Source organism: Rutidosis leptorrhynchoides, chromosome 4 (genome assembly GCF_046630445.1).
Source record: "Rutidosis leptorrhynchoides isolate AG116_Rl617_1_P2 chromosome 4, CSIRO_AGI_Rlap_v1, whole genome shotgun sequence".
Taxonomy (NCBI): domain Eukaryota; kingdom Viridiplantae; phylum Streptophyta; class Magnoliopsida; order Asterales; family Asteraceae; genus Rutidosis; species Rutidosis leptorrhynchoides.
Genome location: NC_092336.1, coordinates 6085493 through 6157581, shown reverse-complemented (window position 1 = coordinate 6157581; position 72089 = coordinate 6085493). Strand labels below are relative to the sequence as shown.

Here is a 72089-nt window from a genome sequence, read left to right as displayed (position 1 = left end):
TATTACAATACGAACAGCAGGTCTGCTTTTAACACTAAACAAACGGCAGTTAACAACAGAAACCAAAAGCGACCAGTTTAATCGTGCAATTTTAATACATATCGGCACGTCTTTGCAGATTTAATCAGAATCACCAGCACTCTATTTCTATCCGTCTTTAAAGGTAATTTTTATTATAATTACTATCACACTCTTTCCATTATCCAGGTATATCTTTTTTCAATATATATCCATTTTATTGTTTATCTTTTCATGGCATGAAAACTCTGAAACTGGGATCCAACCCAAATATAATTCTTTCAATTTAATATGCAATTCTATTTGTGTAAAACGAAACTTTTTAAATAATCCATATAATTATAATCAGTATGATTATGATTATAATATAGTAATAATCAAGATAACTACTAAAGTGTTTTATCACTCGAATCTGTTTAAGTTTGTAGGAATATTTGCATATACGAAACTGGAAATCACAAGTAACATACAAACATGCTATGTACTATCGTAATCACAAATAGAAAACATGAAAATAGATATGCAATATATAAGGATAAACATAAGCGTAAAACGATCAAACCAAATTGAAGGGTTGAACCACGCTTGTGTTTAACACAATTCCCTTAAATAGATTCGACGTCTGTTCCCAGGGTACACCGGTTCGAAGCAGCGTGTACTATCAGACGAGAGCACTTTCCTGAAAAAGAGACCGGAAGCGGGGTGACCGAAGTTGTAGAAGAAGAAGCTGGAAAACTAGTGTAAGAGGGTTATGATTTTTGTTTGTGTGTTAGTTGATGCGTGAGGTTTTTTATTGTTATATCTCACAATACCAAAGCCCTGGTATATTTATAGTGCAAAAATACAATTAATCAAGATTTGCCAATCAAACTAAATAATAAAGAAAGATTTGTAAATCTTAAATAAAATCAAAGAAAAGATATTGAAACAACCCAACCCATATTCCATATGATATTTTTTTTTTAAATGATAAACCGTTAGCGCCAAAATTTAACGGTTACATATAACCCATTAAACAACATCACAAGTTAAATGTTTACAAACGGCACGAAGGCCCTTAATAAATGTAATACAAGTTTGACCCATTCACAAATGATAGTTTTAAACCAAACAACACTTCGAGCATGGTTTGGGGCTAAACTACCCAAAACACTAGGCCAACTTCAAAATCTTCAACAAGCATCACCAAGGGACACCTAGTGCCCAACAACTGTAACGACCCTGGATTTTCCAACGTTTACTTATTAATATTTATTATTAATACTTGTGATTTAATGAATGTATTGTTTACATACATTTACTTGTTACCATACTTGACTTTAAATGCCCGAAACGTCTTTGTGACACGCGTACTTTACACGAATAATATTTTTGAATATTATTTACATTCATGATTAAGTTTTATTAATCATTTTTAATTAACTATGGTTACTAGTTAATTACTTGGGCTTATTTATTTAACTTGTTACTTACATACATACTTGGACTTTATAATTGTACATGGGCTTAGGAGCCCACCCCACACACTTAAATGGATTAATTAGCCCAACACTCGTGTAAGTATTACTTAGACTTAACTAGATTGGTTTGGTGCACATGGAATCTAGTTACATGTTACTTCCCATGCAAATACACCTTATGAACAACTTTTGAACCTTTACATGCAAGAGACTAGTGGTTCTTTCCCTTCCTCCCTTTCCCTTGATGGTCATCGGCCTACATGGAGTATGAGGGAGTCTTGGTTTCATTTTTGTATTACTTCTTACTTGAATTCTCTCATTCCAAACACACACTTCAAACTTGCATCTCAACTTTCTCTCATTTCTCTCTCAAAGTTGTAAGTAACAAAGCTTAATGTTCTTCCTTTTCTTGCCTTCAAAACCGTAGCCTAGCTACACTCTCATCATCATCATCTTTTGTTTGTTGTTACTTATCTTTGATTATTGTTTACTTACTTGTTGTTGTTACTTACTAGTTACTAAGAATCAAACTCTTTAGTTTGATTTTTCATATCATCTTGTTCTTACAAGACATACAAGAACATAAACTTTCTAGTTTATATTCTACACTTAATGTTTTTTTAAAAGATTAAAGTTCATGAGTTGTAAATCATTACTTGAAGTTCATGTAGTAAACTTTAAAGTTTACTTCCTTAAAGATCAAGACTTTGGCTTGAATCTTTAAAGTATGAACAACCATGACTTGTCACTTGTTTATTTAAGTTTATTTCTTCACTTGTTCATGTCTTAAAATCGTGATTTTGGTTATTGTTGGTCAAGTGTTACTAGTTAACTTTGATCTCATACTTTCTTGAACTAAAGTTAACTTTAAAAGTTCAAGAACACGGAAGTATAACTTTCTAATTATAACTTCATAAACTTATGAAAGATCTAAGCTTCTATAGCTTATAGTCTACTTATTTTGTTATAAACAAAAGCTTGAAGGCTTACATACACTTTGCAAGATGAAAATCTAAGTTTTGTAGCTTATGGTTTCATTAAAGTAAAGATTCAAGTATTATTACTTAGGATTTAACTTAATAACTTTAGATCTAGACCTTTGGGTCTTGGATCTTCAAGATCTAACTAAGAACTATGTTCTACATCTTAAGATCTTGATTAGTTAGTTTACTTTCAAGTTTGTAGTTCAATATTACTTTTATATTTCATGTATGTGTTAAATTTAAGACTTTGATGTAACTTTGGTTCATCAAAACACTTGCAATACTTAATTGAGTTGTGCCACATGTCTTAGACTTACACAAGTGTTATAATGGTGAAACCTTGGTTAAGATGATGCAAACACATCAACGAGTTGTACACTTGAAGCTATATGCATCAAGGATGAGAACCGCGATAAGCATCGAGCACCAAGAACCCACCGGAACTTACTGTTTACTATTTTATGGAACAGACCCGAATACCTAGGCTGCTGTAAAGTTTATTTTCAGTTAGCTCTGTTCGAGTAGATAATTTTTCATTTAAGACTCTTCTTAATCCGAGTTACGGTTTAGGATTTATGGCCCTCCGAGTGTCACTATGTCTTTTAACGTTGTGCTGAAAATTCTGACCTACTCGCACTTAGACCGTCGCCACGGTCAAACGAAGATGAGTTTGATTCTGGAATTTTTACCACAACTAAAGGACTCATATACGGAGCCATGTCCACTGGTCTCACCTTATTTCAGTAGGTATAGAGGCCGTGGTGACTGATCGAAGTCAGCCTTTGTTTTAAACTCTTTTCATGAACGAAACTTACTTTACACCTTTTGTTTGATGATGAATGATGATGACCCTTAAGACCTAATTTACATAAATTTAAACCTATTGTAACAATTTACTGACTTAGTGCTATTTGACTTAGGTTGAGGACTTTCCGGACCTACGTACTTGCTTACTTCCCGACTCAACTTTACCACTACTTTACCACTGTGAGTTATAGCATCCCTTTTTACTTTAACTATTTTGGGAACTGAGAATACATGCGCATTTTACGTTTTACATACTAGGCACGAGTACTTAAACTTGTATATGTGTGGGTTATACAACGGCATAAACATTCCCTTTAGCTCGGTAACGTTTAGTCATTGGTTTTTGAACCGGTGAACGCGAATCTTAGATATGGATCCATAGGGTTTGACATCCCCACTCGGGCTAGTAGCGCTAGCATTTAACAGGTGTTTAATACTTCGTAAACATACGCACTTGCCAAGTGTAATTTCAGGGGGTTATAAACGTTAAGTTAGTTACCAAGTGCCCACGGTTAAACATATACTTTATCATACTATTTTGAAACGCTCTTTGTAGCACTGAAATCTCGTGGCCTGCCTTACATACTGTTATACTTAAACTATAGCTCACCAACCTTTATGTTGACATTTTTAAGCATGTTTTTCTCAGGTGCTTAAGGTTGCTTCCGCTGTTGTACTAGTCTTGCTGTATACACCCGCTGCTTTAGAGATGTCACCGCATGAACATTTATCTTGCATTCATAAACTTTATTACTTTTGAAACTCTGATTTGTAACGACCTATGGGTCACATACTATTATCCTTGCTTCTATTCATTGAAGTATACTTTTGGATGTAAAACATTTGACGTTGTTTATGACGTCACCTATTATCATGAATGCAACTTGTTTTGAAAACGCATATAGTGTTTGACCTTGTAATGATCATGTTGTTGATGATTCGTACACGATGGTTTTGTACGGGGCATCAAATTTGGTATCAGAGCATTAGTTGTAGGGAATTAGGTTGCATTAGTGAGTCTAAGACCGACCCGAGTAGGATTCACTAATAGGACTAATCTACAACTTGCTAGTTTACTTGTTTCCGCTGAACTTACTGCATGCTGCTACTTACTTTTACTGCTATATGCCGTATGCTATTACATGATTTCACTGCTGCATGCTATTATTTGCTTTCGATTGCATGATACTTGACGTTATTTCCATGCTACTTACTGTTACACATGATTTATATTGTTGTAGTTACGTGGCCTAATACGTGCTTGCTTTATGACTTACTGACATGGAAAATTTATTTTTCCTTGTTCAGATGTCGGATATTCCACCTGCTATCATTTTGGGCAGCGATTCAGACACTTCAGCCACTTCACCTGCCACTGTTGCCGCTCCCCCAATCGCAAGTATAATAACTAAACTTCCAATCACTTACTTGCAATCACTTACGCATTTACCGCATACATGCTAGCAATATAAATAATCATACCATCGCAAGTATAATAACTAAACTTCCAATCACACGAGCTAGCATAAGATAGCATATTAATAGCATATAGTTCACAATTTAATATGCTAAAATACAATTCACACAACCATGGTTAACCAATCGTACAAGGGAACGGTACTTGAAAGACCATCGGAGTTCGTAACATCCATTAGTGTTACTTAAACACCGCGTAATCACTAATCCCCCGGGTGATGTCTTGAACAACGCGACTAACTCACCCCCATGACAATGTGGCGTCTTCAACACCGCGACGATTCCACATGTCAATCCAAACAATGAATGGTGCCTTGAACACCGCGGCATCCACTCCCATGACAATGTGGTGTCTTAAACACCGCGACAATACCACATGTCAATCAAACAATGAGTAGTGTCTTGAACACCGCGACAATACTACTCGTTACTTAGAATGTGGTGTCTTGAACACCGCGACAATGCCACATTTATGCTACACAAATAAATACATTATATACGTACGCGCATAATTATTCCACTCACCTTAACACCAAGATGATGATTATGCACTTCCGGAACTTCAAAGCAAAGTACCTAATACATTAAGTACACATTCAATACACAACTTATGGAACCAACCACCATACTTACACTTGAGCATTTAATGATCCAATTTGCATTAAATAGCTCAACTACACCAAAACTGCCCATAAATGGCCAAGACTCATATATCAAGTCAAAATTAACTCATTAACAATTCTTTCATCAATTTAAAAGTGCAATAGTGACTAACAACACCATTTGACACTTACAACCTCAATTCACAAGACCAAACCCTAGGTTATAGTCATTTGGGCTTTCCTTACATTAACATAACCCAAGTTCACCCATTTAACCCCCAAATGGGTCTTACAAGACTCTAATGGCCAAACCCTAGCCATAAATTAACTAAAACTAAAAATACAGAGTTAAGACTTACCAACACTATCCACTCGTAGCTAAGAACGAGGAGAACGACTTTAATTCTTGCTCCAAGGATTGATTCACAAATCTTCACTCTCAAATCTCACTTAGAAATCAATTGGGTTTTATGTTTTGAGAGTAAATGGAGAAAGAAAATAGAAATGAAAATGAATAAAATGGATAAGTGGTGGAGATTAAATGCTCCCATCAGATCTACACGCAAAAAGATGAATTTGCCCTTGAACCCCACTTTTTAAAAGCTGAATTCGGCATCAAACTGCCAGCAATGTCGCGGTGCGACTTCTTTTCTCGCGGCGTGACGAACAACTTAAAAATGTGAGTTGTTTAAACTCCTCCTGACTCAGATTCTAGTTATTGGTAGCGGCAAGACCTTCTTCTCCGCGGTGTGACATATACAGGAAAAATCGACCCTTCTTAGCATGCCTCCTGACTCCAGTTTACTTGAGGTGCCGCGGCACGGCAATGGTCATCGCGACGCGCCATTAGGGGTGGCCTGACCAGTTTCTCGGCAACAAACTAACAATTAATTATTTGACTTGTACGCTTCGTTCTCGCTTCCTATACACGTCTAAACTTCATCTTTAAGCCTCACATGACTTAACATCAACAAAAGCCCTTGCATATAATTATACATGCATGCATTCCAATATATATATATATATATATATATATATATATATATATACATACATACATTTACGCCTTAATTAACACTCATTTCATTTCATCACATAACGAACGAGTTATAAGCGTACTATCGATTAAATATGTACCTTTAGACATGTACAGGAAAACGGGATGTTACAACTCTCCCCCACTTGAATCGGAGCGCGTCCTCGCGATCCAAGCCGCATGACAAGCCGGAAGATAAACCAAAACGAACTCTTCGGATTCCCATGTAAACTCGGAACCCTTTCGATGTCGCCATTGCACTTGAAGGTTCTCACCTCCTTGTTTCGCAACATTTTAACCTTCTCATTAAGAATGGCTATCGGTTCTTCAACGTACTCTAATTTTTTGTTCAACGCAATCTCATCTAATGGCACCCAAGTCGAGTCATCCGCAAGACACCTACGGAGATGGGAAACATGAAACGTGTTATGGATCCCCGCAAGCTCTTCGGTCAACTCTAGTCTATAAGCAACCTCACCAACACGTGCCAAAACCTTGAAAGGACCAATAAACCGAGGAGCTAACTTTCCTCGCTTTCAAAACTAGATAACACCCTTCCATGGAGAAACCTTAAGCATCACCAAGTCACCTTCTTGAAATTCAATCGTTCGTCTACCTTTATCGGCATAAGATTTTTGTCTATCTTGCACCGCCTTAAGTCGAGCCCGAATAATCTCAATCTTACTATTCGTCTCTAGGACCAAATCGGTACTCCCGATTTCTCGTTGCCCCACTTCACCCCAACAAATAGGAGTTCGACACCTACGCCCATAAAGCATCACATAAGGTGGCATTCCAATACTAGTGTGGTAACTATTATTGTACGAGAATTCCACCAATGGTAAGTGCTCGTCCCAACTACCACCGAAATCAATAATACACGCCCTTAACATATCCTCCAACGTTTGATTCGTACGCTCAGTTTGACCGTCCGTTTGAGGATGATACGCCGTGCTCATTTTCAATTGAGTACCCATATCTTCATGAAACTTATTCCAAAATCGAGACGTGAAACGAGTATCTCGATCCGAAACAATAGATATAGGAACCCCACGCCTTGATATCACCTCTTTGATAAACAACGTAGACAAAGTCTCCGACGATATCGTTTCCCGAATGGGAAAAAACAAAGCACTCTTCGTCAATCGATCAACTATCACCCAAATAGTATCATATTGGGTTCTCGCCGTCTTTGGTAACTTTGTAATGAAGTCCATGGTAATGTGCTCCCATTTCCACTTCGGGACTTCCAACGGTTGTAACTTACCGTACGGCTTTTGGTGTTCGGCTTTAACTTTCAAACATGTGACAAATTGTTCAACATACTTAACAACATCACGTTTCATGCCCGACCACCAATACTCCTTCTTTAAATCAAGGTACATTTTCATCGCGCCCGGATGAATGGAATACTTTGACTTATGTGCTTCATCAAGTAGCACCCTTCAGTAATCACCCATCTTAGGCACCTACACTCTTCCTTGAAAAGACAACAAACCATGCGGGCCTAAAGTAATGAACTCCGTTTGCCCCACGATTCGTTCCTCACGCTTGTTGTGAACATACGCTTCTATTTGAATCTCACCAAGCTTTACAAGGAAATCATTAGTAATGATCATGCGTAACGATCCTACTCGTATTGCTGGATGTTGACTCTTTTGACTTAACGCATCCGCGACCACGTTCGCCTTACCCGGATGATAAAGTATCTCACAATCATAATCCTTTACCACATCCATCCATCTACGTTGACGATAATTCAAATCTCGTTGATCAAAAAGATGTTTTAATCTCTTGTGATCCGAATAAATCGTACATTTGACACCGTACAAGTAGCGGCGCCAAATTTTCAACGCATGTACCACCGCCGCCAATTCAAGATCATGAGTCGGGTATCTCTTTTCGTGTTCCTTTAATTATCGAGAGGTGTAAGCAATGACTTTACTGAAATGTCCCGTTCTTATTGATTAAAAACGTTCCATATTAATTGATTTCGTTGCGAGGTTTTGACCTCTATATGAGACGTTTTTCAAAGACTGCATTCATTTTAAAACAAACCATAACCTTTATTTCATCAATAAAGGTTTAAAAAGCTTTACGTAGATTATCAAATAATGATAATCTAAAATATCCTATTTACACACGACCATTACATAATGGTTTACAATACAAATATGTTACAACAAAATAAGTTTCTTGAATGCAGTTTTTACACAATATCATACAAGCATGGACTCCAAATCTCGTCCTTATTTAAGTATGCGACAGCGGAAGCTCTTAATAATCACCTGAGAATAAACATGCTTAAAACGTCAACAAAAATGTTGGTGAGTTATAGGTTTAACCTATATATATCAAATCATAATAATAGACCACAAGATTTCATATTTCAATACACATCCCATACATAGAGATAAAAATCATTCATATGGTGAACACCTGGTAACCGACATTAACAAGATGCATATAAATAAGAATATCCCCATCATTCCGGGACACCCTTCGGATATGATATAAATTTCGAAGTACTAAAGCATCCGGTACTTTGGATGGGGTTTGTTAGGCCCAATAGATCTATCTTTAGGATTCGCGTCAATTAGGGTGTCTGTTCCCTAATTCTTAGATTACCAGACTTTATAAAAAGGGGCATATTCGATTTCGATAATTCAACCATAGAATATAGTTTCACGTACTTGTGTCTATTTTGTAAATCATTTATAAAACCTGCATGTATTCTCATCCCAAAAATATTAGATTTTAAAAGTGGGACTATAACTCACTTTTACAGATTTTTACTTCGTCGGGAAGTAAGACTTGGCCACTGGTTGATTCACGAACCTATAACAATATATACATATATATCAAAGTATGTTCAAAATATATTTACAACACTTTTAATATATTTTGATGTTTTAAGTTTATTAAGTCAGCTGTCCTCGTTAGTAACCTACAACTAGTTGTCCACAGTTAGATGTACAGAAATAAGTCGATAAATATTATCTTGAATCAATCCACGACCCAGTGTATACGTATCTCAGTATTGATCACAACTCAAACTATATATATTTTGGAATCAACCTCAACCCTGTATAGCTAACTCCAACATTCACATATAGAGTGTCTATGGTTGTTCCGAAATATATATAGATGTGTCGACATGATAGGTCGAAACATTGTATACGTGTCTATGGTATCTCAAGATTACATAATATACAATACAAGTTGATTAAGTTATGGTTGGAATAGATTTGTTACCAATTTTCACGTAGCTAAAATGAGAAAAATTATCCAATCTTGTTTTACCCATAACTTCTTCATTTTAAATCCGTTTTGAGTGAATCAAATTGCTATGGTTTCATATTGAACTCTATTTTATGAATCTAAATAGAAAAAGTATAGGTTTATAGTCGAAAAAATAAGTTACAAGTCGTTTTTGTAAAGGTAGTCATTTCAGTCGAAAGAACGACGTCTAGATGACCATTTTAGAAAACATACTTCCACTTTGAGTTTAACCATAATTTTTGGATATAGTTTCATGTTCATAATAAAAATCATTTTCTCAGAATAACAACTTTTAAATAAAAGTTTATCATAGTTTTTAATTAACTAACCCAAAATAGCCCGCGGTGTTACTACGACGGCGTAAATCCGGTTTTACGGTGTTTTTCGTGTTTCCAGGTTTTAAATCATTAAGTATGCATATCATATAGATATAGAACATGTGTTTAGTTGATTTTAAAAGTCAAGTTAGAAGGATTAACTTTTGTTTGCGAACAAGTTTAGAATTAACTAAACTATGTTCTAGTGATTACAAGTTTAAACCTTCGAATAAGATAGCTTTATATGTATGAATCGAATGATGTTATGAACATCATTACTACCTAAAGTTCCTTGGATAAACCTACTGGAAAAGAGAAAAATGGATCTAGCTTCAACGGATCCTTGGATGGCTCGAAGTTCTTGAAGCAGAATCATGACACGAAAACAAGTTCAAGTAAGATCATCACTTGAAATAAGATTGTTATAGTTATAGAAATTGAACCAAAGTTTGAATATGATTATTACCTTGTATTAGAATGATAACCTACTGTAAGAAACAAAGATTTCTTGAGGTTGGATGATCACCTTACAAGATTGGAAGTGAGCTAGCAAACTTGAAAGTATTCTTGATTTTATGTAACTAGAACTTGTAGAATATATGAAGAACACTTAGAACTTGAAGATAGAACTTGAGAGAGATCAATTAGATGAAGAAAATTGAAGAATGAAAGTGTTTTTAGGTGTTTTTGGTCGTTGGTGTATGGATTAGATATAAAGGATATGTAATTTTGTTTTCATGTAAATAAGTCATGAATGATTACTCATATTTTTGTAATTTTATGAGATATTTCATGCTAGTTGCCAAATGATGGTTCCCACATGTGTTAGGTGACTCACATGGGCTGCTAAGAGCTGATCATTGGAGTGTATATACCAATAGTACATACATCTAAAAGCTGTGTATTGTACGAGTACGAATACGGGTGCATACGAGTAGAATAGTTGATGAAACTGAACGAGGATGTAATTGTAAGCATTTTTGTTAAGTAGAAGTATTTTGATAAGTGTATTGAAGTCTTTCAAAAGTGTATAAATACATATTAAAATACTACATGTATATACATTTTAACTGAGTCGTTAAGTCATCGTTAGTCGTTACATGTAATTGTTGTTTTGAAACCTTTAGGTTAACGATCTTGTTAAATATTTTTAACCCAATGTTTATAATATCAAATGAGATTTTAAATTATTATATTATCATGATATTATCATGTATGAATATCTCTTAATATGATATATATATACATTAAATGTCTTTACAACGATAATCGTTACATATATGTCTCGTTTAAAAATCATTAAGTTAGTAGTCTTGTTTTTACATATGTAGTTCATTGTTAATATACTTAATGATATGTTTACTTATCATAGTATCATGTTAACTATATATATATCCATATATATGTCATCATATAGTTTTTACAAGTTTTAACGTTCGTGAATCACCGGTCAACTTGGGTGGTCAATTGTCTATATGAAACATATTTCAATTAATCAAGTCTTAACAAGTTTGATTGCTTAACATGTTGGAAACATTTAATCATGTAAATATCAATCTCAATTAATATATATAAACATGGAAAAGTTCGGGTCACTACAGTACCTACCCGTTAAATAAATTTCGTCCCGAAATTTTAAGCTGTTGAAGGTGTTGACGAATCTTCTGGAAATAGATGCGGGTATTTCTTCTTCATCTGATCTTCACTCTCCCAGGTGAACTCGGGTCCTCTACGAGCATTCCATCGAACCTTAACAATTGGTATCTTTTTTTGCTTAAGTCTTTTAACCTCACGATCCATTATTTCGACGGGTTCTTCGATGAATTGAAGTTTTTCGTTGATTTGGATTTCATCTAACGGAATAGTGAGATCTTCTTTAGCAAAACATTTCTTCAAATTCGAGACGTGGAAAGTGTTATGTACAGCCGCGAGTTGTTGAGGTAACTCAAGTCGGTAAGCTACTGGTCCGACACGATCAATAATCTTGAATGGTCCAATATACCTTGGATTTAATTTCCCTCGTTTACCAAATCGAACAACGCCTTTCCAAGGTGCAACTTTAAGCATGACCATCTCTCCAATTTCAAATTCTATATCTTTTCTTTTAATGTCAGCGTAGCTCTTTTGTCGACTTTGGGCGGTTTTTAACCGTTGTTGAATTTGGATGATCTTCTCGGTAGTTTCTTGTATAATCTCCGGACCCGTAATCTATCTATCCCCCACTTCACTCCAACAAATCGGAGACCTGCACTTTCTACCATAAAGTGCTTCAAACGGCGCCATCTCAATGCTTGAATGGTAGCTGTTGTTGTAGGAAAATTCTGCTAACGGTAGATGTCTATCCCAACTGTTTCTGAAATCAATAACACATGCTCGTAGCATGTCTTCAAGCGTTTGTATCGTCCTTTCGCTCTGCCCATCAATTTGTGGATGATAGGCAGTACTCATGTCTAGACGAGTTCCTAATGCTTGCTGTAATGTCTGCCAGAATCTTGAAATAAATCTGCCATCCCTATCAGAGATAATAGAGATTGGTATTCCATGTCTGGAGATGACTTCCTTCAAATACAGTCGTGCTAACTTCTCCATCTTGTCATCTTCTCTTATTGGCAGAAAGTGTGCTGATTTGGTGAGACGATCAACTATTACCCAAATAGTATCAAAACTACTTGCAGTCCTTGGCAATTTAGTGATGAAATCCATGGTAATGTTTTCCCATTTCCATTCCGGGATTTCGGGTTGTTGAAGTAGACCTGATGGTTTCTGATGCTCAGCTTTGACCTTAGAACACGTCAAACATTCTCCTACGTATTTAGCAACATCGGCTTTCATACCCGGCCACCAAAAATGTTTCTTGAGATCCTTGTACATCTTCCCCGTTCCTGGATGTATTGAGTATCTGGTTTTATGAGCTTCTCTAAGTACCATTTCCCTCATATCTCCAAATTTTGGTACCCAAATCCTTTCAGCCCTATACCGGGTTCCGTCTTCCCAAATATTAAGATGCTTCTCCGATCCTTTGGGTATTTCATCCTTTAAATTTCTCTCTTTTAAAACTCCTTGTTGCGCCTCCTTTATTTGAGTAGTAAGGTTATTATGAATCATTATATTCATAGATTTTACTCGAATGGGTTCTCTGTCCTTCCTGCTCAAGGCATCGGCTACCACATTTGCCTTCCCCGGGTGGTAACGAATCTCAAAGTCGTAATCATTCAATAATTCAATCCACCTACGCTGCCTCATATTCAGTTGTTTCTGATTAAATATGTGTTGAAGACTTTTGTGGTCGGTATATATAATACTTTTGACCCCATATAAGTAGTGCCTCCAAGTCTTTAATGCAAAAACAACCGCGCCTAATTCCAAATCATGCGTCGTATAATTTTGTTCGTGAATCTTCAATTGTCTAGACGCATAAGCAATCACCTTCGTTCTTTGCATTAATACACAACCGAGACCTTGCTTTGATGCGTCACAATAAATCACAAAATCATCATTCCCTTCAGGCAATGACAATATAGGTGCCGTAGTTAGCTTTTTCTTCAATAATTGAAACGTTTTCTCTTGTTCATCATTCCATTCAAATTTCTTCCCTTTATGCGTTAATGCAGTCAAGGGTTTTGCTATTCTGGAAAAGTCTTGGATGAACCTTCTGTAGTAACCAGCTAGTCCTAAAAACTGGCGTATGTGTTTCGGAGTTTTCGGGGTCTCCCACTTTTCAACAGTTTCTATCTTTGCCGGATCCACCTTAATACCTTCTTTGTTCACTATGTGACCGAGGAATTGAACTTCTTCCAACCAAAATGCACACTTTGAAAACTTAGCGTACAATTCTTCCTTCCTCAATACTTCTAACACCTTTCTCAAATGTTCACCGTGTTCTTGGTCATTCTTTGAGTAAATAAGTATGTCATCAATGAAAACAATGACAAACTTGTCAAGGTATGGTCCACACACCCGGTTCATAAGGTCCATGAACACAGCTGGTGCATTAGTTAAACCAAACGGCATGACCATAAACTCGTAATGACCGTAACGTGTTCTGAAAGCAGTCTTTGGAATATCATCTTCTTTCACCCGCATTTGATGATACCCGGAACGTAAGTCAATCTTTGAATAAACAGGCGAGCCTTGTAGTTGATCAAATAAGTCATCGATTCTTGGTAGTGGGTAGCGGTTCTTGATGGTAAGTTTGTTCAACTCTCGGTAGTCGATACACAACCTGAATGTACCATCTTTCTTCTTGACAAACAAAACAGGAGCTCCCCACGGTGATGTGCTTGGTCGAATGAAACCACGCTCTAAAAGTTCTTGTAATTGGCTTTGCAATTCTTTCATCTCGCTGGATGCGAGTCTGTAAGGAGCACGAGCTATTGGTGCAGCTCCTGGTACAAGATCTATGTGAAATTCAACGGATCGATGTGGGGGTAATCCCGGTAATTCTTTCGGAAATACATCGGGAAATTCTTTTGCAATGGGAACATCATTGATGCTCTTTTCTTCAGTTTGTACTTTCTCGACGTGTGCTAGAACAGCATAGCAACCTTTTCTTATTAGTTTTTGTGCCTTCAAATTACTAATAAGATGTAGCTTCGTGTTGCCCTTTTCTCCGTACACCATTAAGGGTTTTCCTTTTTCTCGTATAATGCGAATTGCATTTTTGTAACAAACGATCTCTGCTTTCACTTCTTTCAACCAGTCCATACCGATTATCACATCAAAACTCCCTAACTCTACTGGTATCAAATCAATCTTAAATGTTTCGCTAACCAGTTTAATTTCTCGATTCCGACATATATTATCTGCTGAAATTAATTTACCATTTGCTAATTCGAGTAAAAATTTACTATCCAAAGGCGTCAATGGACAACTTAATTTAGCACAAAAATCTCTACTCATATAGCTTCTATCCGCATCCGAATCAAATAAAACGTAAGCAGATTTATTGTCAATAAGAAACGTACCCGTAACAAGCTCCGGGTCTTCCTGTGCCTCTGCTGCATTAATATTGAAAACTCTTCCGCGGCCTTGTCCATTCGTGTTCTCCTGGTTCGGGCAATTTCTAATAATGTGGCCCGATTTTCCACATTTATAACAAACTACATTGGCATAACTTGCTCCGACACTATTTGCTCCGCCATTACTCGTTCCGACACCATTTGTTCCTTTCGTTCTATTAACCCCTGGTCCGTAGACCTCACACTTCGCCGCGCTATGACCATTTCTTTTACACTTGTTTCAAAATTTGGTGCAGAACCCCGAGTGATACTTTTCACACCTTTGGCATAGCTGCTTCTGATTGTTGTTGTTGTTGCGGTTATTATTGTTATTGGGATGATTGTTGTAGTTGCTGTTGTTGTTGTTGTTGTTGTTGTTGTTGTTGTTGTTGGGCCGTTTGTTGTAGTTGCGATTGATGTTGCGATTGTTGGGATAATTGTTGCGATTATTGTTGTAATTGCTGTTGTTGTTGTGTTGGTGATTCTTATCACCGTTTTCCTCCCACTTTCTTTTGACTTGCTTCACATTGGCCTCTTCAGCAGTCTGTTGTTTAATTCTTTCTTCAATCTGGTTCACTAGTTTGTGAGCCATTCTACATGCGTGTTGTATGGAGGCGGGCTCGTGTGAACTTATATCTTCTTGGATTCTTTCCGGTAATCCTTTCACAAACGAATCAATCTTCTCTTCCTCATCTTCGAATGCTCCCGGACACAATAGGCACAATTCTGTGAATCGTCTTTCGTACGTGGTAATATCAAATCCTTGGGTTCGTAACCCTCTAAGTTCTGTCTTGAGCTTATTGACCTCGGTTCTGGGACGGTACTTCTCGTTCATCAAGTGCTTGAATGCTGACCACGGTAGTGCGTACGCATCGTCTTGTCCCACTTGCTCTAGATAGGTATTCCACCATGTTAACGCAGAACCTGTGAAGGTATGCGTAGCGTACTTTACTTTGTCCTCTTCAGTACACTTACTTATGGAAAACACCGATTCGACCTTCTCGGTCCACCGTTTCAATCCGATCGGTCCTTCGGTTCCATCAAATTCCAAAGGTTTGCAGGCAGTGAATTCTTTGTAGGTGCATCCTACACGATTTCCTGTACTGCTAGATCCAAGGTTATTGTTGGTATGTAGCGCAGCCTGTACTGCGGCTATGTTTGAAGCTAGAAAAGTACGGAATTCCTCTTCATTCATATTCACGGTGTGTCGAGTAGTCGGTGCCATTTCCTTCAAAATAGTCAAATGGAACAAGTTAATCATACAGAATATTAAGAGTAGTTAATAGTATTTTGTAGCATAATATGAACTCATTTATAAAAGCTTTTTCTTCATATTAGCATTTTATAAGTTTAAATTCGGGTAGTACCTACCCGTTAAGTTCATACTTAGTAGCTAATATACAATTCAACTACTACAATTCTATATGAAAAACTGATTATAATAATATTTCGCATTCAAACTTTTACACAATATTTTACAAACTTACAATACCGCTTATTTTACATATAGCATGAAATATAGCACACAATAAATTTGATACAAGATGGTTGTGAAGATAATTCTAGCTAGTACACAAGTCGTTCAGCAAAGGCAATAAAGACACGTAATTCATACGTCCAGAAACAAGTCATGCATTCTGGTTCTACTAGAATTACTTCCCATCCTTGGTCTTGTGGAACATAACCGTTATGGCCATTGATAAGACAGCGTATTGTAACGTCGTCAAAGGGACGAGGGTTACGTAATGTCCAACAGTCCCGTAACAATCTAAAAACCTCATTTCTTACCCCAATTACCGACTCCGTCACTTGTGGGAACGTTTTGTTTAATAGTTGTAGCCCGATGTTCTTGTTCTCACTTTGGTGAGAAGCGAACATTACTAATCCGTAAGCATAACATGCTTCTTTATGTTGCATGTTAGCCGCTTTTTCTAAATCACGAAGTCCAATATTCGGATATATTGAGTCAAAATAATTTCTTAACCCATTGCGTAAAATAGCATTTGGGTTCCCCGCAATATATGCGTCAAAGTAAACACATCGTAACTTATGGATTTCCCAATGTGATATCCCCCATCTTTCGAACGAAAGCCTTTTATAAACCAAGGCATTCTTGGAACGTTCTTCGAATGTCTTACAAACTGATCTCGCCTTAAATAGTTGTGCCGAAGAATTCTGACCGACTCTAGACAAGATTTCATCAATCATGTCTCCGGGTAGGTCTCTTAAAATATTGGGTTGTCTATCCATTTTGTGTTTTTATACTGTAAAATAGACAAGAGTTAGATTCATAAAAAAAATACTTATTAATACAAGCAATTTTTACATATATGATAAAGCATAAGCACACTATATTACATATATTACACCACACGAATACAACTATCTTATTCCGACTCGCTTATTTCTTCTTCTTCGGTTTTGGATCGTTTTGCCAAGTTTCTAGGGATATATGATGTTCCCCTAATACGAGCCATCGTTTTCCACATTGGTTTAGAAAAACCTGGTGGTTTAGAGGTTCCCGGGTCATTGTTACAACTTAAGGACTTCGAGGGTTGACGATACATATAAAGTTCATCGGGGTTGGAATTAGATTTCTCTATTTTTATGCCCTTTCCCTTATTATTTTCTTTTGCCTTTTTAAATTCAGTTGGGGTAATTTCTATAACATCATCGGAATTCTCGTCGGAATCCGATTCATCGGAGAATTGGTAATCCTCCCAATATTTTGCTTCCTTGGCGGAAACACCATTGACCATAACTAATCTTGGTCGGTTGGTTGAGGATTTTCTTTTACTTAACCGTTTTATTATTTCCCCCACCGGTTCTATTTCTTCATCCGGTTCCGATTCTTCTTCCGGTTCCGACTCTTCTTCCGGTTCCTCTTCGGGAACTTGTGAATCAGTCCACGAATCATTCCAATTTACATTTGACTCTTCATTATTATTAGGTGAGTCAATGGGACTTGTTCTAGAGGTAGACATCTATCACATAATATCAAACGCGTTAAGAGATTAATATATCACATAATATTCACATGTTAAAAATATATAGTTTCCAACAAAATTTGTTAAGCAATCATTTTTCAAGTAAACACGGTCGAAGTCCAGACTCACTAATGCATCCTAACAAACTCGATAAGACACACTAATGCAAAATTCTGGTTCTCTAAGACCAACGCTCGGATACCAACTGAAATGTCCCGTTCTTATTGATTAAAAACGTTCCATATTAATTGATTTCGTTGCGAGGTTTTGACCTCTATATGAGACGTTTTTCAAAGACTGCATTCATTTTAAAACAAACCATAACCTTTATTTCATCAATAAAGGTTTAAAAAGCTTTAAGTAGATTATCAAATAATGATAATCTAAAATTAACTATTTACACACGACCATTACATAATGGTTTACAATACAAATATGTTACAACAAAATAAGTTTCTTGAATGCAGTTTTTACACAATATCATACAAGCATGGACTCCAAATCTCGTCCTTATTTAAGTATGCGACAGCGGAAGCTCTTAATAATCACCTGAGAATAAACATGCTTAAAACGTCAACAAAAATGTTGGTGAGTTATAGGTTTAACCTATATATATCAAATCATAATAATAGACCACAAGATTTCATATTTCAATACACATCCCATACATAGAGATAAAAATCATTCATATGGTGAACACCTGGTAACCGACATTAACAAGATGCATATATATAAGAATATCCCCATCATTCCGGGACACCCTTCGGATATGATATAAATTTCGAAGTACTAAAGCATCCGGTACTTTGGATGGGGTTTGTTAGGCCCAATAGATCTATCTTTAGGATTCGCGTCAATTAGGGTGTCTGTTCCCTAATTCTTAGATTACCAGACTTTATAAAAAGGGGCATATTCGATTTCGATAATTCAACCATAGAATGTAGTTTCACGTACTTGTGTCTATTTTGTAAATCATTTATAAAACCTGCATGTATTCTCATCCCAAAAATATTAGATTTTAAAAGTGGGACTATAACTCACTTTTACAGATTTTTACTTCGTCGGGAAGTAAGACTTGGCCACTGGTTGATTCACGAACCTATAACAATATATACATATATATCAAAGTATGTTCAAAATATATTTACAACACTTTTAATATATTTTGATGTTTTAAGTTTATTAAGTCAGCTGTCCTCGTTAGTAACCTACAACTAGTTGTCCACAGTTAGATGTACAGAAATAAATCGATAAATATTATCTTAATACAATCCACGACCCAGTGTATACGTATCTCAGTATTGACCACAACTCAAACTATATATATTTTGGAATCAACCTCAACCCTGTATAGCTAACTCCAACATTCACATATAGAGTGTCTATGGTTGTTCCGAAATATATATAGATGTGTCGACATGATAGGTCGAAACATTGTATACGTGTCTATGGTATCTCAAGATTACATAATATACAATACAAGTTGATTAAGTTATGGTTGGAATAGATTTGTTACCAATTTTCACGTAGCTAAAATGAGAAAAATTATCCAATCTTGTTTTACCCATAACTTCTTCATTTTAAATCCGTTTTGAGTGAATCAAATTGCTATGGTTTCATATTGAAATCTATTTTATGAATCTAAACATAAAAAGTATAGGTTTATAGTCTAAAAAATAAGTTACAAGTCGTTTTTGTAAAGGTAGTCATTTCAGTCGAAAGAACGACGTCTAGATGACCATTTTAGAAAACATACTTCCACTTTGAGTTTAACCATAATTTTTGGATATAGTTTCATGTTCATAATAAAAATCATTTTCTCAGAATAACAACTTTTAAATCAAAGTTTATCATAGTTTTTAATTAACTAACCCAAAACAGCCCGCGGTGTTACTACGACGACGTAAATCCGGTTTTACGGTGTTTTTCGTGTTTCCAGGTTTTAAATCATTAAGTTAGCATATCATATAGATATAGAACATGTGTTTAGTTGATTTTAAAAGTCAAGTTAGAAGGATTAACTTTTGTTTGCGAACAAGTTTAGAATTAACTAAACTATGTTCTAGTGATTACAAGTTTAAACCTTCGAATAAGATAGCTTTATATGTATGAATCGAATGATGTTATGAACATCATTACTTTCTTAAGTTCCTTGGATAAACCTACTGGAAAAGAGAAAAATGGATCTAGCTTCAACGGATCCTTGGATGGCTCGAAGTTCTTGAAGCAGAATCATGACACGAAAACAAGTTCAAGTAAGATCATCACTTGAAATAAGATTGTTATAGTTATAGAAATTGAACCAAAGTTTGAATATGATTATTACCTTGTATTAGAATGATAACCTACTGTAATAAACAAAGATTTCTTGAGGTTGGATGATCACCTTACAAGATTGGAAGTGAGCTAGCAAACTTGAAAGTATTCTTGATTTTATGTAACTAGAACTTGTAGAATATATGAAGAACACTTAGAACTTGAAGATAGAACTTGAGAGAGATCAATTAGATGAAGAAAATTGAAGAATGAAAGTGTTTGTAGGTGTTTTTGGTCGTTGGTGTATGGATTAGATATAAAGGATATGTAATTTTGTTTTCATGTAAATAAGTCATGAATGATTACTCATATTTTTGTAATTTTATGAGATATTTCATGCTAGTTGCCAAATGATGGTTCCCACATGTGTTAGGTGACTCACATGGGCTGCTAAGAGCTGATCATTGGAGTGTATATACCAATAGTACATACATCTAAAAGCTGTGTATTGTACGAGTACGAATACGGGTGCATACGAGTAGAATTGTTGATGAAACTGAACGAGGATGTAATTGTAAGCATTTTTGTTAAGTAGAAGTATTTTGATAAGTGTATTGAAGTCTTTCAAAAGTGTATAAATACATATTAAAACACTACATGTATATACATTTTAACTGAGTCGTTAAGTCATCGTTAGTCGTTACATGTAATTGTTGTTTTGAAACCTTTAGGTTAACGATCTTGTTAAATGTTTTTAACCCAATGTTTATAATATCAAATGAGATTTTAAATTATTATATTATCATGATATTATCATGTATGAATATCTCTTAATATGATATATATACATTAAATGTCTTTACAACGATAATCGTTACATATATGTCTCGTTTAAAAATCATTAAGTTAGTAGTCTTGTTTTTACAGATGTAGTTCATTGTTAATATACTTAATGATATGTTTACTTATCATAGTATCATGTTAACTATATATATATCCATATATATGTCATCATATAGTTTTTACAAGTTTTAACGTTCGTGAATCACCTGTCAACTTGGGTGGTCAATTGTCTATATGAAACATATTTCAATTAATCAAGTCTTAACAAGTTTGATTGCTTAACATGTTGGAAACATTTAATCATGTAAATATCAATCTCAATTAATATATATAAACATGGAAAAGTTCGGGTCACTACATTTACCCCTTTACATTAGAACACACCCGAGCCCATTTAAAGAAGCATCACAATAAACTGTCATGTCTTCTACCCCTTCCGGCAGCACTAACACCGGAGCTTGACACAACTTCTCTTTTAACAATTGAAAAGCAATTTTTTGCTCGTTCTCCCAATTAAATCTCGTGTTCTTCCTCGTCAACTTCGTCAATGGAGAAGCAATCTCAGAAAAGTCTTGGATAAACCGACGATAATAACCGGCCAATTCGAGAAAACTTCAGATTTCCGTAGGCGTAGTCGGTCGTCCCCAACTCTTCACCGTCTCTATCTTCCCCGGATCTACTTGAATACCATCTTTGTTCACAATGTGGCCAATGAATTGAACTTCCCTTAACCAAAATTCACATTTGGAGAATTTAGCATACAACTTCTCCTTCCGCAACATCTTCAACACTTCACGCAAATGGTGTTCATGTTTCTTCATACTCTTAGAATAAACAAGTATGTCGTTAATGAACACGATTACTTACTTGTCCAACATGGGTTGGCACACTCGGTTCATTAGATCCATGAATGCCGCCGGTGCATTCGTGAGACCAAAAGGCATAACTACAAACTCAAAATGCCCGTAACGAGTTCGGAAAGCCGTTTTCTCTATGTCCTCCTCACGGAACCGCACTTGGTGATAGCCGGACCGTAAGTCAATCTTAGAAAAATACGTTGCACCTTGGAGTTGGTCAAACAAATCGTCAATCCGAGGCAATGGATAACGATTTTTGATCGTCACTTTGTTCAACTCCCGTTAATCGATGCACATCCGCATACTACCATCCTTCTTTTTTACAAATAAAACCGGAGCACCCCATGGCGAGGAACTCGGTCGAATAAAACCCTTTTCAAGCAACTCTTGGGTTTGATTTAACAACTCTTGCATTTACGTTGGTGCTAAACGATAAGGAGTTTTAGCAATGGGGGTAGCCCCCGGAACCAACTCAATGCGAAATTCAACTTGTCTTTCCGCCGGGACACCCGGTAACTCATCCGGAAAAACGTCTTCAAATTCATTTACCACCGGAATTTCACGAATGGGTGGTGGCTCATCACGAGTATCAGCAACATGGGCAAGAAAAGTCATGCCACCACTAACAAGGAAACGACGTGCCCGTGCAAAAGTGCATATCGGCACAAGTCTTCTTCACTTATCGCCATGAATAATTAACTCTCCCCCACTTGGGGTCTTCACACGAATGAATTTATCATGGCATGCAATATCGGCTCTATTACGATCGAGCCAATCCATACCAACAACAATATCAAAGTCACCCAAAGTCATCGGAATGAGATCGATTTCAAAAGTTTTGGTACCAAACACAACATTAAAATTTTTACAAACATCAACCCCTAGCACCATTTTACCATCCGCTATTTCGACTTCTACCGGATGACTTAACTTAGCTAGCGGTTTATTCAACTTAGGGACAAATCTTGGAGACACAAACGACAAGTTAGCACCACTATCAAAAAGTATACGTGCTGGACTAGAGTTAACCATGAAGGTACCTGAGACGACTTCATTGGATTGTTTGGCTTCTTCATTCATCGTCAAGTAGTTGCGACCCCTAGCCGTACCTGCCACTTTTTCTAATTTCTTAACATGATCATTGTTCAAATTGGGACATTCCGGCCTCTTGTGCCCTTCTTTACCACAATTATAACAAGTGAGTTTGGTTGTAGAAGGAAGGTTGGTGCAATCACGGGCCATATGTCCCTTTCGTCTACAATTGTGACAAGAATAACGGAACTCTCCGGGAACACTTTTCTTCACACTACCGACACACTCGGTTGCACCCTTACTCTTCTTGTTCGAATGACTTGTAGCTTCGAACTTCCTCTTGCCAAAAGTAAAGCCACTCTTTCTTAACACGAGTGCCTCAAAACCTTTGGCAATATTGAACAACTCATCGAAGTTTTCACCATGTTTACACTAATCTTTTCTTGATAACTATCATTCAAGATTCGATAGAAGTCTTCCTTCAACATTTTATCATTCCCGACATACTCCGGGCAAAATTGGGTCTTGAACAAGAAAACGGATTTGAGAGTGTTCAAATCCATCGACCCTTGCCTCAAGGAACGTAATTCGTTCTTAAGACTTGTAAGATCGGCCGAAGTTCGGTATTCGTCGAAAAATTCCTCCTTGAATTCATCCCAAGTGAATTCCATGCATTGTTCTTCACCATAAACTTGGATCTTCGCGTCCCACCATAACTTGGCATCGCCCCTCAACATGCTACAACCGTACCTCGTCTTTTTATCAAGAGGGCATTCACAAGTACGAAAAGCCCCCTCCATGTCGGAGATCCACCGGGCACTCTTAAGTGGGTCCCGTTCGCCCTCAAAAGTAGGAGGTTGAGCATCTTTAAAAATTTTATAGAAAAAGTCTCGTCTCCCAACATTGTCCTCTTGAAGGACAACTTTAATTTGCTCTTTTACTACGTTGACTAATTGCTCGTCAATCGTATCTAGAAATATTTTCTTAACATCTTCAAGGAAAGACGCACGATGACTTTTCAAAATGGCCTCAACTTTGGTCGTGAACTCGGGGTCCTTGCTCGTGCCTCCATTATCGGTGTCGTGTCCGTTTCTTATCTTCATTCTATAAAACGGAAGAGGTTAAACATCGAAACGAAAAGACATAACGCACACACACACACACACACACATATATATATATATATATATATATATATATATATATATATATATATATATATATATATATATATATATATATATATATATATATATATATATATATATATATATATATATGCACATATACACCTTACTGCCCCATCTTGCTCAACAATCGTCGTACATCACTTGTTTGATATGATTTGCACCCGTAACAATGGTAGCTAGTCATTGTTACGCGAGCATCTCGCATTAACTTGCTAGTACAACGTCTTTCTCGCTTGATGGATTTCAAATACATCACAAAACAAATAGCGCAAGGTTAGTTCACATAAACCTATGCACTAACCAAAACCAGATCCGACCCGAAGTCCTACAAGTCCCGCATAAAGCGCACACACAATAAAGTCTAAGTCTAGGCACCTATCTCAAGTCGCCTAAATCCCTTAGACCATGCTCTGATACCACTTGAACCAACTCAACCCGTATTCCATACGATAATTTTTTTTTAAAATGATAAACCGTTAGCGCCAAAATTTAACGGTTACATATAACTCATTAAACAACATCACAAGTTAAATGTTTACGAACGGCACGAAGGCCCTTAACAAATGTAATACAAGTTTGACCCATTCATAAATGATAGTTTTAAACCAAACAACACTTCGAGCATGGTTTGGGGCTAAACTACCCAAAACACTAGGCCAACTTCAAAAGCTTCAACAAGCATCACCAAGGGACACCTAGTGCCCAACAACCCCTTTTCCCTTATCCGCACATGCATCTAAAAAGATAAACAACGAGAGGGGTAAGCTAATGCTTAGTGAATGCAATAATTATACGAATACATATACAACCTACTTACTTGCAATCACTTACGCATTTACCGCATACATACTAGCAATATAAATAATCATACCATCGTAAGTATAATAACTAAACTTCCAATCACACGAGCTAGCATAAGTTAGCATATTAATAGCATATAGTTCACAATTTAATATGCTAAAATACAATTCACACAACCATGGTTAACCAATCGTACAAGGGAACGGTACTTGAAAGACCGTCGGAGTTCGTAACATCCATTAGTGTTACTTAAACACCGCGTAATCACTAATCCCCCTGGTGATGTCTTGAACAACGCGACTAACTCACCCCCATGATAATGTGGCATCTTGAACACCACGAGATTCCACATGTCAATCCAAATAATGAATGGTGCCTTGAACACCGCGGCATCCACTCCCATGACAATGTGGTGTCTTAAACACCGCGACAATACCACATGTCAATCAAACAATGAATAGTGTCTTGAACACCGCGACAATACTACTCATTACTTAGAATGTGGTGTCTTGAACACCGTGACAATGCCACATTCATACTAAACAAATAAATACATTATATACGTACGCGCATAATTATTCCACTCACCTTAACACCAAGATGATGATTATGCACTTCCGGAACTTCAAAGCAAAGTACCTAATACATTAAGTACACATTCAATACACAACTTGTGGAACTAACCACCATACTTACACTTGAGCATTTAATGACCCAATTTGCATTAAATAGCTCAACTACACCAAAACCGCCCATAAATGGCCAAGACTCATATATCAAGTCAAACTTAACTCATTAACAATTCTTTCATCAATTTAAAAGTACAATAGTGACTAACAACACCATTTGACACTTACAACCTCAATTCACAAGACCAAACCCTAGGTTATAGTCATTTGGGATTTCCTTACATCAACATAACCCAAGTTCACCCATTTAACCCCCAAATGGGTCTTACAATCCTCTAATGGCCAAACCCTAGCCATAAATAAACTAAAACTAAAAATACGGAGTTAAGACTTACCAACACTATCCACTCATAGCTAAGAACGAGGAGAACGACTTTAATTCTTGCTCCAAGGATTGATTCACAAATCTTCACTCTCAAATCTCACTTAGAAATCAATTGGGTTTTATGTTTTGAGAGTAAATGGAGAAAGAAAATAGAAATGAAAATGAATAAAATGGATAAGTGGTGGAGATTAAATGCTCCCATCAGATCTACACGCAAAAAGATGAATTTGCCCTTGAACCCCACTTTTTAAAAGCTGAATTCGGCATCAGACTGCCAGCAATGTCGCGGCGCGACTTCTTTTCTCGTGGCATGACGAATAACTTAAAAATGTGAGTTGTTTAAACTCCTCCTGACTCAGATTCTAGTTATTGGTCGTGGCGCGACCTTCTTCTCCGCGGCGCGACATATAAAAGAAAAATCGACCCTTCTTAGCATGCATCCTGACTCTAGTTTGCTTGAGGTGCCGCGGCGCGGCAATGGTCATCGCGGCGCGCCATTAGGCGTGGCCTGACCAGTTTCTCGGCAACAAACTAACAATTAATTATTTGACTTGTGCGCTTCGTTCTCGCTTCCTATACACGTCTAAACTTCATCTTTAAGCCTCACATGACTTAACATCAATAAAAGCCCTTGCATATAATTATACATGCATGCATTCAAATATATAAATATAAATATATATATATATATATATATATATATATATATATATATATATATATATATATATATATATATATATATATACATTTACGCCTTAATTAACACTCATTTCATTTCATCACATAACGAACGAGTTATAAGCGTACTAACGATTAAATATGTACCTTTAAACATGTACGGGGGAAACGGGATGTTACAGATATGTAAATCTCAAATAAAACCAAAGAAAAGATATGTAAATCTCTTCTTGATTTCTTTAGAAAAGAAACGTGGTTAAAATTAAGATTGACAAAATCTAAGAGAAGATTTACAAAATCCTTGATTGATAAATAAAATCTTTTCTTACTTTGCACTAAAACTAACAAATTTGAGACGCGATATCTCATTCACCATTAACCCGTTTTGGACATGCTTTAGTTCATTTTTAAAGCTCTCATTAGTGGCTACAAAACCCACTACATAGTCGTTAATATATATCACTTTATTATATATTAATTTGTGTCCAAAAATTGGTGGAACATACTTTTCCAACCAAATTTTCCAACAACCATTACATAAACACAAATTTTAACACAATTGTTTAAAATTGATCACTTTATTCCATAAACTATAAACTTCTAGTTTAAATTCATGTTAAAACGTTGACCAATTTTGATTTTGACTGACTTTGATTTCCAAATTCGATTTTGACCCGTCAATTGACGTTGACCGATTAATTAAACGGATTTTGGAAAATCGGAACGAAATGCTCTTAAAAATGATTAATCAGGGATTAATCGGCGAGTAATCAGGTTTTTTACAACAGTGAATTTGTAAGGATCGCATAGCCCAAACACAATGTCCTGCAATATAAGCCCAAGAGTCCATCCTTTTCTAAAACCAATTGGTGATAGAGGGACTTCCCCTTAGACTTATATACATACATTTATTTTTCCCAATGACCGATGTGGAACTTTGGTTTGCACCCTTACAAACCTCCCCTCAAACCTAAATCCATCTAGGCCTCCCCTCCAACAATAGTCTGGATCCAACCTTTACCGTCGCCAGCTCGGAACTCTCAACCTGGTGGGAGGGCAGGGAGATTTCGATACAAGGCTTCCAGGATCAACTCATCATGCCAGGGTCCCCCTCGAACGAGAGCTGGGTCCACTCATCGCTGCTCAAGACCGAGGGGTACGCCACGTCGCTGCGTGCGCTCAGGGGTACACCCTACTACGCCGTAACCACATCGGGGCTATAGCCTAGCTCTGATACCATTTGTGTTGAGGGGTACGTCGAACTGTCTTCTCATGTCAGATGCCATATGATCTGCAATAGGCATCGAACTGCCTGGAAGAGTATTCACCGCCGTTGTGTGATCGAAGACACTTTAACTTCTTTCCTGTCTCACGTTCTACCATGAAATGGAACTGTTTGAAGTAATCGAAAACTTGGTCCTTCGTCCGCAAGAAATATACCCACACCTTTCGAGAAGCATCATCGATAAATGTTAGAAAGTATCGGTTGCCTCCAATTGATTCAACCTCCAAGGGACCGCAAACATCAGAGTTCACCAGACTGAATAACTCTGATCTTCTCGTTGAAGAGGAATTAAACTAGACTATATGCTTCTTACCAAACAGACAATGATTGCAAGGATTTAGTGCAGCGTCCTTGTCTACATTAATAAGCTCCTTCTTTATTAGGGTAGACAACCCTTTTTCACTCATGTGACCGAGTCTCTGGTGCCATAAATTTTGTGACGCCTCTTTTTCTACAACATTAAGGCCGTCTGTACAGATCTTCACATGAGTTTTGTATAGTGTGCCACAAATGTGTCCTCGAGCGACTATCATAGCGCCTCTTGACAATTTCCATGTGCCTCTACTGAAATGACTATCATAGCTCTGTTTGTCAAGAGCTACTCCAGAAAGTAGATTCAGCCAAAGATCTGGCACATAGCGGACATCCTTCAGAGTGATTGTGCTCCCGGAACTTGTCTTTATTGTGACATCTCCAATTCCGACAATGTCAGTGTAGTGACCTGAACTTTTCCATGTTTATATATATTAAATGAAATTGATATTTACATGATTAAGTGTTTACAACATGTTAAGTAATCAAACTTGTTAAGACTTGATTAATTGAAATAGGTTTCATATAGATAATTGACCACCCAAGTTGACCGGTGATTCACGAACGTTAAAACTTGTAAAAACTATATGATGACATATATATGGTTATATATATAGTTAACATGATATTATGATAAGTAAGTATCTCATTAGGTATTTTAACAATGAATTATATACATAAAAATGAGACTATTGAATTTAAGAAACTCGAAAACAATATATATAACGATTATCGTTATAACAACGTCTTACTAAGCACATATGAATCATATTAAGATATTAATACACTTGGTTAATTATGTTAAATGATAAGTAAATATATCATTAAGTGTATTAACAATGAACTACATATGTAAAAACAAGACTACTAACTTAATGATTTCAAAACGAGACATATATGTAACGATTATCGTTGTAATAGCATTTAACTGTATATATATCATACTAAGATATATTAATATATCATAATATCATGATAATGTAATAATTTAACATCTCATTAGATATAATAAACATTGGATTAACAACATTTAACATGATCGTTAACTTAAAGGTTTCAAATCAACATTTACATGTAACGACTAACGATGACTTAACGACTCAGTTAAAATGTATATACATGTAGTTTTTTAATATGTATTCATACACTTTTTAAAGACTTCAAGACACTTATCAAATTACTTCTACTTAACAAAAATGCTTACAATTACATCCTCGTTCAGTTTCATCAACAATTCTACTCGTATGCACCCGTATTCGTACTCGTACAATACACAGCTTTTAGATGTATGTACTATTGGTATATACACTCTAATGATTAGCTCTTAGCAGTTCATGTGAGTCACCTAACACATGTAAGAACCATCATTTGGCAACTAGCATGAAATATCTCATAAAATTACAAAAATATTAGTAATCATTCATGACTTATTTACATGTAAACAAAATTACACATCCTTTATATCTAATCCATATACTAACGACCAAAAATACCTACAAACACTTTCATTCTTCAATTTTCTTCATCTAATTGATCTCTCTCAAGTTCTATCTTCAAGTTCTAAGTGTTCTTCATAAATTCTATAAGTTCTAGTTTCATAAAATCAATAATACTTCCAAGTTTGCTAGCTTACTTCCAATCTTGTAAAGTGATCATCCAACCTCAAGAAATCTTTCTTATTTACAGTAAGATATCTTTCTAATACAAGGTAATACTCATATTCAAACTTTGATTCAATTTCTATAACTATAACAATCTTATTTCGAGTGGAAATCTTACTTGAACTTGTTTTCGTGTCATGATTTTGCTTCAAGAACTTTCAAGCCATCCAAGGATCCTTTGAAGCTAGATCTATTTTTCTCATTTCCAGTATGTTTATACACAAAACTTGAGGTAGTAATGATGTTCTTAACATCATTCGATTCATATATATAAAACTACTTTATTCGAAGGTTTAAACTTGTAATCACTAGAACATAGTTTAGTTAATTCTAAACTTGTTCGCAAACAAAAGTTAATCCTTCTAACTTGAATTTTAAAATCAACTAAACACATGTTCTATATCTATATGATATGCTAAATTAATGATTTAAAACCTGGAAACACGAAAAACACCGTAAAACCGGACATACGCCGTCGTAGTAACACCGCGGGCAGTTTTGGTTAGTTAATTAAAAATTATTATAAACTTTGATTTAAAAGTTGTTCTTCTGGGAAAATGATTTTTCTTATGAACATGAAACTATATCCAAAAATCATGGTTAAACTCAAAGTGGAAGTATGTTTTCCAAAATGGTCATCTAGACGTCGTTCTTTCGACTAAAATGACTACCTCTTACAAAAACGACTTGTAACTTATATTTCTAACTATAAACCTATACTTTTTCTGTTTAGATTCATAAACTTAAGTTCAATATTAAACCATAGCAACTTGAACCACTCAAAACGGATTTAAAACGAAGAAGTTATGGGTAAAACAAGATTGGATATTTTTGCTTGTTGTAGCTACGTGAAATTTGATAACAAATCTATATTAATCATATCCTAGCTAACTTATATTGTATTATACATGTATTCTAATATATTATGTAATCTTGGGATACCATAGACACGTATGCACATGTTTTGACATATCATATCGACCCATGTATATATGTTATTTGGAACAACCATAGACATTCTATATGCAGTAATGTTGGAGTTAGCTATACAGGGTTGAGGTTGATTCCAAAAATATATATACTTTGAGTTGTGATCTAGCCTGAGACGTGTATACACTGGGTCATGGATTGATTCAAGATAATATATATCAATTTATTTATGTACATTTAACTATGGACAACTAGTTGTAGGTTACTAACGAGGACAGCTGACTTAATAAACTTAAAACATCAAAATGTATTAAAAGTGTTGTAAATATATTTTGAACATACTTTGATATATATGTACATATTTGTTATAGGTTCGTGAATCGACCAGTGGCCAAGTCTTACTTCCCGACGAAGTAAAAATCTGTGAAAGTGAGTTATAGTCCCACTTTTAAAATCTAATATTTTGGGATGAGAATACATGCAGTTTTATAAATGTTTTACGAAATAGACACAAGTAAATGAAACTACATTATATGGGTGAATGATCGAAGCCGAATATGCCCCTTTTGCTTGGTAACCTAAGAATTAGTAAACCGATCTACTAATTAACGCGAATCCTAAAGATAGATCTATTGGGCCTAACGAACCCCATCCAAAGTACCGGATGCTTTAGTACTTCGAATTCGTTTTTATCATGTCCGAAGGATTTCCCGGAATGATAGGGGATATTCTTATATGCATCTTGTTAATGTCGGTTACCAGGTGTTCACCATATGAATGCTTTTTATCTCTATGTATGGGATGTATATTGAAATATGAAATCTTGTGGTCTATTATGATGATTTGATAATATATAGGTTAAACCTATAACTCACCAACATTTTTGTTGACGTTTAAAGCATGTTTATTCTCAGGTGATTATTAAGAGCTTCCGCTGTTGCATACTAAAATAAGGACAAGATTTGGAGTCCATGCTTGTATAATATTGTTTAAAACTGCATTTGAAATTTACTTTGTTGTAACATATTAATATTGTAAACCAATATGTATTGGTAGTGTGTAAGTGTGATATTTTTATATTATCATTTCTGATAATCTAGGTGGTGTCCTTTTAACCTTGTCGATAAAATAAAGGTTATGGTTTGTTTTAAAAACGAATGCAGTCTTTGAAAAACGTCTCATATAGAGGTCAAAACCTCGCAACGAAATCAATTAATATGGAACGTTTATAATCAATATGAACGGGACATTTCACTCAGCGGAACTGGAATTTCCCATTTTCACAGCTCCAAAGTCACCAGCTTTGTATGTTGTGCAGTATTCCTTGTATGGAGTCACGTGGTAGGATGTTGCAGTATCTACCACCCATTCTGTGTCTTCTCGTGAGACGTGAAGGCATATCTCATCATGGGTTAAACAATAAGCTACATCACCAGTGATAGTAACTAATGTTTCTCCACCCTTATTCTTCGATTGTGAACTGCTCTGACCTTGTTCTTCTTTCAATCGGTAGTAGTTCTTCTTCATATGTCCCTCTAATCCACAATGATAGCATTTATATATTGATTTTCTGCTATCAGAGGACCTGCCCCTGCTCTTACTTCTGCCTCTCCATTTATTTTTGCTACTTATTTGTTGTCTCCCCCGATTCTCTGTGACAAAGGCATGGGTCTGATCTGTGCCCATGTCCTTTCTTGAAAGGACCCGTCCTAATCCACCTAGACGAAGTCATCAACATTTGGTCTCATTGCGATGATCGGCTCCAAGTAATGTCCTTATATTGAGCAAATGCACAACGGAAGACTTAATTCTTACCTGAGAATAAACATGCTTTAAAGTGTCAACCAAAAGGTTGGTGAGTTCATAGTTTAACATAACAATCATTTCAATATGTTAATAGACCACAAGATTTCATAATCATAAACATAATATACTCGCAAGTGTATGTAAAGCATTCTAAGTGGTTGAGCACTTGGTAACCATACTTAACATTTAATCAACGTCGCATATTCCCTTTATTATGAAATCTCACTACACCGTACCAAGTGTAGTCACCAAAACGAAGTACTGTGCAACCGTTGAATACTGGTCGTCCAGTCCGGTTGGGGTTGTCAGGCCCGATAGATCTATCAACAGGATTCGCGTTTACAATACCCATGTAAATAGTAGTTACCAAGCTACAGGGAAATATGCCAGTGGTACAACTCAACGTAGAATATATTTTTAAGTACTTGTGTCTATTTTGTAAACATTTATAAAAGCAGCACATGTATTCTTAGCCCAAAAATATATACTGCAAAAGCAATTAAAAAGGGAGCAAATGAAACTCACTTTTTCCTTGAAGGTATTTAATTCGACTTGGTCTCTGATAGATATCACGAACCTAACCATATATATAATATATCAACATATTTTCTTTTTAAGTAATCGTTACATATATATATACTTTTAATACTTTTAATATTTTCTTAGTCCGTAGTTAGCAGTCCGATGTTAGTGGTCCACATTTAGTTGCTTAAATAAAATAAATAAAGATCCCATCGTATTCGTATTAATCAGAATTAATCTCGACCCATGGTACCATGTTGTCAAATGACGTGTTGCGTACATAAAGTACTGTGTTGTCAATTGACGTGTTGCGTACAATCATGAGGTCTTATGATTAATCTTCTCGTGTTGTTTACGGGTGGTCCTGAAATATATAAAATCAAATCATAAGTAATTATATATAAAATATCATATTAATTATAAAAGATATGATTAATTTACTTTTTCTCCAAATATTTTCGTAGCTAAACTAGCTTCGGATACCCAATCTTGTTTTAGTCGTAGTTTCTTCATTACAACTCCGTTTTTGTTGGTTCAGCTTGCCACTTCCTTGGATCGAGTCAAATTTTAAGAATATGAACTGAAAATACCTTAATTTGTATTCGAAATCATAGGTTATAGGTTAAACTTTGGTGAAACTTATGAAAGTGATCATTTTCCATCATAAAAACAACATTTAATGATCATTTTTCTAAAAATACTTACACTTTGAGTTAAACCATGAAATTTTTATGTGTTAACATATTATAAGAAATATCATTTTTCCAAAACATGAACTTCCAATTCAAAGTTCAAGATGGTTTTTAATTATCCAACCCAAAACAGCCCCCGGTTGCACTCCGACGACGTAGATTCAGTTTTTAAGATGTTCTTTGTAAAACCAAGTTATATCTTGTTAGGTTAGCATATCATTATGATATATTATAGGTCTTAAAGTGTTTTAAAAGTCAAGTTAGAAGGATCTATTTAGTTTGCGAACAAGTTTGAAATCATTCAAACTATGTTCTTGTTGTTAAAATTTTATACCACAAAATAAGATAGCTATATGAATATGAATTGAATAAGATTATGAACAAGGTTACTACCTCAAGTTACTAGGACAAAGTTACTGCAAAAGATAAGAAATAATCTTGGAATCAAATAGTGGTGGAGTTAGATCAAAAGGTTGGAAGTAAACTTCTTCAAATGGGTGGTTATTTTGATATGTTCTTGAAAGAGTTTTCTTATGGTGTTTAAGGCTTGTAATTGAAGCTAAATGACGGGGAAAATGCTTGAAGATGATCAAGTATGAAGTTAGGAGTATTTTGAGAGAAAAATGAGGGTGTAGTTATGAGAAAATGGAGTGAAGAAATGGTGTTCATTTATAAAAACGTTTTTAGTTTATAAAGAAAGAAAAGGATTCCTAATTTTGTTTTCTTACTAATAATTCATACTACTTGACAAATTCTAGTTACCTCATATCTAGGGCAGTAATAATGTTGATTAGGATGTTGATTTGATGTGTATATACCAATAGTAAATACGTATAGAAGCTGGGTATGATACGGGTACATATAGCCTAGATATACGTATAGAAATCTTGAGGAAACGGAACGAGAATTCAAATATAGCTATCTTTTTGTGAATATACTTATATTGTTTTATGTATTTAAGTCCTTAAAAGTGATTAAATACATTATATATACGATACATGTATAAGCATTATAGATTATAAGTATATATATCAAAGAATGTTACGTATAGTTATCGTTTTGAAAACTTAAGTTAGTAGTTTCAAAATATACTTATAACTCATTGTCATTAGTACACAATGAGATGTTAATGTAGCGACCCCGACAAATCGTCAAATGACGGCGTCATCTACGTATGGTCCCATTACATGGTCATAGGTCTTTATAACAAAGTTTGACCGAAAATATGTCGCATTCATTTCATAAAAGGATGTTTCAATGTTTACAAAAGTAATTCCCAAGACAAGTACATAACAAATGTTATAGTTCATATGAAACACGTGCGACATAGTTTAAAGTAGCCAAAAAGACGCTCCACGTAAGCAAGTATACTCGACATCCAATGCAAGTATCAAAAAGAATGAGCGGAAGCATGTATCACCTAAGTTCAAGGACCTGAGAAAAACATAGAGAATCTGTCAACGAAAACGTTGGTGAAATCATAGGTTTAAATAAGTAAGTTAATAAAGGTAAGTCGAACCACAAGATTTGCAACATTGATAAAGTAGTAATACATTCTAAAAGTTAATATTCACGAGCACCCAATTATCAAGGCTTAACGTTTCCTTCCATTGAACCCCATCATAATAGTGTTAGAACATACACTGTTTCTCGAAAATATATTTCACCCGTAGACGGTAGCGAACCGTCCGAAGTGAGGGTTTGTCAAACCCATATGGCCATATAACATAAGTTCTCGCTTACACCCGTCAAGTGTAACTAATGATAATCGAATTGAGGATTTGTGTTCAAACTCGTATGTAGAATGTTTGTTTTCCTGTACTTGTGTTCACTTAGTTTAAAAGAACGTTTATGTATTCTCATCCCAAAAGTAAGTTCAAAAAGAGTAAAAGTGGGACTATGATCTCACCTTTGATTGCAAGAGTGTAATAGTACTTCAACAAGTAAACGTGCAAAGAACAATGCTAGTCTCGACCTAAACAAATAGGTTGTATCAATAACGATAGTCACGAAGGGTCAAAGATGTTCAATTAGTCCTATGGCTCGACACGACTCGATTATGTAGCATGTGAAGCAAATTGTCAAGTTTCATGCAAGATACAAGTATAGAATCATGTTAGAAAGATTGCATAATTAATTGGTTAAGTTTGACAAAAAGTCAAACTTGGTCGGGTCAAAGTCAACGAAAAAGTCAACATGTTCGGGTCGGATCCCGGACAAATTTTCTATGCTAATTATTCATATACAAGTATATTAAAACAAGTTTCATGTGAATCGGAGGTCGGTAGCTAGTCAAACATTTCACGTGAAATGGGTCCAAGAGGTCAGAATCTGGCCAGGTGATTCTGCGCGCCGCGCGGGGATGTGGCGCGCCGCGCCACTACCTGGGCAGAGAATTCTGGTCAGTTTTTCCAAGTGTGCACGAACCAAAACCTTTTCTAACACAACACTTGACCCGCAAACACTTATAACGCCTATCATACATCGTTGGAAAGGTATTTTGACGAGGAATGCAACTAAACACATCTCATCAATCAAACTTCTACTTGCAACAACCAAAAACCGCAATTAATGTTCCCCATTCAATGCATACAAGTCATAAATGCAATTTAATGATTTGGCAACCAAATTACATGAACGATACGCCGTTTCGAAGGTAATTAAGCATACAACACAACCTAACACTTACAATTAACATTATCAAGCATTTAAAGCATCAAAATTCAATTTACTTCTATCAAACCCTAACTCAAAATCACAAATTCAACAATCTTGCATATGAAACTAATCTATGTCAACCTACATACCAATTTGAAGCTAGTGATGTTAGGAACACAATTAAATCGTGAACTTTCATCATTAAACAACATATGAACACCTAAAACTCAAGATTAAGCAAGCATTCTTTCAATATGAACTAGTTACACCAAAATAGCAAGAACAAGCATACAAAACACATAATCATACTAGACTTGAGCCATAGACACTAATTAACAACCTTTTAACTCAAAAATCTCAAGAACACATAAAATTAGTGATTTTAGAAAGTTACCCAAATTTGATGAAATCGGTATGGAATCGAAGAGGAGATCACGAGGAGTTCAAATATGTAATTTGTTTGGCCCGAAGCTTGATCGATTGAATATGGATGAAGATTTGATTTTTGATGAATTTAGAGAAAGAGTGGAAGTAATTAGGAAAAAGAGAAAATGAAATGGAAAATGGTGGGGAGGTGGTTGACTTAGTCAAAAGGCTAGTCACCACTTTAGTGTTTTGGCAAAACTAGTCCCTCGAGTTCGGTTGCGGGTGCGTTAAATTACCTAAACATGATAATTTAAAACGCGTATTAACGGGAGATGTTATAAACATATAACGGAGTTTTAAATAGTTTAACGGAAAAGTAAACGGAAAAAGGCGGGATGTTACATTACCTACTCCTTAAAATAAATTTCGTCCCGAAATTTAAGCAGGCGTAGTAATCGTTGTTTCCTCCTCGGAATCCGACGATTCCGGAACCGGGAATAGATGAGGGTGTTTCTTTCGCATTTGATCTTCTCTTTCCCAAGTAAACTTGGGTCCCCTTTTGGCATTCCAACGGACCTTAACAATCGAGATCCGGCTTTGTTTTAATTCCTTCTCGACGTAGTCCACAATTTCAACCGGTTCCTCTACAAAATGGAGTTTGTCATTAATAGTAAGTTCCTCGAGAGGGACGACGATATCGGGCTCGGCAAGACATTTCTTCAAGTTAGATACATGAAATGTAGGGTGGACGGAGCTTAGTTGAGGCGGAAGATCCAAACGATACGCAACGGTTCCAACACGCTCTAAGATTTCGAAAGGACCAACGTACCGCGGATTTAGTTTCCCACGTTTCCCAAAACGGATGACACCTTTCCAAGGTGCGACTTTTAACATGACGCGGTCACCGACTTGAAATTCGAGGTCTTTGCGTCTTTTGTCGGTATAGCATTTTTGGCGACTTCGGGCTGTCCGAAGCCTATCTCGGATTTGAAGAATCTTCTCGGTGGTTTCGTGAATGATTTCGGGCCCGGAAATTTGCACGTCACCCACTTTGGCCCAACAAAAAGGAGAGCGACATTTTCGACCATATAACGCTTCAAAAGGTGCGGCCTTAATACTCGCGTGATAACTATTGTTATAAGAGAACTCGGCGAGAGGTAAGTGCTTGTCCCAAGCTTTTCCAAAATCAACAACGCAGGCTCGTAACATATCCTCTAAGGTTTGTATTGTACGTTCACTTTGCCCATCGGTTTGGGGATGATATGCGGTGCTCATGTCCAAACGCGTTCCCAACGCTTCTTGTAACATACGCCAAAATCTAGAAACGAAACGACCATCTCGGTCGGAGATAATCGATAACGGTACTCCGTGTCGGGATACAATCTCTTTAATGTAAAGTCGTGCAAGTTTCTCCATTTTGTCGGTTTCTTTCATGGCGAGAAAGTGCGCGGATTTGGTGAGGCGGTCAACAATGACCCAAATTGTATCATAACCGCCCGACGTTTTTGGTAGTTTGGTGATAAAATCCATCGTGATCCTTTCCCACTTCCATTGCGGGATCTCGGGTTGTTGAAGTAACCCGGACGGTCTTTGGTGTTCGGCTTTGACTTTAGCGCAAGTCAAACATTTGGCGACGTATCTAGCAACTTCCTTTTTGATGTTCGGCCACCAATATTGTTCTTTAAGGTCATGGTACATCTTATTGGCGCCGGGATGAATCGAGTATCGTGATTTGTGGGCTTCGTCTAGGATGAGGTTTCGTAAATCACCATATCTAGGCACCCAAATTTTTCCGGCGTAATATCGAAGTCCGGTCTCCTTAACTTCGAATCGAGAGACGATAATGTTTAAAAGTTCGCGTGCGATGTTGTTGTCCTTAAGAGCTTCATCTTGGGCTACCCGAATTTGGCTATTAAGGTTGGTGTGGATGGTGTTGTTTAATGCTCGGACGCGAAGAGGCACCGCTCTTTCCTTTCGACTTAAGGCATCGGCCACTACATTAGCCTTTCTGGGGTGGTAACGAAGTTCACAATTGTAATCGTTCAAGGTCTCAATCCACCTTCGTTGTCTCATGTTTAGTTGCTTTTGATCGAAGATATGTTGGAGACTTTTATGATCGGTAAAGATAGTACTCTTGGTACCAATAAGATGATGTCTCCATAGCTTAAGTGCAAAGATGACGGCACCGAGTTCAAGATCATGTGTCGTGTAGTTTCGTTCGTGAACCTTGAGTTGTCGAGAGGCATAAGCAATGACTTTCTTTCGTTGCATTAGTACACACCCATAACCGTTTTTCGAGGCATCACAATATACAACAAAATCATCATTGTCTTCGGGAAGTGACAAGATAGGAGCAGTGGTTAGTTTAGTTTTCAAGATTTGGAAAGCGGTTTCTTGTTCGGATGTCCAAACGAATTTTCGTTCCTTGTGAGTTAACGCGGTTAAAGGACGAGCGATTAGGGAGAAATCCTTGATGAATTTACGATAGTATCCGGCGAGACCCAAGAATTGACGAATTTGAGTAGGAGTAGTAGGAGTCTCCCATTTACTAATGGCTTCGATTTTCGCGGGATCGACTTTAATGCCTTGATCACTTACAACGTGACCGAGGAATTGAACTTCCTTCAACCAAAATTCACACTTGGAGAACTTGGCATAGAGTTGTTCTTTTCTCAAGAGTTCAAGCACGAGTCGGAGATGTTCTTTGTGTTCCTCTTCGCTTTTTGAATAGACCAAAATATCGTCGATGAACACGATAACGAATTTGTCGAGGTACGGTTTGCACACGCGGTTCATGAGATCCATGAACACCGCCGGTGCATTTGTGAGACCAAAAGGCATGACAAGGAATTCATAACTACCATAACGAGTCCGGAAGGCGGTTTTGGAGACATCTTCTCCCTTAACCCTTAGTTGATGATAACCCGAACGGAGATCGATTTTTGAATATACACGAGAACCTTGTAGTTGATCAAAGAGATCATCGATGCGAGGAAGAGGATATCGGTTCTTAACCGTCAATTTGTTTAGTTCACGATAATCAATGCACATTCGTAGGGATCCGTCTTTCTTCTTGACGAACAAAATCGGAGCGCCCCATGGTGAATGGCTAGGTTGAATGAAACCACGGTCAAGTAACTCTTGGATTTGACTTTGCAATTCTTGCAATTCGGATGGAGCGAGTCTATATGGTGCACGCACTACGGGTGCGGCTCCTGGAATAAGATCGATTTGAAATTCAACCGGTCGATGAGGTGGAAGACCCGGTAATTCGTCGGGAAATACATCGGAAAAGTCACTAATAATCGGCACTTCATCGATGCGCTTTTCATCGGCCTCGACTTTCTTAACGTGAGCAAGAATTGCGAAACAACCCTTACGTAGTAGTTTTCTAACTTTAAGGCACGAAACAAGATTGAGTCCGGTGCAATTTTTGTCGCCATAGACAATCAAGGGTTCACCGTTCTCGATAGAAATTCGGATTGTGTGAAGATCGCAAAGAATGTGAGATTTATTTTTGACCATCCAATTCATACCGATTATTACATCAAAACTCCCTAGTTCCATGGGTATCAAGTCAATTTCAAATTCATTACCCAAAATGTTTAGAGTACACCCCCGGTAATATGTGTCGGCACTTAAGAGTTTTCCATCGGCCACTTCGATGGAGTAAGTAGTATCTAAAGGGTGTGGTGGAGTTCAAAGAGTAGGAGCCAAAGTCTTAGACACAAAACATTTATCGGCACCCGAATCGAATAAGCATGTAACATAAGTGTTGTTGAGAAGAAACGTACCCGTGACTAATTCTTTATCGTCTCGGGCTTCCTCGGTGTTGATGTTGAAGGCTCGGCCTCGGTTGTTGGGGTTGGCTTTCTTCTTCGGGCATTCGTTCCTATAGTGACCCGGTTGACCACATTCATAACAAGTGGCCGTTCTTGGAGGATTGGGCCCCTTTCGAGCGACGGGGGCGGCGTTTGTACAATTGTTGGCCCTATGACCAACTCCTTGGCAACGGTGACAAATTAGCTTGTTACATTCGCCGTGATGATGCTTGTGGCATTTGTTGCAAAAAGGTAGGTTCCCGACATAACCTTTCTTACCGTCGTTGTTGAAAGGCTTTTTGGTGAAGGTGTTTTTGTTGTAGTTGGTTGATGGAGTGGCTTCCCATTTCCTTTTGTTGCCACCCGACTTGTCCTCGGCCTTAGGAGCCGGCACTACGATTTCGTCAACCGTTTCAATTAGTTGGCGAGCCATGTTCATAGCGGCTTGATGAGTAGTGGGTTTGGATGACATCACCCCTTGTTTGATGCTTTTTGGAAGACCGAGCATGTAGAGCTCAATCCTTTGAGATTCGGGGTTAACAAGATTAGGACACATCAAGGATAGTTCGGCGAAGCGTTGATTATAAGCTTTAAGATCGTTTCCGACCGCTTTCAAAGCTCTTAGTTCTTCCTCAAGCTTCCGGGTTTCTTCGCGCGGAAAATATTCAACAATCATCTTTTCCCTTAGATCGGCCCAAGAGAGGGCATGAGATTCATCGGTACCCACCGATTGAACATAGGTGTTCCACCATGTTAGAGCAACCCCGGAGAAAGTGTGGGTGGAGTATTTGACCTTGTCTTGATCCCGACAACCGCTTATGCTAAATACGGCCTCCGTTTGTTCAAACCAACGAGTAAGCACAACCGGTCCCCCGGTTCCATCATAAGTGTGAGGTTTGCACCCCATGAAAGCTTTGTAGGAGCACCCTTCGCTAGAGTTACCGGCTCCTTGGTTGTTGTTGTTGTTGTTGTTGTTGTTATTATTATTGTTGTTGTTGGACGAGTGATCGGCCATGGCCGCATCCACGGCGGTGGCTATCATGCGTTGTAAAGCTTGTTCGGGAGTTTCATTGCGTCGTACACGGCGAGGAGGCATTGTTCGTTCAAAACAAAAGAATACCGTTGGTTAGTATTCTAAATAATACTAAACGTGATATGGAATAAAGATAAAGAGAAAATTATCCTTGACTCGCCTTAAATTCTTTATGTCATAATGTCGGTATGTTCATATGAGTCACCGTAATATAATTTCCGGGAATTATATTACCCTAATTCATATGTGCATTCGACATTACATCATATAGTCAAGGTGGCGTGTCAATTAAATTATACAACGCAAGATTTAGATAGAATAAGAGTAGATATGAGTAGAAGAGTTAGAGTATAAATGCACAATTTGCCAAGTAATTCCTATGTCAAGTCTATATGCCGGTTGTAGTCTAGACTCACCAATGTACCCTATGACACGGGGTCGACACCAATGAACTCTAAATCCCTACAACCAAGGCTCTGATACCACTTGTAGCGACCCCGACAAATCGTCAAATGACGGCGTCATCTACGTATGGTCCCATTACATGGTCATAGGTCTTTATAACAAAGTTTGACCGAAAATATGTCGCATTCATTTCATAAAAGGATGTTTCAATGTTTACAAAAGTAATTCCCAAGACAAGTACATAACAAATGTTATAGTTCATATGAAACACGTGCGACATAGTTTAAAGTAGCCAAAAAGACGCTCCACGTAAGCAAGTATACTCGACATCCAATGCAAGTATCAAAAAGAATGAGCGGAAGCATGTATCACCTAAGTTCAAGGACCTGAGAAAAACATAGAGAATCTGTCAACGAAAACGTTGGTGAAATCATAGGTTTAAATAAGTAAGTTAATAAAGGTAAGTCGAACCACAAGATTTGCAACATTGATAAAGTAGTAATACATTCTAAAAGTTAATATTCACGAGCACCCAATTATCAAGGCTTAACGTTTCCTTCCATTGAACCCCATCATAATAGTGTTAGAACATACACTGTTTCTCGAAAATATATTTCACCCGTAGACGGTAGCGAACCGTCCGAAGTGAGGGTTTGTCAAACCCATATGGCCATATAACATAAGTTCTCGCTTACACCCGTCAAGTGTAACTAATGATAATCGAATTGAGGATTTGTGTTCAAACTCGTATGTAGAATGTTTGTTTTCCTGTACTTGTGTTCACTTAGTTTAAAAGAACGTTTATGTATTCTCATCCCAAAAGTAAGTTCAAAAAGAGTAAAAGTGGGACTATGATCTCACCTTTGATTGCAAGAGTGTAATAGTACTTCAACAAGTAAACGTGCAAAGAACAATGCTAGTCTCGACCTAAACAAATAGGTTGTATCAATAACGATAGTCACGAAGGGTCAAAGATGTTCAATTAGTCCTATGGCTCGACACGACTCGATTATGTAGCATGTGAAGCAAATTGTCAAGTTTCATGCAAGATACAAGTATAGAATCATGTTAGAAAGATTGCATAATTAATTGGTTAAGTTTGACAAAAAGTCAAACTTGGTCGGGTCAAAGTCAACGAAAAAGTCAACATGTTCGGGTCGGGTCCCGGACAAATTTTCTATGCTAATTATTCATATACAAGTATATTAAAACAAGTTTCATGTGAATCGGAGGTCGGTAGCTAGTCAAACATTTCACGTGAAATGGGTCCAAGAGGTCAGAATCTGGCCAGGTGATTCTGCGCGCCGCGCGGGGATGTGGCGCGCCGCGCCACTACCTGGGCAGAGAATTCTGGTCAGTTTTTCCAAGTGTGCACGAACCAAAACCTTTTCTAACACAACACTTGACCCGCAAACACTTATAACGCCTATCATACATCGTTGGAAAGGTATTTTGACGAGGAATGCAACTAAACACATCTCATCAATCAAACTTCTACTTGCAACAACCAAAAATTGCAATTAATGTTCCCCATTCAATGCATACAAGTCATAAATGCAATTTAATGATTTGGCAACCAAATTACATGAACGATACGCCGTTTCGAAGGTAATTAAGCATACAACACAACCTAACACTTACAATTAACATTATCAAGCATTTAAAGCATCAAAATTCAATTTACTTCTATCAAACCCTAACTCAAAATCACAAATTCAACAATCTTGCATATGAAACTAATCTATGTCAACCTACATACCAATTTGAAGCTAGTGATGTTAGGAACACAATTAAATCGTGAACTTTCATCATTAAACAACATATGAACACCTAAAACTCAAGATTAAGCAAGCATTCTTTCAATATGAACTAGTTACACCAAAATAGCAAGAACAAGCATACAAAACACATAATCATACTAGACTTGAGCCATAGACACTAATTAACAACCTTTTAACTCAAAAATCTCAAGAACACATAAAATTAGTGATTTTAGAAAGTTACCCAAATTTGATGAAATCGGTATGGAATCGAAGAGGAGATCACGAGGAGTTCAAATATGTAATTTGTTTGGCCCGAAGCTTGATCGATTGAATATGGATGAAGATTTGCTTTTTGATGAATTTAGAGAAAGAGTGGAAGTAATTAGGAAAAAGAGAAAATGAAATGGAAAATGGTGGGGAGGTGGTTGACTTAGTCAAAAGGCTAGTTACCACTTTAGTGTTTTGGCGAAACTAGTCCCTCGAGTTCGGTTACGGGTGCGTTAAATTACCTAAACATGATAATTTAAAACGCGTATTAACGGGAGATGTTATAAACATATAACGGAGTTTTAAATAGTTTAACGGAAAAGTAAACGGAAAAAGGCGGGATGTTACAGTTAAACCATCCTTAGATTATGTTAAATATATATAAATACATATATATACATAAACGTATAATTATCGTATGTTATATAGTTCGTGATATCATCGGTCATATTGGACGGTCAAACGTTGTGTAAAACTCTTTTCAAAAACACAAGTCTCAACAATTTAGATTGCTTATCATGTTGGTATGGTTTAATTTATGTAAATATTAATCTCATAAGTATAATTTGGTCGGAAAATTCCGGGTCATTACAGTACCTACCTGTTAAAGAAATTTCGTCCCCGAAATTTGATAGAGGTTGTTATGGATAATAATAAGAAGGTTTTCATGACAAATATAAGGTGATAATGGAGTTTTATCATCATTGAGTAATGTAGATAAAACGATTCGATTATGCGAAGAATATAAATGAGACTATCGTAAAAGAGTGAGATGAGTAAAATATATTCGTCTTAACCGATGACGTAGTTATGATTGATTTCCAGGATTTAAGGGATTTAAAGAGAATCTTACGTAATAAGATTTGGTTCTTTGGTGATTAAGGAAATCATGATCTTCTTTGATTATATGCAATAATCTGTTTCGATTGCTCTGTCGGATATTTCACTATAAATTCACCCCTTCGTTTCCTTATTTTCCACGACTCACACCTTCTATTCTTTCTCCCTTGATTCTTACTTTAAAGCATTCATCAATATGCTCCATCCAGTCCTGATTCTTGATATACTCCTAACTTTTATATCTGTCATTCTTCTTTTTCATCTACCACCAGAAGAATCTGTTTACTTCTACTATACTCTTGTGTTTATAGTGTTTCTAATTCTCCCGTGTCTCTATATTGCTATCTGTATTGATATACACGGTTTGTAATTTTGGGGTTATTATCGAAGTTTATATGCTTCATTATTTTTCAGAGCTTCATGCTTTCGTTTTCTCTTCCCGACTTCGAGTCAAGCGAGTAATGGTCCGGAATTCGTAGATATGAAATTCAGAATGAACATAGCTAATGCTCTAAGAAGAAAATGGTAATAGAAAGATTTTGATTTGTTAAATTACCAGAATACCCTGGAGAAGACCGAGTCATCCAGAAAAATATTCTCTTGATATGTTTAGAGATTAGATAGAATGTAAGAGTCGTGTAAATGACACATGATGACGGTACTGTGAATCATCATGCTTCATTAGAAACTCAGCATGACTTACTGTAATATAATGACGTTGATCAAGTGTCATTATATTATACTAATCCATGCTTCAGTTCCCAACACTACTTCAAAACATTCATATTTTAAACTCGAAGGTTTCAGAATTTAGAAACTAACACAGTTTCTTTTATGTTGCAGATATTACGGAGAGATAAATGATCTCAGATAAGAATAGTTGTGAAAATATCGCCAGAAATATGGAGGATATTTATAATAGAACATACAAGAATATCTTAGAATTTCTAATATCAATGGATGATGAAGAAGATTTGTCCGTGAAGGTTTAGAATGAGAAATAAGATGTTTGCTAACGATTTCAGCAGGCACAGAATCATTTGGATTCTTTGAAGGCAAACTTATTCTTTGTGATTTGTCCACGGCTTTCTTCATAGTTTCACATAATCCGCTTTTCGGTACTAAATTTTCTATCGAGCGTTCCTAACACTCCTTTCTTTATCATCAAACTTTTGGCCATTAAGATCATCTACAACATGCTGCTTCGTCAGCATTTTCAAAGTTAACTGATCTGGGTCATCGGTTATCAAACCGAGGTAGTTTCAGGAGAATTGTGTTTTTAGAATGATTAATCGTTGATGGTAATATTGTGGAATATAAAAGGTTCCTCGGTAACAATAAAGAGTACGCATATATATCTCGGTTATAATAAAGTTGTTTCGGATGAAAAGTCGGAGTTGACTTGCTGGAGCTGTGACAAAATTAGCTACTTTGGAAAGGGATTGCAAAATGATCTTCAGTAATAACAATGTCAAAGGAACTAGAACAGATACGTGTCAAACGTTTACTCAGTTTCCGAGGGTTTTTCAGGTGCATAACTATATGCATCAATCTTTTCTTCCGTAGATGAAGTGCGGTTGGTTTATCCTCTCGATTGAGGTGTTTTTAAGAATCATGATAGATTTGAACGCTGATTGTAATCGTCGAGATACAATGAGGTTTAAGATGAAATCAAGTGGCAATCTTGAAGAAATGTTTAGTTTCATATGTTATAATCAATATTTTAATTCATTTTAATTGTCCAATGTCATTAGTCCACAGTCGATAGTCCACAGTAACAGTCCAATAATTCATATATAGTTTAATATATAATATACGAATTAATTAATACGTGTCGTGACCCGTATACCTCTCAGACTCGATCACAACTCAAACTATATATATTATTGTAGAATCAACCTCAACCCTGTATAGAGAACTCGATCATTACTGCATATAGAGTGTCTATGGTGATTCCAAATAATATATATAGATGCGTCGATATGATATGTCAAAACATTGTATACGTGTCCCGATATTTAAAGTGCGTAAAATAATTACAGAAATTAAATGACGATAAATAAAAGTGCGATAATTAAATTGTGATAAATAAACTGCGATAAATAAAATGTAATCAGTTAGCTAGGAACAGGTAGCTGGAACAGTTAGCGTGGATTCTTTACAAAATTTTTCATAGTTAATTTGTTTGTTTCTAACAGATTTTATTTTGTCATATGTTTTCTTCATATGCCACTTGTTGGATTCTGGGAAGTCAAAATCCAAATATGAAATTGAATGAAAATGGTTATTCTGCGGTGAACGGATACGTATATCGGTGGTCGTAAGTAGGATAGTAAATGACTATTGAATCAGCTTCGACGAATGTACAATGTAACTTATTAAGATGAAATCTAATTATTCCTCGGGTATTACCTACCCGTTAAAAAAACATTTCACCATTAATATTTTGTACAAAAGAACTTTTAATTACAATCTTTATGAAAACATATATACATATATATTTTCTTCAGATGAAATCATGAATTTAATGAGTTAATATGATATTAATCTCATTTGCTTTTCGGTTTGAGCTAGAATAAGAAATCTCTAAAACTTTTTGAGACCACATATTCTTCGCAGAATATCAATGAAGTTATGGATCAATACTTCATCGTTCATTATTGTTGGTACTCCTTGGTATCTATGGTGCGTATGATATTGATGTTTGTGGGACAGATTATGATGTCGAGACGTGTGATGCGGATGTTGTTTATTAGTGGTGATGATGGTATTGTTGATGTTATTGATGGTGGTGCTGATTATGCTGCTGGTGCTGCTACTGGTGTTTGCAACCTTCGCACCATGTTCTCCAAAGCCGTCACGCGAGCGCGAAATTCGTTAACTTCTGCTAGTACACCGGGATGATTGGCGGTTGGAGCGAGCGAATGAACAAGATTTGTAATATGGGATAGTATATAATCGTAACGAGATACTCTAGAAATGAGAGAGAAAATGGTGTTTTGAATAGGTTCGCCGGTAAGTGCTTCAGGTTCATTGCCAAGAGGGCAATTTGGTGGATGGAATGGATCACCTTCTTCTTGTCTCCAGTGATTTAGTATATTACGAACCCATCCCCAATTCATCCAGAATAGATGATGGGAAATTGGTTGATCCATTCCGGTGACGCTGCTTTCGGAGCCCGAATGGAAATCCATATCGGCATAACTGTCAGAATCTGAAGAATTCGAACTAGATGCAGATTCCATCTTGTATAATGGGGAAAATGAATTTTTGGTATGGAATAGATTATAGGAGTTAGATTTGGTACTCTTCAATACATAATTTACATATGTATATATAATACCAAAATCCCGTAAATTACGGAGAATCTTTGAAAAGATATCAGTCAAAGGTCGCAATAACAGATATGCTAAGATAAGAATTCGTCTATACACTATCAATGCAGTAAATGCAGTAAAACGTGTCTAGACTTTTGAATAATAAGCAGGTAATTTCCTAAGGATGATAAGCAGATGATTTCCGACTAGAAATGATAAGCAAAACTTTTGACATGTAGACACGGTCGAAGTCCAGACTCATTAATGCATCCTAACAACTACTAGTTAGACATACTAATGCAAGACCTGGTTCGCTACGACCACCGCTCTGATACCAACTGAAAGGACCCGTCCTAATCCACCTAGACGAAGTCATCAACATTTGGTCTCATTGCGATGATCGGCTCCAAGTAATGTCCTTATATTGAGCAAATGCACAACGGAAGACTTAATTCTTACCTGAGAATAAACATGCTTTAAAGTGTCAACCAAAAGGTTGGTGAGTTCATAGGTTTAACATAACAATCATTTCAATATGTTAATAGACCACAAGATTTCATAATCATAAACATAATACACTCGCAAGTGTATGTAAAGCATTCTAAGTGGTTGAGCACTTGGTAACCATACTTAACATTTAATCAACGTCGCATATTCCCTTTATTATGAAATATCACTACACCGTACCAAGTGTAGTCACCAAAACGAAGTACTGTGCAACCGTTGAATACTGGTCGTCCAGTCCGGTTGGGGTTGTCAGGCCCGATAGATCTATCAACAGGATTCGCGTTTACAATACCCATGTAAATAGTAGTTACCAAGCTACAGGGAAATATTCCAGTGGTACAACTCAACGTAGAATATATTTTTAAGTACTTGTGTCTATTTTGTAAACATTTATAAAAGCAGCGCATGTATTCTCAGCCCAAAAATATATACTGCAAAAGCAATTAAAAAGGGAGCAAATGAAACTCACTTTTTCCTTGAAGGTATTTAATTCGACTTGGTCTCCGATTGATATCACGAACCTAACCATATATATAATATATCAACATATTTTCTTTTTAAGTAATCGTTACATATATATATACTTTTAATATTTTCTTAGTCCGTAGTTAGCAGCCCGATGTTAGTGGTCTACATTTAGTTGCTTAAATAAAATAAATAAAGACCCCATCGTATTCGTATTGATCAGAATTAATCTCGACACATGGTACCATGTTGTCAAATGACGTGTTGCGTACATAAAGTACCGTGTTGTCAAATGACGTGTTGCGTACAATCATGAGGTCTTATGATTAATCTTCTCGTGTTGTTTACGGGTGGTCCTGAAATATATAAAATCAAATCATAAGTAATTATATATAAAATATCATATTAATTAGAAAAGATATGATTAATTTACTTTTTCTCCAAATATTTTCGTAGCTAAACTAGCTTCGGATACCCAATCTTGTTTTAGTCGTAGTTTCTTCATTACAACTCCGTTTTTGTTGGTTCAACTTGCCACTTCCTTGGATCGAGTCAAATTTTAAGAATATGAACTGAAAATACCTTAATTTGTATTCGAAATCATAGGTTATAGGTTAAACTTTGGTGAAACTTATGAAAGTGATCATTTTCCATCATAAAAACAACATTTAATGATCATTTTTCTAAAAATACTTACACTTTGAGTTAAACCATAAAATTTTTATGTGTTAACATATTATAAGAAATATCATTTTTCCAAAACATGAACTTCCAATTCAAAGTTCAAGATGGTTTTTAATTATCCAACCCAAAACAGCCCCCGGTTGCACTCCGACGACGTAGATTCAGTTTTTAAGATGTTCTTTGTAAAACCAAGTTATATCTTGTTAGGTTAGCATATCATTATGATATATTACAGGTCTTGAAGTGTTTTAAAAGTCAAGTTAGAAGGATCTATTTAGTTTGCGAACAAGTTTGAAATCATTCAAACTATGTTCTTGTTGTTAAAATTTTATACCACAAAATAAGATAGCTATATGAATATGAATTGAATAAGATTATGAACAAGGTTACTACCTCAAGTTACTAGGACAAAGTTACTGCAAAAGATAAGAAATAATCTTGGAATCAAAGAGTGGTGAAGTTAGATCAAAAGGTTGGAAGTAAACTTCTTCAAATGGGTGGTTATTTTGATATGTTCTTGAAAGAGTTTTCTTATGGTGTTTAAGGCTTGTAATTGAAGCTAAATGATGGGGAAAATGCTTGAAGATGATCAAGTATGAAGTTAGGAGTATTTTGAGAGAGAAATGAGGGTGTAGTTATGAGAAAATGGAGTGCAGAAATGGTGTTCATTTATAAAAACGTTTTTAGTTTATAAAGAAAGAAAAGGATTCCTAATTTTGTTTTCTTACTAATAATTCATACTACTTGACAAATTCTAGTTACCTCATATCTAAGGCAGTAATAATGTTGATTAGGATGTTGATTTAATGTGTATATACCAATAGTAAATACGTATAGAAGCTGGGTATGATACGGGTACATATAGCCTAGATATACGTATAGAAATCTTGAGGAAACGGAACGAGAATTCAAATATAGCTATCTTTTGTGAATATACTTATATTGTTTTATGTATTTAAGTCCTTAAAAGTGATTAAATACATTATATATACGATACATGTATAAGCATTATAGATTATAAGTATATATATCAAAGAATGTTACGTATAGTTATCGTTTTGAAAACTTAAGTTAGTAGTTTCAAAATATACTTATAACTCATTGTCATTAGTACACAATGAGATATTAAACCATCCTTAGATCATGTTAAATATATATAAATACATATATATACACAAACGTATAATTATCGTATGTTATATAGTTCGTGATATCATCGGTCATATTGGACGGTCAAACGTTGTGTAAAACTCTTTTCAAAAACACAAGTCTCAACAATTTAGATTGCTTATCATGTTGGTATGGTTTAATTTATATAAATATTAATCTCATAAGTATAATTTGGTCGGAAAATTCCGGGTCATTACATTTCTCCTTGCCTCTTCACTGAATAGGGCATCCTTGACAATTGACATGGTAAGTTTGTCATTCGAGGCTGAGTTGCTGAGTGTTACTACCAGCGTCTCCCAACTATTGGGAAGAGAACTAAGTAGCAGTAGTGCCTGAACTTCATCTCCAAGAGGCATCTCTACAGACGATAACTGGTTGACCAAGCTCTGGAACTCCCCGGCAACTGAAGTTCCACTTTTAAGCCTCATGTTGACTAAACGCCTCATCAACATGGATTTATTCCGAGCAGTCTTGGCCTGGTACATGTCCTTCAACTTTTTCCAGATGACATATGCGTCTGTCTCTTGTGTAACATGGTGGAAGACACTATGATCAATCCATTGACGGATCTGACCAATAGTTTTTCGGTTTAACTTCTTCCACTCGTTCTCTTTGGTGGAATCAGGATTTGTACCCTTTAATTCAATAGGGTCAAACAAATCCTTACAGCTGAGGAGATCTTTCATCCGAGGTTTCCACAGCGTGCAGTTGGTGGCAGTGAGCATAATCTTGGCTCCGAAAGATGATCCTGACTCTTCCGTGGACATTATCACCTTACAAATAATTTTTCAACACAAACGGGGTTGAAAACTTCAGAAAACTCAAAAACTCGACCAACGCCTCTAACCTAGCTCTGATACCACTTGTTGGGATCGCATAGCCCAAACACAATGTCCTGCAATATAAGCCCAAGAGTCCATCCTTTTCTAAAACCAATTGGTGATAGAGGGACTTCCCCTTAGACTTATATACATACATTTGTTTTGTCCCATGATCGATGTGGGACTTTGGTTTGCACCCTTACAGAATTGTCATTTAGCCGATTAATACCGAGTATGTTTTACTGTTTTAGGGAGATTCAAGTTTTATTAAATGATCAGAAAGTGACTTTTATTGTTGTATACGGTATAAAAGTACAAATCAGTAAAGAAATAAAGTAATTAATATATGGGCTTAGTAAAAATTGGGCCTGGATTTATTCCTATAACTTTTTGCCTGTGAAAAAATGGCCTTGACATATACCTTTACTTTTTGGGCCTGAATAAATACATGGGTTGTTTAATAATTTTGGGCCCCTAAAAAAGATGGCTATGAGTAGTTGAGCAGCCTACTCTTTGACCGGACCTGATGAAGAGGAAAATTGAACATAAAATAGTTTCAAAAAACTTTACATATATAATCAAATATATAATTCTTATTTAAATTTTGATTCTAGAATTACCACTTAAATACTTTACTCAATAGTCATCTATGAAACGAAGAACTTGACAATTTCTTGATAATTCTAAAGTGTACAAATAAATATAAATATTTATAAAATAATATGACATGATTAATGGACTAATTAAATTGCTGGTCAAGTCATTTTCCACATTTTCTTTTTCTAAAGTTTTTATATTTCTTGAATCTCTGTTGTAAACTGTAACCGATGACGTCACTTATTCCCACCTAAAAAACGGTTAGTAACAAACTAACAGATACCTCACACACTTCTGTTTCTGTATACGTATAGCCTATGCATGCATATTCATATACATATAAACCCTAACACACTTCACTATCACAATCAACATCATATCAAATTTCATAAACCATTTCATCCGGTGATCAAAAGCTAGGGTTTCTAACATTCATCCACACAATCTTTTAAACTTCAATTCATTTCGTTATGGCAATTGCAATGCAGAGTGTTTTTCCGATCCCCACACCACCGGCACAACTGTTTCTACCACCAGCACTACTACCGGCGACTCTCTACGTCGGCGATCTTCATTCTGATACTACCGAGAACGATCTGTATACTCTGTTCTCCAAGATTGGACCACTGAGTTCTGTTCGTATTTGTCGAGATCGTGTTTCGTATAAATCGCTGTGTTACGGTTACGTCAATTTTAAGCTCACTGCTCACGGTAATCATAATTGTAAAATTTATCGATTAATTTGTTTATTTGACTGAATTGTTGACATTCTTGTAGTTCGATCGAGGCATGGAATTAATAAGGTTCTTTAGTTAATTGTTCGATTGAGTTGCATTCTTTAGTTATTTGTTTAATTAAATCAATTTTCTTTGTAAAATTTGTGAATTAATTGAACTGAATTCTTTTGTGTAGATTTTGCTTTGATTAAGTTTTCACAATGTTTAGGTTTGATTTCACACTATTTAGGTCTGATTAAATCATAAGATTATGTTTGATTATTCATCTGTTTCATTGAAATTATTATATTCATGGAATATCTGATTTAGTTGGATTATTTCAATTCTTTAGATCTGGTTGAATTACTGAATTGAGATGTTTAGTCTTTAGTTTGATTATATTGACATTCTTTGTGGATTTTTTGGTTTAATACTTCGATATGATTGACACTGTATGAACAGCGGATGCAGCGTTATCGAAGTTGAATCATACTGAAATGAGGGGGAAACCGATGCGTATAATGTGGTGTCAACGTGATCCGTTTACAAGAAGAACTGGACTAGCAAATTTGTTTGTGAAAAACATTGATTCATTGGTGACTGATGTTAAATTGGAAGAGGCTTTTGCGAAGTTCGGGACGATTCTTTCTTGTAAGATTGCTAAAGATAATCAGGGCAAAAGTAAGGGTTTCGGATTTGTTCAATTTGATTCAGAGGAATCTGCTAATAATGCTCTTAACGCATTAGATGGATCTACACTCGGTGAAAAGATTATGTAAGTTTATAGTTATTCGAACTCTTATTCTATATATACACTAATTCTTTGCTTTAATTCTTGATTAGGCTTATGTGCTTAAGTTATTTTTTGGGGATTATTGTATTCTTATTGGTGAAATTGATCAGATATTTCATATATGTGATGAAAAAACTATGACACAGTTATTAATTGCAATACTGGACTGAATCACTGGTTTATGCTCATGATATTCTTCATTGTTTATTTATAAGTACAAAAGAACTAGTCTATCAGTGGTTTGGGTCATTATCTTAATACAGTAATAGTTATATATCATAATTTTCTTATTCCATTTTATACATGGTTTCTTGTAAAGTTCTGTAGCCAAGTTTCTCAAGAAAAGTGAAAGGAAGGAACCCGAATTTACAAATCTGTATGTGAAAAATCTCGATTCTGATTTCACCGAGGATCTCTTGAAAGACAAGTTCTCTGAATATGGTAATGTCACAAGTGCGGTGATCATGAAAGATGCTGATGGGAAATCAAAAGGTTTTGGATTCGTCAACTTTGACTCACCTGATAGTGCAAAGATGGCCATTGAAGCTCTAAATGGTGCTATAATAGGTAAAGAACATCATAACCTTTTGTATCACACAATTCATCTGTTTTGTATGGTTTTGACCAATTAAGTTTTGTGCATGAAAACAGGTTTCAAGGAATGGTTTGTTGGAAAGGCTCTGAAAAAATCCGAAAGAGAAGGACTGAAACTTTCTACTAAAACGGACAAAATAAGTGCTGCGAATCTTTTTGTGAGGAATCTTGCTGCGTCTGTAGATGAAAAAGCTCTTGAGGAAACTTTTGGTGTTTTTGGGAAAATCGTTCTAACCAAAGTTGTACGCGATAAAAGTGGTGCTAGCAAAGGGTTTGGATTTGTGTGTTTCTCCAATTCAGAAGCAGCAAAGAACGCGTGTGATTCACTTAATGGTGATTAATCTGATTGCATCTTTTGTATTTGATAATGTTAACATTTTTCTTATTAAAGTCAAAACCTTGAATAGTGGGTTTCATTGAATTTATGCAGGAAAACTTTACCATCAAAAGTACATGATAATTACTGCTGCAATGAGTAAAGAAGAATGTACCCGACACTTGCAAGCTCGTATTGCATCACAACAGAATTTTGGTAGCAGTCAGTATCTACCACCATACTATGGTCTGCAGTCCTATGGTAGAACACCTGTGTATGATCCTTACTGGCCGCCAAATGTCTATACAAGTATGCAAGTTTTACCTACTTATAAGTCACCGAGTCATCAGGTATCTAAAGATGTAAAGTGTTAACCAGTTGTGCATGTTTGTTTCATTCACATAATGAAGCTTTACTGACTAAGGAAAAAAACTGTTACAATTTCAGGGAGGTGTTCACTTGAGCTATAACAAGGTTCAAAAACCAGTTAAGGGGTTGAATGCTTGTTTCTCAAAGGGGTTGTTTGCCAAGCAGGCTTATCAGGTAGTAATACATAAATCGACACCATGATTTCTTTGAAGTTTTTGAGTTAGTTTCTACGGTTGACTAATGATTGACTAACTGAATACCATTATTGGTGTGTTTTGACTTTGACAGAATCTGAGTGTGAAGAGGTCTCGAGTGCTGTTGGAGATTAAATCACCTAAAGTAATGAAATCCCGAAAAGCGTTTTTGAAGAAGCATGTTAAGAATGAAGTTGGAGCAGATGAAGGTGGGCTTGGTTTACACCAGCACCTGGCTTTCTGATTGACAATAACAGATATGGATACAAGTACAAAAGTGATGACTGATAGCTAATAGTAATATTTTTGTTTGTGTGTAAAGATTGTGTAGTCTAACCAAAACTATTGTGTGGTCTACTGTTTCATGTTTGAAGATTTTAAAGACGTGTGATGTGGTATGCTTTCCATATCAGCTGTGTTGTAGTGAAATTGTTACTCAATAAGTGTGACGGGTATAGTTTTCATTTGTGTCGTAAGAACTGTTTTTCATTTTCTTCAAAGCCTTCTCAGGAAGTTGGTCCTATAAACCTATTCAAGTACCTAAACCTTAAAGGGGAAATATCGAATGTTACTATTAATCAGTTATGATGCAAACGAGCTTCTACTTTTCGGCCAATTCTTCTTTACTCAAATCGACAAAAGCATTCACATGGTTAAAGCAATTTATGTGAATTCAACAAAACCAACATCCAGTTCTGGGCCAGAAGATATGAAAAAGAGTAAAGACTGGTGCAATCAAATCTAATTACCTTAAGCAAATGAGCAATCTTTCTTTGCTTATATGAATATATGAATAGAAAATATGATGAGCCTATCGGCTTACTGATAATTGCTCTGTTAAGAGACTCAATGGTGTTTTTTCGTACTATTTTACATGTGAAACAAATCTGGAGCCTCTCGGCGTCCATTATCATTATCGTTCATGATCACGGCACTTGTAACATTAACACAAACAAGTTCCAGATATCTTAAGCAGATGTGATAAGAACCATTATTTAAAATTTCATTTATCTTAAGCAGATGTGATAAGAACAATTATTTAAAATTTCATTTAGCCATAAAACGTAATGCTGTGAACAAGGAATATAAGATACTTGTTGGGAAGTTATCCCACATCGGTCATGGGACAAAGACAAATGTATGTATATAAGTCTAAGGAAAAGTCCTTTTATCACCAATTGATTTTAGAAAAGGATAGACCGTACTTGTATGTTGTAATATTGTTGTACATAATTTATTTAATGTAATAAAGAAGTACATCTAGATGTGGTCCCCTACCTTTATCGCCGGTAACGTATCAATTTCTCTTTTTTCCTTTGAATTTCTCCTCCGGTGAACTTTAGTTCATCTTTTTTCAATTTTTCCAACTTTAATTCATCTTTTTTTTTTCCTCCAAAAATTAAAGCTCCTTTTCATTTTCCCCCATATTCCACTGTCATTTACTTCTTTTTAAGTATGAAGGCTGCAATCTCTTTTTCCGGTTTTCCGCCGTTGACGGCGAACTTTGCGCCTGTAACAAAAACAACGATTCCTGTTTCCTGTCCTTCACCCATCGATAATATGCGACGGGTTCCCTTTTGTTCTGATGTTAACTCCCCTTTATCCTCGAAAATTGGTGCGGTTTCCGGCGATGATGCTACTGCTACTCAGGGTGAATTTTTTCCGGCCAAATCTCCGGTGGTGGAGGACACTCCTGCTGCTGGGATACAGGGTACAACGGTTTTCATTGGTAGATTGCAGAAAGAGATCACTAGACACATGATTGAAAGTGTTTTTAGCAAGGTGGGTTTGATTTCTGAAATCAAGTTTTGGAAAGCAAGAAGGTATGCTTTCGTCTCTTTCATGGACGCGTCTAATGCTGATAAAGCTGTGAAGATGCTCGATGGTTCTCGGGTGTTTTGGAAAACCCATCTTCGTGGGTTGGCCATCTCATACTCGGGTCGGTGTAAACTCCGTTAGGGTCAAAGCTGTCCGAGATAACTCCATTCGCTGCTTTCTGTCAACGAATGATGTGGTTGCGGGAAGCTTGAAATGGAGTATTTTGATTGTGGATCATGTACCCTTGGATGAAGGCAAGGTGAAGGAATTTTTGATTCGACACAAAGTTTCAGTTTCACACATCAGCAAGATCGGAATTTTTGGTTGTGTTGTTGTTTGCTCGGATCATGAAGGGTTTTGCAGGTTATTGGCGGTTGATAATCAATCTGAGGGCTTTGTTTTGATTGCATCTTTTGTTGAGGATGCTTCGATATTTTCTCGTTTTGTTTGGATTGAACTTAGGGGTGTTCCGGCTATTTTTGTTTCGTCCCAGAATGTCAAAAGAGTAGCTGAAATGTTTGGTGAGGTTCTATCCGTGGCTAAATCATCCACGAACCTAGGTAACTTAGGTTCGCTTTTTGCGTTTGTAAAATATCGTTGCGTGAAACACATACACGAATTGGTGTTTGCAAAGTTAGAAGATGAAGGTGGGTCATCGATTCCGATTTGGGTTAACGAAGTCGGTGCTTCTGCGGATTTTCGGTTGATTTGTGAGGATGGATTTTCAAACGAGGTGGTTTCGAGTGTCAATCGGACACTTAGGTTTGGTTCGTTTCCGGCGGTAGTTGATGACACTCCTTCGCTTGATGGTATTGCTTCTGTTTTGGAGAATGTGATGGATGCACATACGTTGAAGACCGGAGTGGATGACGGTAATGGTGTCGTGGAAGCGGTCGTGATGGCTTCGGGGTGTTTTGACTCAGCTGAGGATATTGTTGAGAAGACGGTGGAAGTCGGAGGTATAAACAACCCGGAGGGTGTGGCGTCGGTTGTTGATATGGGTCAAAAGACTTGTGAAGACGTTGGGGTTGTTAATAATGTGTACATGATTGAGGTGGTTGACTGAAAGCTTGACGATTTAAGCTCGGGCCCTTTTTCTAAAAAAAAGACGACTTGTGGACATTTTGACACCGGTTAAAGGGGATGAAACTAATTGTGAACTACTTGATAATTTGGCTAAAGTTGCTACCGGCAATGTTGAGGGTCGGAAATATTGTATTTGTACGGATAAAAAGTGTAAAGGTTTTTGTAGGGGATGGCACGTGCATGCTAGTAAGTTTTGGGTAAACAGGATTAAGAAGCTTGAATCGAAGGGAAAGTTGAAGATGAAAGGTAAAGGTAAGGATAAGAGTTTAAAGGGTGGAGGATTACCTTTGCTTGATTGTAGCGATGAAGATGATGTGCAAAAGGTGATCCAACTTTCGTAAGTGTAAAGGGGAAGCGCATTGGAGCGGGAGCGGGAGAAAAGCTAGAGGGTGTTGGTTTCTTTGACGAATTTAGAAATGGAGGTTTCAATTCAGACAGGGTTGGAATCGAGTCTACCTTCACGTTTTGTTTGTTCGTGTTTTGGTTTAATTCTAGTTCCTTTTTCTTTTCTTTTTTTGTGTTTTCTTTGTTTTGGTTAACCCACGGCAAGGTTTGGTTTGAGTTAGCGTCTAGGGTCGTCTCGGTTATGTTTGTTTTCTTCCTTCGAGCCTTATGTTGTGGCGTTCTGTTTGTATCTCGGTTTTCTTGTCTCCTTTGGAGATTAAGATGTTTATATAGTTTTTGTTCTTTTGCCAAAAACAAAAAGGTCAAAAGAATTCAGAATAAACATACGTGTGTAGTCCGATCAACATTATTGACCAAAACCCTTCATTTAGCAATTATCACTTTTAGGTCAAATTTTCAAGTTATATAAAACTTACTATATTTGACCAAAACCACGTTTAAAAAAAAATAAATTCAGTAATTTTTTTTTGGCAAAATAATATATAAGCAATGCAAGAAATATCATCAAATATCGGTTTATAGTATGATAACTTGAAAAAAGAAAAAGATTGAAGATCCGAGTGCTCTTAAAAGCAACTAAGAATTTTTTATTTTTATTTTTTTTGGTAAACAATACAGATAACGCATCTTCTATTTTATATATACTAAGGGTGCGTTTGTTTACCTCTTAATGGAATGGTTCCATGAGCGGAGTTTAAGGTAACCTAAAGGGGGTATCCGCCCCACCCGGATTTAATGGAGAAAAATTTTTACACTAAAAAAAAATTTATTACTACTAGTAAAAAATAAGGTTTTTAATTAGTGTTTACCCTCGCTGGAAATGAAAAATTTATTAAATTTTCGCATCCACTCCATCTGTCTTTGAGTTCAAGTTCCGCCACTGAATGGTTCAACACTGAATGCGAATCATTCAGTGCGTTTGTTTCTGACCTTTGAATGACATATGGTGCTGAATGGTTCAGCATTCAGTGCTGAACCATTCAGAGATGAAACTCTCTTGCAACCATTAAGAGGCTAAATTTTATGTAATATTCTTCTTAAATCGTATCCATAACACTTATCAAATAAGTATATTGAAGTTTTTTTGTCAATGTTAAACGATAACAAGTTGATTTAATTCATTCGTATTGATTATTCAAAATGATTATAAAACAGCTTTATTGTCATTTAGAACTAAATTCATTCAGATCATTCAGAGAGATTATGAATCATCCAGTGCTTAATCATTCAGATTTATCAAACGCACCATAATTACAAAATTTAAATTTAAATTCTGTAAATATAAAATTCATAAATATTACTCGTAATTCATAATGGGTCAATCACCTATTTACCCATTTTTTTACCCCTTTCTGAGCTGGAACCAAAAAAAAAAAAAAAAAATGACAAATTGCCCGCGCAAGGCGCAAGAGACCTTGCTACATTGCGACTTGCGTCCTTGCGCCCTAGTCTTAATAAATTAGGTCAAATATACGAAACAGACACCACATACACAAACACACCGACGGACTGACTCCTTGCGACCTCTTTGCGACCGACGACGATTACGAAGAACCTTGCACTTACGACCCCCTTGCTACCTGTCTACCCTTGCGACCCTTCTTCTGAGAATCACCACTACATCACCACCACCACCACCACCACCATCACCATCACCACCACCATTAGTACATCATCCCCGCCACCACATCATCCCCATCACCACCACGATTGGCTTTCTGAGATAAAGGAAGAGATAAAAACCCGACAAAAAACTCCATCAAGATGTCACAAGATCAGGTAAGTTTATCCTTTTTAACTATTCTCGTTCGATTACTCATTTATTATGTCGAAATTGATTTATAAGTTATGTTGCACACCAAGTGTTCGATGTAATGCTTCAACGAGCTTGGTGATGCAAAACTCAATTAAACTGTTGCAAGATTTGTTTGAGTTACATTCTTTGGTAACTAACATATTATAAAAACTGGAACACGATTGTTTAAATGGCATAAAACTACAAGCTGGTATAGGCGCAAGGAACTTCTTGCGTCCTTGCGCTTGTTCGAAGTAGTTGGCGCAAGGCACGGCTAGCGTCTTTGCGCCTGTGTGATAAAACAGACGCAAGGTAATACTTGCGTCCTTGCGCCTGTACATTTTTGCTGAAAAACTGTCTGTTTCAGGGATATGTTGAGGCGAAGTTGACGATAAAGAATATGTTGAATGTTATACCTCAACTAAAGGCATTAATGACTGAAAATCAACAAAAAAAATTTAGGGGAACTTGTTTTGGTCCTTGGCTAGATCTTCTATACAAGGGCAATGATCTGGGCCTTGTACATGCAATGCTCCAAAGAAAAAGTGAGCGGCCGATAGGAATAGACGAAAAGTACCCAGCTGATGATGAGGAAATATGGTTTACTTTCCGTCCGAATTTCAAAATTAGATTTAGTAGGCGGGAATTTTGTCTCATCCCGGGGTTTAGGTTTAGTCGTCGCACGGACATGGCACATTACATTCCAAGAAGTTATGATGTAGAAACACCACCGATTAGACGACGTTGTTTCCCAAAACGTAAAGATAATGCAAACATTACAATTACCGATATCCAAAAGCTTTTATATAATGGTGATGATTTTGTGGTTAGTGATGAAGATGTCGTGCGACTAGCCATTATTTTGATTGTGGAGAGAGCATTTATGGGTAAGCAAGGGATTCATGTGGTGAGCAAAAAATACCTATGGTTAGTCGAAGACTTTGCTAAATTGAATGACTACCCGTGGGGTAATCGTATTTGGGATGCCACTTACCCCGTAGTTAAAGGTGGATTTCAAACTCGGGAAAGTCAGTTAGAGGTCGGAAAGGGTTATACTTTGGCGGGTTTTATGTGGTCATTTAAGGTAAATAAAAATAAAAGTTTGGTATATTTGGATAATATTACTACATTTGAATCGTATATTATTTAATGCATCCTTATTTATTTAATTTGGTAGATTTGGATTCTTGAGGCATATCGACGAACCATTAAAAGTTTTGCCCACAAGACAGACAAGAATGGAGTACCGAGGGCCTTATTTTGGAAACGTTCATCAGCTGAGTCTTTTTCAGTCACTGAGTACCTGCATCTACTAAACGTTATGGTAAGTATTGTTTATAATATAAAAATTTTGTTGGTGCTGGAAGAATACAGATTAAAAATATAGGATAATATGGGTTCTGTGATGGGCGCAAGATCAATCTTGCGTCCTTGCGTAGTGAAGGCGCAAGGTCCATTCTTGCTTCCTTGCGCCTGTATTTTTGAGGCTACATAAGATTAAGACTTGCGTGTTCATTTACGAGTCGCAAGATTTATCCTTACGCCCTTGCACATTCATCTTAGGTCTTTTGGCCAACGCAAGAGTAGTCTTGTGTCATCAGTTGTTGTTGTACAGGATGATCGTCCCAAGAATAAACGACCTTTTCGTACTCTGCATCCCACTGATGTTGAGAGTGGATGTCAATAGTGGATAAAAAGTTGCCAATACTTTGAAGGGACGGAATTTGATGAGGAAGTTGAAGAACCTGTTGAAGATGAACTGCAAGATGAGGAACATGATGGTGGAGAACAGTCTCAATCTCAATCTCAATCTCAATCTCAATCTCAATCTCAATCTCAATCTCAGTCTCAAACAAACATATCTACTGATGCAAAGAAATTATACAATTCTTTGGTAAAACGGATGGATAGGCAAGAAAAAGAGCTGCAAGAGTGTAGAAAACAAATAAATGATCACGAGAAACGTATATCTGAACAAGAGAAACGATTAACAGAACAAGGGCAACATCAAGATGAGGATTTACTTGGTCGATCCTTCTCAGACAATGAAAACGACAAATCAGCTCAACGGATTAGACGTGGAATGAGAGATCGACGACCAACACGTGTACTAAGCTCCCCTTTCACAACACCGGGATACAGAAAACCAATCGAGAAGGTAAGCCTATAATTACAGTTTTTTTACCTTATACTTGCACTTTTTTTTATTAATTTTTGTAACTAAACAGGCTGATTTTGTAACAAAAAATAGGCGCAAGGTCATACCTTGCGTCCTTGCGCCTCTTTAGCCAAACAGGCGCAAGGTTATATCTTGCGACCTTGCGCCTTTGTTAAAAATGTGGCGCAAGGTCATACCTTGCGTCCTTGCGTCTGGCGCAAGGGGAACCTTGCGTCTGGCGCAAGGGGTACCTTGCGTCTGGCGCAAGGTGTACCTTGCGCCCTTGCGCCATCTTGACTGACTTCTTTAAATCACATCTGTCAAATGATGTTGCTCGGAAAGTGAAAAGGCTGAGGGTGTATGAGGCTGAGGAGGTTGTTAATTTAGATACTGAAGAACAAGAAAAAGAAGAACCTCACCCTAATGTTGAAGAAACTGTTGTTGCTCCGATTGTGAAAAAGCGTAAAAGGTCGCAAAAGGATTGGGTTAATGACGAGGAAGTTTGGTCGATGGTAGACAAACTAGTGAATGATCAAGGAACTCTACTACTACCACCACCAAATGCTTGGAGAGATGGTAGATGTGACGACCCGGAAATTTCCGACCAAATTTAAACTTAATCTTTATATGAATTCGACACGATAAGTAAATTCTGTAAGGTTGAGTCTCAAAAATTTTGAACTGTATCATATATTCAATTAACCTTCGACTATCTCAGATGATTCACGGACCACTATTTGTAAATTGATGCATATATATGTAAATATAGATATATATATATATATATATATATATATATATATATATATATATATATAATAATTAGAATCATTTAATTTGTTACATTATTATTAATATTACTAATATTATTGTTATCATTATTATAGTTAGTAGTAAAAATTTTAGTTTAGTTATTATTATGATTATTATTATTAATATTTGATATTATTATTAATTCTATTATTATTATTATTATTATTCGTATTTTATTATTGTTAATATATTAATATTTATTAAAATATTAGTATTAAATATTATATATATATATATATATAAGCAATTATTTACGCGTTATTAATTGATATCACTATCTGATCTTTTAGCTATTTGTATCTTTCTGTTTGTCTATGATTCCTTGTTGATCACCTACACAAACTAATCAATCAAGGATTCACGAGATTTTAAATTAGTTACTTTCCTTCACTGTATATAATTGAGCTTATGATTGATTTTCTGTTTCCTTTCCATTTCAATCAATTCATTACATCTCTATCCCTATTACACCATTAGATTATAATATATTATTATCTCTATTACTATTATATACATATAACTATAAATATCATCTATGTGTAAATAAACAAACAAAACACAAGACACTAAGAACAAACTCTGTCACCTTGACTCACTCTTAAACCACAACCACCATCCTAGATCACCCTTGTACTACGGCTACCGCTATTATTTTCGGTTCAACCACCAAACCAAAGAAACAACCACCCTATAATTTTCCTCATGAAACACAACACTTCACCACCTCAATTCAAATCGTCACAGCTCGATCACTATATCCTTGCTACTAGATTATTGTCGCTACTGCTACCCATTCAATCGAGACCATTAAGGTATTTACTACTACTACTATCTCCTGCCCATTTGTTCTTGTCGTCACTCGAGAATACCATAAAAGCCATTGAAACACTATCATGTTTACTATATAGCTGCTACTGCAGCAGGTGTGTTTCTAGTTTTATTTAAAGGACGACTCATTCAAAACCACCCCAACTATTGAACTTCTAAACGGTTTTACTGCTGTATGTTTCCTGTTTTCTATCTCCTATTGTGATCAACCACCTTCAACCTGGAGCACCATCATCTTCTAACTTAGATACTTGAAACCACCTTTTTAAATATACGACTAAAAACCATCGACCACCACAACCAAACATTCTACCTGCTATTCTCTTCTTCGATTCATAAGCACCATCAATCTCCATTAAAATACAATCATCATCACCACAACTCCAACACCATTGAACACCCAAAACAGTCACCCACTACAGCTATTTTACCGCTACTGTTCCACTACATATTTCTGTTTCAATCAGAAACCACCAACACAACCGCCACTTGCCACATGCTATTGCTATCTCTATTTGTTTCTGTTCTAACCATGAGCCCCAAACCACCTACAACTCGTCTACCCTTTTCTTTTATGCTTGAGAACAATTTTACCACCAAATCATCTTGTTCTTCTATCTTACTTCTCGAATTGTTGCAGATGTACGTACTCATGTTGTAACCGAACCCCATCTCCTTCACTGCTACCATGCTGCTGCTAACCTGCTGTTCTTCTTCCTGTTTTTATGAACGAGTGAAAAGGTTGACGAAAATAAAGAATAAAGAATAACAATGATAATAGGTGTTTAAAGATGACAATTATATTTATGTTTAATAATAGCATCAATAGTTGTAAAGTCAAGTTTGTCGATTCATATGATTAAGTGAAATCATCTCGGCTGTACACCACCAACATAAATAAGAGATATCTTTACAACCTAGTGGACTAGAAGGATATATGGGTTTATAAGGTTTGGACCATAAAATGCTAGATGGGCTTGTAAAAAGTTGGGCTCTATATTCTTGTATTATTGGGTTGAATGAAGATAATGACGGATGGGGAGAAGAAACCATGAAAACGTGATCAATGATAATAGGTTACGAATAAAGATGTTAGCGAGATTAAGTTGATACGGGTTACATGATGATTTTATGAATGTTTATGATGATGATTATGATCATGGTAATGACGAGTCGAAATTGATGTTATTATGATTATTGATATTGTTATGATTTTATGTGAGATGACGGATGATACAAACGATTATGTTTGACGGGTGTAGAGGATGACGATTAGATTATGATAATGTTAATTATGATTATGAATGATGAAGTACTCATTGAGGCCATGAATAAGATGATGAGAAAAAGAATAAAGATTATAGTGATCTTATTTTGGGGAAGAAATACAAAAGTCGAATTGAAAGGTTTTAAAGATCTAGTTGTGCTATAAATCAAGAAATATAGTGCAGCTTAGATGATTAGGTGTGTTGGCGTTAATCAAAAGGTCTAGGGTTCAATCCTTGGCAGGGTATTTCTTTTTAGAAAAAGAAGAAGATAGAAAAATTTAAAAAGAAAACATGATAACTAAAAAAAATAAAATCGTAATATAAACTAGATAAACAAGGATGGAGGAGTGGTTAGGGAAGATGTTGGGTGAGCTTGAGGTCTTGGGTTCGAGCCCGGGCAAGGGCTGTTTTTTTTTTAAACTCATTCTTTTTGAGGTAGTTTTCTCATTTACTATTATTATTATTATTATTATTATTATTATTATTATTATTATTATTATTATTATTATTATTATTATTATTATTATTATTATTATATTACAACAAATAAAGATTATGTACATAAAATATACTTATTACATAATATAGTTATATTAATATTTCATATAACTACATATCAAACATATTAACATTATTTATATAAAAACTTACATATAACGAACTATTGAAATTTAAATATAATACTAATTATATATATATATATATATATATATATATATAAATATATGTAGATATATTAATATAACTACAAATACTTTAATATTATATAATTAAATGAAATTATGTGATTTCCATTATATGTTTTAATAAATATATGAATAATATAGGTTCGTGAATCCGAGACCAACCATACACTTGTTCAATGACGTCATATGTATTTTTAATATATAATACAGTAAGTTGAGTTCATTTGCTCCCTTTTACTCTTTATATTTTTGGGACTGAGAATACATGCGCTATTTTTACAACTACTTTATTAAATGCTTTTGAAATATACTTTGAACTGCGTATACATGAAATGCTTTTATAAATGTTTGACGAGATAGACACAAGCAAAACATTCCTCGAATAAATTATTATGCAGACAGAAGTTCTGCGGATTATTGTTGAATTATGTGGACATGATAATTGCCACCGTTGAATTATGTGGACATGATAATTGCCACCGTTGAATTATGTGGACATGATAATTACCACCATTGAATTATGTGGACATGATAATTGCCACCAATTGATATGAATGTTATGTATCGATAGAATGATTTTATACACAGGTTATGTGTATGTTATTTTTGTGCACGAGATATGTGTGCGGTTACTAAGATTTATGAAAGATGATTTCGTACACGAGAAAGGTGTACCGTATTTAAAAGATATCGCATGTACATTACAGGTGGGTATAGTGTAACATCCCGCGTTTTTCCGTTAAATTTATTTTTAACACCGTCTTTTTCTTTTAAATAATACCTTTCGTTATTTAACTTCGTAGTTTCCGTTGACTAACGTTCATTATATTCCCGCTATTTAATTATAACATCACTCGTCTACTCGAGCGTTTTTAAAATATTCGTTTGGTTAATTCCCGCACCCGCTTTGAAACTTGAGGGACTAAACTTGCCAAGAGGGCAAAGAGATGACTAGGTCAACTAGTCAACCTTCACCCTCCTCCATTCAATCACCTCCACCTCTCTCTCTTTCTCTCTATCAAGAACACACACACAAACACCCAATTCAATCATTCATCATCTAAATTCAATCTTGGAAGCTCACAACAAATCCGATTACATTTTCGTGATCCTCTCTTCATCCTCTACATTTTGATACAAACTTCATCTCGTTTGGGTAACATTTCTAAAACTCTAGATTTCTTTAAATTCGTGTTTTTGACTTGAAATTGTGTTAGTTAGTGTCTATGGCTCGTGTATAACATGAATATATGTTTTGTTTGCTCGATTCGTTGTTTTGAGTAACTAGTTTGAACATTTGAAATGGGTTAGCTTAATCCTTGATTTTGGATGAGTTAATGTTGTTAGATTGTTAAAGTGCATGTTTTAATTGTGTTACTAGTATCACTAGCTTCGTTTTGATGCGTAGGTTGATTAAGGAAACTTCAAAAACATGAATATTGATTTTTGCGGATTTTGGTTAGGGTTTGATAGACTTAAAACGAGCTTTTGATGTTTCGAATGCCATGAAATGTTATTAGTAAGTGTTTAGTTGTAATGTATGCTTCATTACCTTCAAAACGGCATATCGTATGTGTAAATTGGATTCCCGAATCATAAAATACGTTTTACGAACTTGAAACTTTGAAAATAAACCTTTCTTGACCAATTGACGAGTTTTCAGTTATTGTAAATGATGTTTTTGATTAATGATATGTGGTTAGTTGTATTCCTTGTCGAAATAGCTTTCCGATGATATAAAATACATGTTCTAATTGGTTGCGGATCATAAAATGTGATTGTTTGTGTTTTGGTTCGTGCATACTTTGAAAACTGACCAGAATTCTCTGGCCAGGTAGTGGCGCGGCGCGCCACATACCCGCGCGGCGCGCAGAATCGCCTGGCCAGATTCTGCTCACTTTGGCGCATTTCACGCGAAATGTTTGACTAGCTATCGACCTCCGATTCACATGAAACTTGTTCTAATATGCTTATATATGAATAAAAACCTCAGAAAAATAGTTCGGGACCGAACCCGAACGTGTTGACTTTTTCGTTGACTTTGACCAAGTTTGACTTTTAGTCAAACTTAACCAAACTTTTATACAATCATTCTAACATGCTTTTATACTTGTTTCTTGTATGAAACTTGACAACGTGATTCACATGCTATACTTAATTGAGTCGTAACGAGCCATAGGACTAATTGAACACATTTCACCCGACCTTGTGTCGTAACCGGTTAATTGATACAACTTACTTGTTTAGGTCAAGGCTAAGCAACTTTCATGCATACGTTACTTTGTGAAGTACTTTTATACTCGTGCACTCGAGGTGAGATCATAGTCCCACCTTTTCAACAACTTTTTATACTTTTAAATTGTGGGCTGAGAAACATATACTTTGTTACATTTTGTACTACTTACTATTATACTTTGAACACAAGTACAAGGAAAACAAACATTCCACAGCGAGTTAGAACAAAAATCCCCAATTCGATTATCATTAGTTACACTTGCAGGGTGTAAGCGAGAACTTATATTGTGTGGCCATACGGGTTTGACAAACCCTCATTACGGACGGTTCGCTACCGTCTACGGATGAAATATATTTTCGAGAATCAGTGTTTGTTCTAGCACTAAGTGATGGGGTATACAATGGGAGGAATGTTAAGTCTTGATAATTGGGTGCTCGCGAACAATACTTTTGGAATGCAACGATTTTGATAATCAACTATGGGAATACTAAATCTTGTGGTTCAAAATATAACATTTACTAATACACCTATGATTTCACCAACGTTTTTCGTTGACAGTTTTCTATATGTTTCTCAGGTTCATACATGGCTATTTGATACATGCTTCCGCGTACATTCATTCTTGCTTGGAGTCAAGCATACATACATGCATACGCTAGTGATAGCACCTTTGGATTCAAACATATTGTTTACATACTTACGCTATTTATAGCAACTGTGATTTTAAACTAATTATGTCGCAAGATATTTCATTTGTACTTTACTACTTTTGTAAACTTAAACTTGTTGTCGATCCGTTTGGTGAACTAAACTTTGCAAGTCATGCACGTTTCAAATGAATGCGACATAATTTTGGTCAAACGCGTCTCATATAGGGACTATGACCACGCAACGGGACCTAAGTAGCGGCGCCGTCAATAACGGTTTTGGTCGGGTCGCTACAGATGGTATCAGAGCGTTGGTTGTAGGGAACTAGGACGTGCATTAGTGTGTCTAACAGAGTCGTTAGGACGCATTAGTGAGTCTAGACTACAACCGGATAGTTAGCCATTGCATTCTGACATACATTTGCTATAGATAGCACTTACTTGACTACTTGTGCATTATACTTGAATCATTCTTAGGCAAACTTTTTAATGGTACCCAAACTTTCATCATACGAACTCGTATTCCGCCAATTTTTGGTAAAACACGTGAATTCAAGATTCATACGCGTACGGATGACCGCGACTTCGTTAGCCACTCTAGCTCGGGAACTCTAATTCTTTGGTTGTTATCCACCCCGTCTTAGCTTACTATCCATGAGTATTGTAAAGTCACCGTCACTACTCTAGATGAGTATCGTCATCACTATTTATCGCTACGGTTGCGTACTACTTGTTATCATGACTCGTTACTCTTTTCATACCTAAATACATATTGTCTGACTCGAACCACATTGACGTAAACAATCAACTATACACTTCCCTCGGGGAACGCATCTTCAGAGTTGCACCAATTCTTTCGATTTAATACGAGTCACGTTTGAGACGTCGTTACATTTTGTTTATTTTAGATTTTCGCGATGACACGAACTTGAATCTATAGAGTGATGTGGGAATGGAGGTATGAGTTAGCGTAATATAACGACACTCGATCAACGTGGTTATATTACGGTAAGACATACCAAAGTTCTAGTGACACGTGATGGTGGTTAGACTCGATCAACCTAAACACCACCATGTGCCATGTACATGACTTCATCTTTTCAGGTTTGGACATCCGAAAACTCCGAGAATATTTATAACAACCATACCGAGGACACACCTTCAATTATTGTCAAATTATATTTATGCTTCCAAATGAATTACCGATTCCATTCGACTTCAACCGTATGTCACACGGGTATACTAGCTCGTCCTCGCGCAGTCTTATTGACTAACTACAATTTACTCGTTATGCTCACATCGGGGCGGAAACTTCTTTTGCATCACCCTCGTACTTCCGGTTCAAGAGGTCCTTATTCTAAATTCCCAATGGAGAGAGACTCTCCACGTTATACTAGTATTCACCTCGAGGGTGAATAGTTCCGACGAACGTTTTTGGAAACCGATAAATCTTTCGCGACGCGAATTTTCTTGAGAAACTTGTCCTAGCTAACGTTTTCAATTCCTAGCAAACTTGTTCAATATGCCTTAGGGAAATGTACCTCGTTTCGGATCGAGATCCTCGTTTCACTTCTAGATTTTGGAGTGCCTTACAAAAAGCCTCGGGACCGCGTTTAGACATGAGTACCGCGTACCATCCACAACCCGACGGACCGAACAAACATGCGATTTAAACCTTGGAAACCATAATACAAGTTTGTATTACCAACTTCAAATTTACTTGAGAAAAGTATTTTCCTTTAACCGAATCCTCGTACTACAATGATTTTCATTCGAGTTTTAACGTCACTCCTTTTGAAACCACATGTGACCGGAAACGTCATTCTCCTTTGTCGAACCAAGTAAACGATGATCAATTCACCGGGGCCGAGGTTATTCATGAACAACCGAGAAAATTTATTCATATTCAGGTAAAACCCTACGCGACTCGTAATCACCAAGAGCTACGCCGATGTTAGACGTAAACATTTCAAATTCCACGTGGGAAACCGCGTCACGTTAAGAGTCGCACCTTGGAAAAGTGCAATCCGTTTCGGGAAAACGTAGGAAGCTAAATCCGCGATATTTTGATCCTTTAAATTCTTGGGGTGTTTTGGACCCGTCGCTAGCCATTTAGACTTTTCCGACTCATTTTGGGTCTCCGTTTATCCTACATTCGATGTATCAACTCAAAGACGTGTTTTGCGAAACGAGAACTTGCTATCTCCTTTGAGGAACTCACTATCGACGATAAACTTCATTCCTAGGAGGGCCGGTCGAAACCATAAATCGTGAACCCAAACTCTAAGACGACGTGAAATCCCGACTGTCAAAGTTCGTTGAAATGCCCAAGGGAGTACCTTCACTTATTCGTAGAACCAACAACGCAAGATCTCGAGGAAGAAACAACAACTACTACTTCCAACTAAATTTCGGGACGAAATTTCTTTTGAGTTGTGGATAATGTAACATCCCGCGTTTTTCCGTTAAATTTATTTTTAACACCGTCTTTTTCTTTTAAATAATACCTTTCGTTATTTAACTTCGTAGTTTCCGTTGACTAACGTTCATTATATTCCCGCTATTTAATTATAACATCACTCGTCTACTCGAGCGTTTTTAAAATATTCGTTTGGTTAATTCCCGCACCCGCTTTGAAACTTGAGGGACTAAACTTGCCAAGAGGGCAAAGAGATGACTAGGTCAACTAGTCAACCTTCACCCTCCTCCATTCAATCACCTCCACCTCTCTCTCTTTCTCTCTATCAAGAACACACACACAAACACCCAATTCAATCATTCATCATCTAAATTCAATCTTGGAAGC

The 72089-nt window shown here is 36.2% G+C and overlaps 1 protein-coding gene across 1 annotated transcript; it reads left to right on the top strand.

Moving 5' to 3' along the window:
- Positions 1 to 53031: 53031 nt before the first annotated feature.
- LOC139839468 (polyadenylate-binding protein 6-like) lies at positions 53032 to 55787 on the top strand. Its single transcript, XM_071829532.1, has 7 exons — positions 53032 to 53272; positions 53740 to 54052; positions 54390 to 54637; positions 54722 to 54997; positions 55095 to 55330; positions 55428 to 55523; positions 55638 to 55787. Exons 1-7 carry the CDS (start codon positions 53032 to 53034, stop codon positions 55785 to 55787), a joined length of 1560 nt encoding a protein of 519 aa, XP_071685633.1.
- The last annotated feature ends 16302 nt before the right edge of the window (positions 55788 to 72089 follow it).

Coding starts and splice junctions, on each gene's coding strand:
- LOC139839468 (XM_071829532.1), top strand. CDS start 53,032: ATGGCAATTGCAATGCAGAGTGTTTTTCCGATCCCCACACCACCGGCA. Junction 53,273..53,739: donor TTTTAAGCTCACTGCTCACG/GTAATCATAATT, acceptor CTGTATGAACAG/CGGATGCAGCGTTATCGAAG. Junction 54,638..54,721: donor TCTAAATGGTGCTATAATAG/GTAAAGAACATC, acceptor GCATGAAAACAG/GTTTCAAGGAATGGTTTGTT.